General features: G+C 42.5%; 2 protein-coding genes across 4 annotated transcripts in view; one reads left to right on the forward strand and one right to left on the reverse strand.

Annotated features, from left to right (window-relative positions):
• PHLPP1 (PH domain and leucine rich repeat protein phosphatase 1) overlaps positions 1-11,257 on the forward strand; it is a 131,722-nt gene extending 120,465 nt beyond the window's left edge. Inside the window, exons 13-17 of one of the 2 annotated variants that reach the window (XM_083188051.1) lie at positions 1,849-1,979; positions 4,454-4,570; positions 5,429-5,623; positions 5,893-6,121; positions 8,926-11,257. In XM_083188051.1, the coding sequence (XP_083044177.1) occupies positions 1,849-1,979; positions 4,454-4,570; positions 5,429-5,623; positions 5,893-6,121; positions 8,926-10,080 (1,827 nt within the window). In that variant the 3' untranslated portion in view covers positions 10,081-11,257. Of the gene's footprint in view, positions 1-1,848; positions 1,980-4,450; positions 4,571-5,428; positions 5,624-5,892; positions 6,122-8,925 lie in introns of both variants that reach the window. The other variant, XM_083188049.1, reaches the window with a different exon arrangement.
• A 24,397-nt stretch (positions 11,258-35,654) lies between these two features.
• On the reverse strand, positions 35,655-59,053 carry ZCCHC2 (zinc finger CCHC-type containing 2). Of its 2 annotated transcripts, XM_083188052.1 has the most exons (13): positions 58,930-59,053; positions 56,089-56,165; positions 51,970-52,041; positions 50,126-50,235; positions 46,592-46,686; positions 46,085-46,156; positions 44,694-44,751; positions 43,952-44,084; positions 42,692-42,747; positions 41,617-41,705; positions 40,693-40,821; positions 38,576-40,042; positions 35,656-37,977 (listed from the first exon to the last, which is right to left on the reverse strand). In XM_083188052.1, the coding sequence occupies exons 3-13, from the start codon at positions 51,970-51,972 to the stop codon at positions 37,910-37,912; spliced, it is 2,280 nt and encodes a 759-aa protein (XP_083044178.1). In that variant the 5' UTR covers positions 51,973-52,041; positions 56,089-56,165; positions 58,930-59,053; the 3' UTR covers positions 35,656-37,909. The 2 variants fall into 2 exon arrangements, with proteins under 2 accessions (XP_083044179.1, XP_083044178.1); XM_083188053.1 differs by lacking the exon at positions 40,693-40,821 and having other exon boundaries at positions 35,655-37,977.
• Positions 59,054-67,395: the final 8,342 nt, after the last annotated feature.

The following is a 67,395-nucleotide window of genomic DNA, read 5'->3' on the forward strand; positions in this document are numbered from 1 at the left end:
CGACCTTTTCATACCCCCATTACCCACGTCGGCGTGGAGTTGATTTCAAATAGGGCAGCGAGGGGACGCGGAATACATGTGAAGTTATCCACGTCCCCTCGCGGGGCTCGCCACGCTTCGGGCACTATATAAAATCAACTCCATGCCGATGTGGATAGTGGGGGTATGAAAAGGTCGGAGGATGCGTACCGCCGCCCCTCGCGGGCTCGCTGCGATCGCCAAGCTTCGGGTTTGCGTGAATAGTGGCGGTGGCGTTAACAATGGGATGCATATAACATACTAATCACCCATCAGGGTGATTGTACAATGAAATCATCGTTATGATCGCATCGCATGCGATCTGGTCGCATGCGATCGATTAAAACAATGTACTAAGATTAAAATCGTGGGCACCGTGCTAGGATACAAGTACCAAAATATTATATATATATATATATATATATATATATATATGATATTTCGGTACGGTTTACCTAGAACGGCGCCCATCGCGGGCATCGCATGCCATTATAATGGCATGCGATGCGACCGACGTGATTACCGCGATTTTACATAGGGAACAATGTTAAATGGCCCAATTGACCCGATTTTACATAGGGAACAATGTTAAATGGCCCACAGACCCCAAATAGGCACCCTGAAGTGTGAAATGGTCCCCCCAATTGTTAACGCCACCCCACGATCAACGTCAACCCGAAGCGTAGCGAGCCCGCGAGGGGCGGCGGTACGCGTCCTCCGACCTTTTCATACCCCCACTATCCACGTCGGCGTGAAGTTGAGAAAAGAAAGTGTGGCGAGCGCACGCGGATACCTGTGAAGCCCGCGAGGGGATGCGGATACCTGTAAAGGTATCTGCGTGCGCTCGCCACACTTTCTATTCTCAACTGCACGCCGACGTGGATAGTGGGGGTATGAAAAGGTCGGAGGACGCGTACCGCCGCCCCTCGCGGGCTCGCTGCGCTCGCCACGCTTCGGGTTGACGTTGATAGTGGGGTGGCGTTAACAATTGGGGGGGCCATTTCACACTTCAGGGTGGCTATTTGGGGTCTGTGGGCCATTTAACATTGTTCCCTATGTAAAATCGTGGTAATCGCGTCGGTCGCATCGCCTGCGATTTTTTGGCCGCATGCGATGCGACCAACGCAATTTTTTACCTTGTGATGCCTAAGATCAAAATCGTGGGCGCCGTTCTAGGTAAACAGTACCTATATTTCCTATATAAGGTAAACATTACAGGTCAATATGATGAATAAAAATGTTTGTCAGTTTTCACACCTATTTTGCCAAATTCACTTGGCACTCAAAGGGATAAATACTATTGTTGTAGAAACTTAGAATGTTGGTTAAATAAATCTTTAATAAAGTAGTGTAAGATCAGGTTTCCATCTACGTATCATTTTTTCCAAGATACTTGACTGAGTATTACTTAAATTCTTTATAAACTTGAACCTTGCAGATTTGTTAGAATAACGATGCTACTACTGTATGTGTCTTGGTTGCTATTTTGTTCTCAGGATACAGCCATGCAAATTGATTTCCTTTTTTTTATTGTGACAGTACTGTACATCGGAAGTTAGTTGAACCTTCTGACATGGCAGTGACTCTCTGTACTGTCTTACAGCCACAGAAAACACCAGCAGTAAATTGCTGGGTGCCACTGCTCTTGATCTCTTGCCCAGACTATGAGAGAAGTTGATAGAACTTCAGCTATTTCAAGGGGCTTGGGATCAAAGTATTTCTACATTTTAACAACTTGTTTCTGAATAACAAGATTTCATAAGAATGACAGATTTACATGGTTTATGTTTGAACATGTTCTTTTGTTGTTTCTCACTGCTTATCCCACAGTGTGTGGATTTAAGCTGCAATGAACTGACTGAAATCACATTGCCTGAAAACCTCCCTCCTAAATTGCAAGAACTGGACCTAACTGGCAATGCGCGGCTGCTACTGGACCACAAAACCCTGGAGCTGCTTAAGTGAGTGGCTTTAGTTTTGTCATTTTTATTTTCCATTTGACATGGCAGCATAATTGCCGGTACAAAAAAGGCTACTATAAATGAAAGTGTGTGTGGGGAAGGTGTTGGAGAGTTTTAAAAAATGCATGCTGGCACCATGATTGCATGCAGAATTGGTCTCCGAATGATCATATCCCAGAATCTCTAGGTTTAAATATGCTGTTCTACATTACCCATAACCAGTCTTACTTCACTGCTGTAGTAGAATAACCAGGGAATATTTATATATTTAATCTTCCACAACTGTTAAAAGCAATCACAAATTTTGTGTGATCGTGTTAGGTTATCGGATATCCTATATAATAAAGGCTAACACATCAATTCCTCCAATAGTCAAGGAGCAGTGTTGTGCATACCAGTGGCCACTTGTTGGCATTCAACAGATAGACATTTAGATCCCCTGGGGGTATATCATTGCAAACTTTCATGGATATAGAAATCTTTTATACAAATGTCGAAATTCTATAATCTTGCTTATGAAAACAGTCGGATGTTGGAAATCCTTATTAAGTGGACCATTTCCTTTTTAGGTTCTGAAATCAAAACCCTCAGGCCAACACACCAAAGAAAAAAGGCCACACACAGTTTTGTTTTTGCCCTGCATCGCAATGACACTATTCGAACATGTATTAACATATGCAATTTATATTGCAAAGGGCAGCTCTTGCGAATACAGCTGCCCTTTGTGAAGCAGTTGGCATCGGAGGAGAGGGTCCCTCGCAGGTCCATCTCACCTGTGTCCTGCAGCCTCCAGCTGCATGGACTCTGTGGCTCCTCCTCATTCTCCCTGCACCTAGAAGGGGAAGTCCTGTTGCTAGGGAGGAGAAGGTCATGGGGTCCGGGTAGCACACCAGGAGGGGTATGGATCATAGGATAGACAAACCTTAGGTTTACAAGCCTTCGGTCGACATGGACACTAAAAAAGTGCACTGCATCCCCTCGCTGTGCTCGCCATGCTTCGGGCACTGTGCCTCGCTAAACTTGGCACACTTTTTATTCTCCCACCATGCCCTAGTGGATGGTAGGGCATGACATACTGCCTAACGGCACATGTAGTCTAAAAAAAAAAAGGGAAAACCCTCATGTCGACCTTCCCACCATCAGACAGCAGGGGGTTGCCGTAAGAAGCCTATAGGTTTCTATAGAATAATGCCAGAAAAAGCTTGCACTACCCTCTAGGCAAAAAAAATTGGTGGCTGTCAAAATTATACATTTAAAAAGTGTGATAAAAGCCCCAAAAGCTGTGTTTTTGCCACATTTTTTCGTTCCATGCATCCTAGTCTAAGGGGGGTATTCAATGTCAGGGGAACGGCTGTCGAGCAAGCTCAACAGCCGTTCCTCTGTCCCGTTCTCGCTTTGCTCGACTTGAGATTGGCGGTCGTGATTCAATGTCCCTACCGCCGAACGGCGAAAAAGGGGCGTGGCCGCGAGTTGAGGACGGAAATAGACGAGCTCCGGCCGGGAGCTCGCCTATTTCCGGCTTTTCTCGGCAGAACGAGCGGAGAACCCCTGTTCAATGCTGTCGGGGAAGACCGCATTGAATAGGGTCCCGCAGCCATCTCCCCCTGTCGGGAGATGGCTGCGGGAGCATGACAAAGATTGAATACCCCCCTTAGTATCTCCCAGTTATGTATAGATCTTTGCATGCTGAAATGGCCAGTCACATGGTTACCTCTGTGAAATGTACACTGGTCACCAGACTCACCTTACTTGTTGTTGTTGTTGCTGTTTTTTGTTTTTTTTTACTTTCTTTAAATACTTGTAGGCTATGACACACAAGACCTAATTCAGACCTGACGGCAACACAAATTTGTCCTAAACATTTACAAAACCATGCTGCACTGCAGGTGGGGCAGATGTAACATGTGCAAAGAGAGTAAGATTTGGGTGAGGTGTGTTCAAACTGAAACTAAATTGCAGTGTAAAAATAAAGCAGCCAGTATTTACACTGCACAGCAAAAACAATCTAACACTCTCCGCACATTTTACATCTGCCCCACCTGCAGTGCAGCATGGTTTTGTACATTTTTAGGACAGATTTGTCCTGCAATCAGGTCTGCATTAGGACCACACTCCGTTGCGCTTCTAGTGTATGCTTGTTGTATGGCCAGACCCATCCTTTAGCTTACATTGTGACTAGTGTATTTGTAAATGTGATTGATAGATTTTGTTTAAGAGGACTGCCCATTCTGATAAATGCTTCCTGAGGTGCACCTCTCTGGGAAACAAAGAGCACAAGTGTATCATCTGGTTACTGCAATCCTCAGGAAGAGTGAGCGTTCCATGACATTGCCTTTTATACAAACTGTTCTAGTACTGGTCTATGTGGTATTACTCCTGTGTTGTACGTTGGGCTACCTGCCTGCAGGAGCCCCTGCAAATGAATGCTAGTTCTCAAAGCTGCACATCTAATATGTTGTATCATGCCACAGCAGTAACATCCGATGTTTCAAAGTGGACCAGCCTTCATGTGGATTCTCTTCCAGCGAAGCCTCTGGCGCCCCTGCCGTATGGAGCCATGGATACACTGAGGCTTCAGGAGTCAAAAACAAGTATGTCCTAGCTTGCATTCAAGGACCATTTGCTGCTTTATCTCAGCCTCTTCTCCACTCATTAGCTATCCTACTAGGAACAGCACATAACGGTGTCTTCCAAACATATCTAGCAAGGATTGCTGAGCCTGCTTTATTTATACATAGTAAAACATACGTTGTACAGGCAGAATCAGAACCAGTCACATCTAAAAACATTTCTAATATGTTTACAACATTTTTGACAGCTGCAAATATAGTGCCTGTCTCCGCAATGGCTTAAGTATACTGAAGTGAATATGAAAATCATTGGTCTTGAAAGTTAGTGATAGTTTCTCATGTGAAACTGGAGTTGGGAAAGTTAAAAGCTGACCAAGCCATATTGTATCCTACCCTTTGCTCTTGTCCTTTGTTGGCTGTGGTTGCTATGAGACAGCTGTAAGTGATGCGGGTAGCCTTCCCAGCACAGCAGCCTGCACCAATTCTGCAAGGAGAGCCCCACATTTCATCTTCATTGATTGCTTTCTGAAAGGTTTTGCTTTCAAGTGTCTGCTTAGAGTGATGTCAACTGTGAGGAATGTTAACTACTTGTCTGCCACCTGTTTGAAAGGGTTTCACAAAGCCCTGTTCCCACAGGACCCATCTAAGCAGCCTTCCCTCTCAAACTAGATATGGAAATAGAGGGCTTAGTAGCATCATTGCAAAATAAGGCTTTGTCTGGAAGAAAACAAGTTTATAATGGATCTGTTGCGAGATCACAATTTATGTTTGTGGTGGTTGAGGGCTGGGTTTGTTTATATTTTTATATATTTTTCTCATGCATTTTTTACATTTGGTTAAGTGGGCCATTTAGACTGATTGATTACTTTATGTTCTCAGGCTGTGTGTGGCTTCCCTGCTAGTCAACAACTTCTGTGACAACCGTGAAGCTGTGTATGGCGTGTTTGATGGAGAACGTAATGTGGAGGTGCCCAGTTTGTTGCAGTGTACGATGTGTGACATCTTGGCGGATGAGCTGCAGAAAACAAAGAATGAGGAGGAGTACATGGGGAACACCTTCCTGGTCATGCAGAGGTAATTCCCACAGCAGACACAGCTGGGAATATGCACACTGGGGTACTGGCAGTAATATGTGGCCGGTGTACCCTATGCCTGACCCTTTTTATCTTCTTTTGTTGCCTCTTCTCCCATTTAGAATTGGAAATGATCTTGCATCCATGTACAGGCTGCCATAACATAGTATATACATAACAGTTAAGCCAATGTTGCCTTAGACTTGTGTTTTCTACAATACACCTCTGCATATAGGGATCACCTTTCAAATGTAAACTTTTTCATTGTAGAAAGCTGGGCACTGCCGGGCAGAAACTTGGAGGCTCTGCTGTCCTTTGCCACATAAAGCATGACCCTATGGACCCGGCGGGTTGCTTTACACTAACTTCTGCCAATGTTGGAAAATGCCAGGCTGTGCTCTGCAGAGGCGGAAAGCCACTGAACTTGTCCAAATCTTACACTGTTAGCTGTGAGGAAGAACTGAAGCGAGTAAAACAGCATAAGGCCATTATAACAGAGGTAAGCTCACCACTCTGCCCATACGGAATAGAGCTAATGTCATGGGCAAAATAACCTGTGTTAAATGCCGGTTTACTTTTTCTGAAACGTACTCTGCTGAATTAGACCCCAGAGGTGATCTTGCCACAAGCATTCTGTGTAGTCTGATCACTGGATAGAAGGCGATCCTCTCTGTAGTGTTCCTACGGTTTGTAATGATCCCAGCGGTGTCGCAGTATTCTGCTGTATGATTGTTGTCCATCACCTCCTATAGAACCCTAGAATAGTGCTGTGAGATATGTGTGCGCTATGTAACATAACTGGTAATAAAAGGAAACTGCTATGAAGAAAATACTTCCACCTGTGCATAATGCTCATATATTAGGGTCGTATGTAAGAGTTCTTATATTGCGTTTCCCCCTTCATCCTTTTTAGGATTAATTTTATAGTTTGTCAATAAATCATACGTCCGTTTCTCTGTGATGTATAGAGGGAATTCCCAGATTTGCCAGTTCCAACCAATGATCGGCGGAGATTTGGTTCATACAGATATTCCCCAACCCATACGCAATCCATAGCTGCCGATCAGCATTTTTGAATGGCGGATCATCGGAAATGCGTTATTACTCGGGTAGACAAATTGAAGCTGCGTATGAATAAAGGATTTGTCTTCTTGATTTATATGGAATGCATGGAATTAGCTACAGACTGTTCCATATCCTGTTGCAGAATGGGAGATCCCACATATTATAGTGTTGGAATACGCATCACTGCATCTCCTTTAGTATTTCTGATGACTCCCTCCGGAGTTGGAAACTATAAGTTGTGCTGTATTTTCCTAGGACCCATTACATAACCATGTTGTAATGATTGATATCCTTTTATATGTCACATTACATGAATTTATCCTGCGAGATGCACCGCGCTCTGCAATGTGTGAGGTTTAAGCAGCGAGAGTTGTGCTGACATTTCTGTGACCCTCGGAATAGCAAGGTTTTGATGAGATGTAAATGAAATGTGAAAGCTGTAGGGATTTGTTGTTGCAGGCTTGGAATCTGAGCGATTCAGCACTATTGGAAGAAGTGGAAATGCTCATCCTGTGCGCGGTCCCAGCATTACAGATCAGTTCCCATTCATCCCTCCCCGTCTGTTCTTTGTGATGTTATTTTCTTCTTCCTCTTGCCATCCTGAAAAAAGATCCCACCTCCATCCCGTGCAGAAAGTAATTGGAGCATAAGTAACCCCGAGCTGCAGCTGGCTGGATAAAGCCGCTTTCTAAAATGGCCACCACAACTTGCTTTAACTCTTACATTGCCTAAGCTTAATGACTAAATAACTGGTTTCGGCACTGCTGATAGTGTGCAGCATGCGTTCTGTCTGATGCTAGGAAGAAATACCATCTAATTGGATTTGCCCATGGTAACTGGGGCTAACATGCTTCTATGTACAGTAGATGTTAAAACTTGGCATATTCCTCAACAGTACTGAAATCATTTACACATTCGTGACAGTGAGGTAGTTCTCTTTAAAATCAAACCTTTTGGCAGTAGACACAGAGAGGAGCCCAGAGCACATGGCAATACCAACATTATCATAGCCAATATCTGTACAGTTTAACAGCCCCCCCCCCCCCCCCCCCCCCCACACACACACACAAAAAAAGCCTAATCTTTCGATACCATTGGTTTGCTCCCTCTGCTGCATGTACTAGATGGCATCTCCAGGTAGATAATTGCATGAGAGATTTGCTTGTAGCGCTCTCTGAGGGTAAATGTATGAAGCTTGGAGAATTTGTATCTATCACGATAAAGAGCCAAATGTAATTGGGTGAGAGTTTTAGAAAGTGACAGATTTTTGGAGATTTTTCCCTTTTTTTTAAGTGGCAATCCTTTACACTGGAAAACCAACTTAATGTTGCCATGAAATTGATTGCTGCATAAAAAATGGTAAAACTCTCCCAAAATCTCTCACTTTCTGAAACTCTCACCCAATTACATTTGGCCCATTATGTGCAAGGTGCTAATGCTCCAGCCAATCAGCTCCTAGCTGTCAATTTACATATTGGAGCTGATTGGCTGGTGCATTATAACCTTGCACATAATGTTCTTTATGGGGATAGGTATCGTTTCTCCAAGCTTCATACATTTACCCCTGAGTATTTAAATATAGCATAGTTTCCTGTCTTTAGAATACCGAACAATTACTATAACATTGCTGTCAGCTTGGGCATCTTCTTATAGTCAAGAAAATGACATTTGCTGTTTACCCTCCAATTGAGGTGTAAACAGATTAGCGCAGGGCTGGGCAACACCGGCCCTCCAGATGTTGATGAACTACACATCCCAGCATGCCTTGCATCAGTTTCAGCATGGCCACATAGCAAAACTGATGCAAAGCATCCTGGGATGTGTAGTTCATTAACATCTGGAGGGCCGGTGTTGCGCAGCCTGGGATTAGCGGCTGTAATTGTTCACCATATGTGTGAAGAGACTCCTCTCAAAGAAATGGGCTCTAATAACAAATATATATTATGAAAATATTCTAAATGACTTCTGGTACCAAGCATTTCGGATATGGGAAACTCAGCCCGTGTATATAGGGATCTGCAGTTCTACCTCACACTATAAATGTATTATTTACATTATCTTATTAGTCATGTAATAGAGCTGATCTACACAAACCTTTTTATTGTTGGTGGAAAGCATTTAGTTATCTACATAGAACTGCCCTTTTTGTAACCAATATGGTTGGTGTGATTTTTGTGTGTGTATGTTGCCATGTTTTACACTAAAATAAGTTGTATAATTATAATTTTTCTTTTGCAGGATGGTAAAGTGAATGGAGTTACTGATTGCACACGTATTTTGGGATACACTTTCCTTCATCCTAGTGTTACTCCAAGACCCCATGTTCAGTCTGTTGCCCTCACACCTCAAGATGAGTTCTTCATTGTCGGTAGCAAAGGCTTATGGGACAGCCTTTCAGAAGAGGAGGCAGTTGAGACTGTGCGGAATGTGCCCGATGCCCTGGCAGCTTCTAAGAAATTGTGCAGTCTTGCTCAAAGTTACGGCTGCAGCGGCAGCTTGTGTGCGGTAGTTGTGCAACTAAATGTTACAGAAGACTGCTTCTGCTGTTGTGAACTTAATGGTGGAATTCCTCCACCAAGCCCTGGCATCTTCACACCATCAGTCAATGTGGTTATTAAGGACCGTGCCCCAGACAGCCTAGGCATGCCATCTTCAAGCAGTGGCTTGGCCTCTGAAATAAGTAGTGAGATTTCAACTTCAGAGATGAGTAGCGAAGTGGGGTCTACAGCCTCTGATGAGCCCCCTGCAGTTTCTCTTCATGAGAATGGAGTTGGGCCTGTAGGATGTCCCAGTGAGCAGAGGTGTACGCTACATCCTGTCTGTCTTTCTAGCTCCTTCCAACGACAGCTGTCTAGTGCCACTTTCTCCAGTGCCTTCTCAGATAATGGTCTTGACAGCGAAGATGAGGAACCCATTGAAGGTGTTTTCTCTAATGGAAGTAGAGTGGAGGTTGAAGTAGACATTCACTGCTCTCGCGCCAAGAATTGTGTACAGCCCACACCTACACCTCTCCCAGAGGCCACTGATGAGGGCATTGTTATAAGCGCCAATGAGGATGACACTGGAGGATTGTGCAGGAGGCATGACTTATCTTCCAATGCACTTGGTCGTCATAGAAGAGGAAATGGCTCAGTGGCAGCTTCAGAAAAGAGCCACAATGTAATTGAGATTGCAGCAGATGCACCCTTACGAAAGACAGGTGGTTATTTTGCAGCACCGGCTCAGCCAGATCCTGATGATCAGTTTATTATACCACCTGAACTTGAGGAGGAAGTAAAGGAGATTATGAAGCAACATCAGGAACAGCAGCAGCAGCAACAACAGCAGCAGCTTTTGCAGCACAGGCAATATCAAATGGATCAGTTACCAGACTACTATGATACACCACTATGACACTTTCAGTCCCATTGAGTACATTTTAATAGAACTCGCTGAGCTTCCCCTTTTTTCCAGTGATCTGGAAAAAGCTGATTTTAGGTACTTGTTTTGTTATTTCTTAAAGCATCTGCACTCATCTTCCTTTTTAATCTATCTCAATCACCCAATTTTTCACTTCCTTCCTGTACTATTTCATAACTTACACCCCTTATTTTTTTTTTTTTTTTAACTGACCACCAGCTTTCTTCTACAGTCGCTTTAACAATCTTTTTATCACTGTTTTCTGTAACATATCATGTTTAAGGAAACTAAAGTTTGAAGAAAAAAAGGTTTTGATGAAAAAAAGTTTAATATATTGCAGAGAAACAAATACAGATTTGTAATATTTTTTAAGAAAAAAAAGTAGTTTTGTTTATTTGAGAAACAAGGCTACATGTGGCGATGCTAAAGTCTTGTACCATACAACTTTTTGGAAGTGAGAACGAGAACCGACTGCTGATTTGGTAGAGTGGCTGTGGGAAGTGCTAGACATTAGTAGGTCAATATGACTTTAACTCTTAGGAGTTGCTTACTTCTTCCGGTGACCTTAAATCACGGAGTTTCACTAATTTTCTCTGAGAGAACAGTTGATTAGGAAATTATGGCTCTTTCACTGCTGGCAGAAACGGCCAGGTTACCCCAGGCGCGGTGTCTCCCAGCAGTTTAAGGGTTAATGTACATAGCTTATATATTGTATAGTGTTAATTATGATAAACTCTGCTGCAGCCATCAGAAGGTTTTTGTCAGAGATCCACAGCAAGAATATGTTGCTCAAGGGAAAGCGTGCATTACTGGGAAAAAATGTAATATATTTTTAGCTTTGAAAAGGCACAACCAGTATAAAATTGCTAAATTGGAAGATTTTTTTTTTTTTTTCTTGTTGGTTTAATTTTATATCAATCAAACTGTAGGTCATGAGAATGGCTGCACTATAAAACAATGTGATTTTCTTGAAAAATTAAAAGAAGGAAAAAAAAAACAGTGAATAAAATATCTGCTGGACTTTTTTTTTTTTTTCTGGACTGTGTTCTGTATTGCTGCCCCCACAATCCAGCATGATTGTACAAAGCCTACCCAGAGTTATATTAATGCAGAATGCACAAAGAAAATTGTCATCATTTTGTTATAATAAACATCAAACTTTACAATTAACAAATCAGATTGTCCTTTATTTTGTTCATCTTAATATACATTCACAATCCAGATGACATTTCTAAAGTAAAAGTTCGGTACTTGTGAGTTATCCGGGCTGCCGATTTTTTTCATTGCGCCCGAAATCGTGGGCATCGCGTCGGTCGTGGCCGTTATAAGGGGCCGCGACGCGATGCCCGCGATTTCCCATAGACAGTAATGTTAAAAGACGCGATGGACCCGATTTCCCATAGACAGCAATGTTAAAATAAAATGACAATGTGAAATTGGCCAATATGGCCATTTCACATTGGATATGTTTTAAAAAAAAAGGTTTCATGGCCCCCCACCACCGTTAACGCCACCCCGCTATTGAGACCAACCCGAAGCGTGGCGAGCGCAGCGAGCCCGCGAGGGGCGGCGGTACGCGTCCTCCGACCTTTTCATACCCCTACTATCCACTAGGGCGTGGAGTGAGAATAGAATAGTGTGGCGAGCGCAGCGAGCCACCGAGCCCGAAGCGTGGCGAGCGGACGCGGACACCTGTGAAGCCCGCAAGGGGATGCGGATACATGTGAAGGTATCCGCATCCCCTCGCGGGGCTCGTTGCGCTCGCCACGCTTCGGGCCTTGGTGGCTCGCTGCGCTCGCCACACTATTCTATTCTCACTCCACGCCCTAGTGGATAGTAGGGGTATGAAAAGGTCGGAGGACACGTACCGCCGCCCCTCGCGGGCTCGCTGCGCTCGCCACGCTTCGGGTTGGTCTCAATAGCGGGGTGGCGTTAACGGTGGTGGGGGGCCATGAAACCTTTTTTTTTTAAAACATATCCAATGTGAAATGGCCATATTGGCCAATTTCACATTGTCATTTTATTTTAACATTGCTGTCTATGGGAAATCGGGTCCATCGCGTCTTTTAACATTACTGTCTATGGGAAATCGGGTCCATCGCGTCTTTTAACATTACTGTCTATGGGAAATCGCGGGCATCGCGTCGCGGTCCCTTATAACGGCCACGACCGACGCGATGCCCCCGATTTGGGGCTAAATCGCGGGCATCGCGTCGGTCGGGTGTCCTTAAGTTAACTAAACTTAAGGACAAAATCGGCAGCCCGGATAACTCACAAGTACCAAAAGTTCATTTAAGAGTGTTAAGATTTTCATTGTTACCTAAAACACAAAAAAGGGTTCCTCTCGCTCTCCAACACGAGTCAGCAATGTTTCAGGTCCGCTTAGGTTGCCATATTAAGCTATAGATTTAACAGTTTCCTGGACCAAATAAACTCTTGCAGTTTATGCATTCGAACAGTTTCCAGAGTGCAGTTCCTTTCTGCACGTATCATCCATTTATTCTGGCACCTGACCGAATATCCGAATGTCTTGAATTGGCCACATCTACTTTCTAATAAATATATAGATAGATATGTTTATGTAATACCCGGTGCCGATCCGTTCTTATCCTCAAGATTTTAACTACTGAGTTTCAGATGGTCTGTTCTAACTTCTTTCTTAGACAGAGAGGCAAGGACCCCTCTCCTCCCCACCCGGGTGTGGATCAGTTGGTCACCAGCAAGTTGTTAGTCATTAGGTTGACACATTTAGGTCAATGCAATCAGGTCGACATGTGTATGTCGAAATGCAGGAAGGTCGGCATGGGGGTTTTGACTGTTTTTTGACCCGAATGTTGTCACATGGACACAGGTTAAAGTGCTGTGCTTGCCTTGCTTCGGGCTCGGTGCCTCGCTACACTGGCCACGCTATTTTATTCTCCCACCATGCCCTGTCTGCTCAAAAAACTGTGGAAAAACCCCATGTCGACCTAATGACTGTCGACCTTCCTGCATGTCGACCTAGACACATGTCGGCCTAATGGTGACTATAACAACTTTCTGTTGACCCAATGACCATATCCCCCCCACTCACTGAGTGACAATTATACCACTTTTATACCTACAAGCCGGGTCACACCCAGGATTTTGCACCCGGGTGCGACACGGTTTGTGACACCTTTTTATACTGCCCTCCCCATCCGGCACAATGCCGGGCGGTTGACATCGCCAGGGGGCAGGTACTGAGCCGGCATTGGGAGATGACAGCGCATCTCCCAGCGCCCGCTCTTGCATTGCAGTGAACGGGTCCCAGGTCGCATCGACCTGGGTTACCCGTTTACACTGCACAGCGATCCGGGTTGAACCAGTGTTCAATACTTGTCACTACCTGGGTTGAAATGCCGGGTCTTGCGACCTGGGTCATTTCAAAAAGGAATGTTTACATCGCCTGCAAACCTGGGTTATTTAAGCTAGTGTAAAAGGGGTATTAGTTTGCAAGAACCCAATCTCTTAAATGAACTCAAAGAAGGATAAAGCACTTTGCAGTGTTACAAGGATTATATGCATCAGTTCTACGCGGCAGGAATTACAGCATAAATTAGTTATACGATTTTCATTACATACACTAACCATACACTGTAACAAGTTGGTTGGACAAACTATTTTTGCAACATCAACAGATTCTCTAGTCAGGCTTTGTATGAATCTTACTGAATGACTAGAGTATACTCCAGGCTGTGAGGTGACTTTTTGGGCGCCTTTAGAAATTTCTGTACTATTGAACTACTTGAGCAGGTGATACCTTTGGGCCGGTCAAAGCCTTTTTCCTGTGGGGCCATATGAACAGGCCTGATGCCCTTTCTTAAGGGAAAGAATTTGTATACTAATCATCCAATACCTGTAATCAAGCCCCCACACATCTACACCTTTACGGCTATAGAATTGTTTCTCTGTATATCACACAATGCAATCTAATTAAAAGGAACCCAGTATCCATCCAAGAGGCTACTTGATCCAATCCTCCATTAGCTAGTGTGTACAAGGCTTGGCTATCCAGATGAACTCTAGATACTTAATCTATTTACTCAGCCAAGATTACAAAAATGTTTTAGCTAAACCCTTGAGGAAGTCCCTTAGGGGACGAAACGCATTGGTTGTTGCAGCACATTTTATTATGACTGTACAACAAACTTCTTCATTGAACACTTTTATTGAAAAATACTTTTTATAAAGAAAGTATACTATTGATATGGACTTTTGTGTTATACAATTTTTGTGACACAGGACCTTTCATATCCAGGGTGCCACTGCACAATTGTCTATGTACCTTGTGTTTCTTCCCTTGCCAACAGACAAGTTTAGGAGCATATTTCATCTTTTAAATTAAGCTCAAACCAATTTTATATATATATATACATATATATATATATATATATATATATATATATATATATATAATTTTATTTTTATTTTTTTCGACCATGAAGTCTTAAATTGCACTAGATAGTACTTTTAATTTTCCTAATACCATTATAGTTTTAACAGTCACTAAAGGAGTGTAAACACACATTCCATTATATCAATACTGGCATTGGCAGTAACTGGCTGAAGAGGACGCCATCTGGTGGTTTGTAAGCAAATAGTGTTAATCTAACATCCAAAAGGGTGCTGGACAGTTTTTCCCGACAGTCATTACCCTGATGTTGGGATCCCGACAGTCAAAACCCCGACACTCGGGGTCCCGACGGCCACCTGCTATTCTCCCTCGCGGGGGTCCACGACCCCCATAGAGGGAGAATAGAATAGGTGGCGAGCGTAGCAAGGCACCGTGCCCGCAGTGTGGCGAAGGCAGCGAGCCCGCAAGGGGCTTTGTTGCACTTGCCCCACTGTCTGAGTCCGGCCAGTCGGGATCCCGATGTCTGGCTAATGACTGTCGGGGTTCCTGACTGTTGGGACCATATACCACACCACATCCAAAACTGAGGTAGCTTCTTTGGCAAGATTCCTTAATTTCTTTTATTGTAAGAAATCACGAGAACATTTTTAGAGAAATCTCTTCTTTAGAAGGACTAATTTTAAGCAACAAATATGAGTAAGCAGATTCTAAAACAGACCCCTGCTAATAACTGTTAACACTTGTCCCAGCTTGGACACTGCAAGCACTTACCACTTTATTTTCAACTACTTGTATTGTCTTTTATGTTTTCAAAAACCTCTGACAATGTTTTTACCAATGTTCATTTTCCTTTAAACCAGGGGTGGGGAACCTCCGGCCCGCGGGCCAGATAAGGCCCCCGCACCCTGTTTGTCCGGCCCGCTGCCCATATTAATTTAATCAGCCACCCGCCCCACAGTACTACTGGAGCAGAGGGGAAGGGAGCGCATCGCGCATCTCTCCTTCCCCTTCCTGTGTCACTGTTACTGGGCTCTCAGCCAATAATAGCTCGCGGGCTGGCAGCCAGTCAGGAGCCAGCCCGCGAGGTATGATTGGCTGGTGGCCCGGACACAGTGAAGCCGGGAAGGAGAGACGCGTGATGTGTCCCCCCGACCCCCGAAGAGGAAGCTGGGACCCCCGCCCCCCGAAGAAGAAGCAGCAGTGAGGGAGGAGAGGAGACCCGGACACCATAACGGTGAGTTACTTGTACTGCTGCTGGCTTCTGGCACTGTGGGCTGTGGGGCATATGTGTGTGGGAATATCTGGCACTGGGGGTATAACTAGCGCTGAGGGGGCATATGTGTGGCATTGTGGGGGCATAACTAGCACTGTGGGGGGCATATGTGTGGCATTGTGGGGGCATAACTAGCACGGTGGGGGCATGTGTGGCATTATTGGGGCATATCTGGCATTGGGGGCATAACTAGCACTGGGGGCATGTGTGGCATTATTGGGGCATAACTAGCACTGTGGGGGCATATGTGTGGCATTATTGGGGCATATCTGGCATTGGGGGCATAACTAGCACTGTGCGGGCATATGTGTGGCATTGGGGCATCACTAGCACTGTGGGGGCATATGTGTGGCACTGTGGGGGCATATCTGGCATATGTGTGGCACTGAGGGGGCAGATCTGGCACTGCGGGGCATATATGTGGGGTACTCGGGCATACCTAGCACTGTGGGGTATAAAGTTTTGTCATGTAGCCACTCCCGCTTGTGTCATATGACCACGCCCCTGACCATGCCCATTTTTCAGCACAGTACCACTAAGACATTTTTTCGACTTGCACCCCTATTAATGATTAAGCAGTAATATAGGCGGGCGGGCGGCTGATGCATGAATTAGCCAGCCCTGGTGTCTCTGCCCACGTGTATATGCTGCTTTCCGTGTGTATAATGCCCACATGTATATGCTGCTTCCCGTGTGTATAATGCCCACATGTATATGCTGCTTCCCGTGTGTATAATGCCCACATGTATATGCCGCTGCCCGTGTGTAATTTTTGAGTTGATAATTTTTATATGGCCCCCCGAAGGGTTTTAAAAATTTTCAAATGGCCCTCGGTAGAAAAAAGGTTCCCCACCCCTGCTTTAAACCATTGAAAGTTATTTCTAAATTACTGTTTCCAGGGGTGGAACTTGTGGCTAATGGGCCCAGGTGCAAAAATATAATTTGGGGCCCCCCTTGTCCACCGCAGCCCAAGTTCACAATATGCAACAAGGCAGAGGGTGACAGGGAGAGGAAGGGGGAGGCAGAGTGTGATAGGCACAGCAGTGGGCCCCCTTAGTCATCAGGGCACTGCACCTCTGCCTCTGAATGTTACCCTTTAACCTAGCCACACATCCTCTCTCTTTTAACATTCTATAGTTAGTATTTTATTTCTACAACCATAAAATATTCATAAATAAATTTTCTTAATATTTTACTACTGTCATTTATACCTACAGTTAGCAACACTGTACCCTCACCTGTAGTTTGACAAATCTACTGCATTGTATCTATCTAACAGAGGCTTCATTCCTACTTTCTATTTTCACAAGAGTAACTTCAGACTTCTGTACTGGCGCAGGCTGGCGGACCAGCTGAAAGGAACACGTGAGCTGGGGCACAGTGGGGACACTAGTGGAAGGCTGCTACAGCCTCCGACAGAAGGGTGCGCACAAGCACACCACATTCTGTCGAGGGACGGCGCATGGCAATTCTATCGCCAGGATCCACTCTAATGAGAGCAGCTCCATATGTATACCTGGAGAAGGTGCTAAATGGTTGTGTAATGTGAAAGGTAGCAGGCAATGAGTGTTCAGGGCAGTAAGAAATAATAGCATGCCATCTGCAAATAACAATACACGTAAATCAATAGAGCCAATTTGAATACCCTGGGAATGTGGGAGATTGTCGAAGGGCGATTTGCTAGGGGCTCAGTAGCGAAGGCAAAGAGTAAAGGTGACAAAGGGCACCCAGGAGTATGACCGTAAACTGTCCCAACATTGAAAGGCTATGTTGTTATCTGAGGAAGGGGCAGAGTAAAGGGAGCTATACAAAACATTTAAGGTTTGGGCTATCTGGGCATTTGATGTTGTTAGGGTGCCATCAGATCAGTGTAAGGGGTGAATAGTTGAGGGGGATGATGTCCCTTTAGCAGGGTTGGGAGAAGTTTGCTAGATTTGTTGCCATATTTATGGAATCTAGAGTTAGAGGCAAACATGTATAGGGAGAGAAGGGTTGGGCGACCCGCACCAAAAATTTACCGAAAGTACTGTAATGCTTTGTCTGGTGGGTGGTTAGATGCCCGCCTATCAGGAATTTTAGCCAAATATAGTTCCTGATTGGCTAGGGTGCTGTCCCCTGATTTGGTAGTGTGCAAATTGAAAAGAAGAAAGAAAAGAAATCAGGTTTCATTGGACGCACTCCTCACCCACACTGTCTATTAAAGACTTTTTATAAAATCATACCTACAATTAGGTGTATATTTTATTTGTGTATCCTCAAACGTTAGGCCGACAGGCCATTTGTTACAATAAAAATATGTTACATTTTATTAATTGTCTTAGACCTTTATATAATGATTCCCTTTAAAAGGGATTACAAATAGCGAAATTTATTAAAAACAAGATAAAGATATAGAAAAAAGAGGTTAATGAAGATTAAAAATGAGTCTCTGTGATCAGCTGTATATCAATTGCTTATTTTATTGCAGACATAGGAATGTTCAAATCTGTATTTATTCTTATAGTAAGAAAGATAATCACTGTCTGTTGTATTCTGTGTCTTATTGGCGCTTTATTATATGTATCAGATCCTCCTTGAGTAATTTGTGTCTGAAATATCACACTCGCAGGAGTTTGATGGTGTTTATAGATACAATGTATGTTGATACTGTGTAGCGATCACGATGTGGTATTCTGCCTTCTCTTATACCACTGTCTGTAGGGTGCTGGTTTGCCTCAGTAGTTTAAATCTCATGTAGTGCAGTTATTTACCAATATGCACTGTTGTTATAGACATCGAGTGAAAAGTGTGCCAGCCAACAACTTTGGCACAGTGTGTGGATTGATAGGACGTTTGCGCACAGATATTGCTATTCAACCAGTCACACACACATTGGGCAATTCACAGATTCAATCTCCTCAGAGATAATGCATGTATTTAGGATTTGATATTTTTTTGGCGGTGTATGGTCCAATATCCTGCCTATATGTGCACACTGGGGGATCCAGAGATTGGATCCTCTATATTTGCAATATATTTGAGCAGGATCTCTGCGTGTTATTTCCTATGTGAATTTGCGTACATTCGCCGCCCCCCTGTTCTTTTATTTTTGTGTCTCCTGCTTCTGCATACACACTGGGAGATCAGGAGTTTGCGTTCTCCGCATTTGTGAATTATTTTCAGCAGTATTTCTGTGTGTTGTTAGATACCGATATTTGGGCAGTAATTTATGCGCAATGTTCTGCGTATTTATCCACACAGTAATGCCGGATCTGCCCACTTATGCCTAGAGTCACATTTGCTAGGCTCTTGTAATATATATGATCGTCAATCAGATTTAATCTATTGGTGTAGCAGGTATGATGCCGAAATATACAGGAGTTTATATAAACTTTGCAGTCATGTGGAGATAGAGGGTTTCAGTCACATAGGGGTTATGTGTTTCAGACTTTATACCGCTCAGTATATATATCAGTGCAGGTATTGGCGCTTTTACAAACACACTATGCAATCCAAAAATTGGATCCTTATTTAGAGGCAATTTTACGTGTTGATTTTATACATTAGCCTACAAACAGAGTAATATCTGGAGATTTACAAGAGAGGGGCGTTTTATTATAGTTTTATTCATATTTATATTTGCCCACCTCTCATGGTTCTCCTTATGTTTAGTACATTTCCTGAAGGTAAGTAAACATTTTTATACACGGCAGATATAGTGGTTCTACACAGTTTAGAAAAATAGCTATGAGATCTAGAGAGTCACGGTTATATACACGCTGACTTGCGTTCTCAAAGTTATAACCAGCTAGTATTGCTCATGTGCTCCGTTGTTGGATATACAGCCATTCATTTAGCGTGCTGCAGCGGCAGATGTATGCCAAAATGTGCATTCACGCTGTCCGCTCCCCACTCGCCTATCGCCGGAGATTATATCTCCTTGGCTGGCGTGTATTACTGCACCTCAGTGCCTGTTACTGGAGAGTTCAGCTATTTCACAGTTCAGTGTGGAAAATAGCTGTGAGGTACAGAGGTTCACAGCAATATACACGTTGACCCGCGCTCTCAATTCTGACACCTCTGTGGGTGTCAGAAGATTATAGCCCCCTGGTATTGCTCGTGTGCTCCGTACTGGATACACATCTGCAAAATCTCATACAGCGTGCTGCGATGGCAGATATATGCCAGAGTCTGCAGTCACGCTGGCCGCTCCCCACTCGCCTATTGCCGGAGACTGAGTCTCCTTGGCTGGCGTGTGTTGCTGCACCTCAGTGCCCGTTACTGGTGAGCTCAGCTACTTTACAATTAATATACACCAAACAGACAGGTAAATTGACACAGATTTAAATGCTACAGATTCACAGAGCGGGGAATGCCGATGCGCATTTCGCTCAGTTGCTTTTTCAAGGCTGTCACCTAGGGCCTTCCCCTGCCTCTTCTCCCGGCAGTGTGACATTTTCATCAGCGACCATCTCTGGTCGCTGATGAAAATGGGACACTGAGCAATATATTGCCAGCGATCATATTGCTCTGTGTGTTCGCACCTTTAGGCGTAGCTGTCCAATGTCTTTAGTATGGCAGATTTCAGATATTCAGAGGGTGGATAAGGAGGTAGGGCAGCGCCACGAAATAAAAGTTCTTTTTTTTTCTGGTGGAAAGGTGTAATGATAGCCGTGTTACTGAGTGGTCAGAAAATGTGATTGGGATGATAAAATCTTCAGGAACAGGTCACTAGACGTGAAAATAAAATCAATTCTAGATAGAGTGCCAGTAGCAGCCAAGAGGCAGGTATAGTCACGTTCAGTAGAGTGCCAGTAGCAGCCAAGAGGCAGGTATAGTCACGTTCAGTAGAGTTCAGCTGTCAGCTGTCTAATAAATGAAGTTTGGTAGCTAGGGCAGGGACGCCAAGAGTTTTCTAGAATTGTTTAATTTAAGAGATTAATTTACACTCACCTATCCTCCTCTGTGGAGACTAAGTGTGGATTAAGTAGTTTTATGATGTTAAGGTAGAATGATTTGGAGTAAGAATTGGGTGCATATATATTGAGAAGGATGTAATGATGTTGTTCAATGGTAATGGGGCATAGAACACATCTACCTTCTGGGTTAGATTGCAGTGTTTCAACCGATAGTGGAACAGGTCTCTTGCTCAGGACCACCACCCCTCGGGCCGAGGCCAACACCTGCCCCTGTAGGATGTTAAGTTTAGCAGTTTCTACTGGAGTGAGATGAGTCTCCTGTAAACATACAATTTTGAGATGAAACTTATTCAAATACATTAAAATGCACTTAAAATAGTTACTCACCCACATTCCAACTTCCAATTTTTAACATAGCCATGGTAGAAGATGGGAGGTGGGGTTTACTACGAGGTACCTGTCCACCAGACTCACCAGTATTTAAGTGATAGAGAGTGAGGGGGGTGCGGTAATAAGGAAATAGGAAGAGAGAATAACAAACTGTTAGAACATGGACTTCCTGTAATACAGTAATTATAATATGTCCAAACAGACATAGTATAAACAAGTGTTGCTCCTAAACCAGGGAGCCCAAACAAGTAAAACAAGATTAATGAATTTCACAGCTAACCCACAATAATCATGTGAGGAGGAAAGGGGGTGGGGGAGGAGAGTTTGTTTGGGAAAACAAAGGTTACGTTAAAGGGTATGTTATATCCCCATTAATGGATCCAAAATCGTTGTCTTCAATGTATATAAAGGGCATGGGAAGTAAGGGAGGGGGATAGGGATGGAGGCGACAGTGGAGAATATGTAATAACAATAGTTCCCACGTTATAGAGGGGAGGAGGGGTGGCACGATGATCATATGCTTTACAATAAACAAATAGTGACATGATCTACAGCAGCAGTGGCTGGGGAAAGGGGGTAAATGGGTGAAGAATGTAAAGCTATCATTCAAAATTAAGTGCAAGAAATATAGCAATATGAAATCATAAAATATATCAAAGAAAAGGGGAAAAACACTAGCAGAGATCATGTATCAAAAATATGTTAGCAGCAATCTCAGGAGGAGGCAGAGTATGAATGTGTATGGATCAAGGGTCAGCATACCGTAGGTCATCAGAACGAGTAGAGGAGCTGGCTTCCCTCAAGTAGGCTTTTGCATCAGGCGAAGACAAAAAGTCTTGAAGGAGGTGCCGTCGCATATTCGGAGCCTAGCCAGCTACAGCATGGCAAATTTAATGCCATCTTGGATGAGCTTGGAGTACACAGGAGAGAAGTCCTTCCGAGCTTTATGGCCTTATTCTAGTTCACTCTTTGTGACAAAATCCTTCTTAGATGGACAAAACCATGTGCACTGCAGGGGGGAAGATGTAAAATGTGCAGAGAGAATTAGATTTGGGTGAGTTATTTTGTTTCTGTGCAGGGTAAATACTGGCTGCATTATTTTTACACTGCAATATAGATCTCACTTTGAAGTAAAATCCCACCCACATCTAATTCTCTCTGCACAAGTTACATCTGCCCCACCCGCAGTGCACATGGTTTTGTCCATCTAAGAAGGATTTTGTCAGAGTGAATTAGAATAAGGCCCTTAGAGAGCTCCACGGAGTAATCTTGGAATAACAAAATCTTGTGACTTTGCCAGGTGATGTTGCGGAGCTTGAGGGAGGTGACCCTTTTTGTGTATGAAGTTTAGGGTCTTGAAAATCACAGCCTGGGGTCTGGTGCCATCTTGTGGTCCAATGGAGCCAAGACAATTAGCCCTTTCTATCATAAGGTCATTACAGCAATCAGACACCTGTAATAGCTCTGGCAGTGTGAGTCGGATAAAATCAAACCGTTCTTAGCCCTTGACAGATTCTGGTAATCCTACCAGACCAATAATGTTCTCTATGGACCTGTTTTTCAGTTCCTGGACTTTATGTAGAGAATCAATCTTCTTAGTGGCACAGAAGAAGGATTTTTTAAGTTCAGCAACATCTGCAAATGTCTCCCCGATAGTCTGCTCAGAGGTCAAGACGCTTTGCTGTAGGTGGGCAATAATCTGCTTGACTATGTCAGCCGTTTGCTCCTTAAGGAGTGGGTTCATTGCAGCTCTGATTGTGGCAACCATGTCACCACATGTAACAGGGGAGTCAAGGGGGGAGGGGGTAAAACTTGCTGCAGCGGGGGGTAGGCATCAGGGAGGTTGGTGTCGCTGGGTACCTGGGAGAAGTGGAGTGGGGTCCTGTGAGTGGGGCTCCTTATCCTTTTTATAGCAGCTATTGTGGCTGGGTATGGTGCTGCAGTAGCGTTTCATGCAGTGGGTCTTAATGGGGGTGTCGGGCAATCTGCCTGGAGGCTCAAAGCCCAGAAAGGGTGAGTTTGGGCTGCCTGGATAGCGGAGCTGCCTGCGCCTGCTACCCATTCATAGGCAGCCGGGAGCAGAAGTCTGAAGTTACTCTTGCCTTAGCGCTGTAGCTCTGTGTCAACCTCATTTTCAAGATTTTTTTTGCCACTATTTGCTCAACTACTTATTGTCCAACACATTTATCATCAACATCCTCATTCATATTAATCATCCTCCTTGTCCTGTTGCACTTCCAAATTAGTATTCTCAATTTCTATGTCTAAGCCGCCACCACCATTATTACTTTTAATATTAATCCTCTCCACATTTTCAGGGGTTGAGAAATGTGGGAGAAAGCTTAACTATCATTACAGTGGTAGAATCAGAAATGTCAGATGTGCTCATAGCACCTGTGGACACTCTGGTTTGTCTGTTTTAAAGGTGACACATCTAGACTCGGCGAGAAGGTGGTACATGACTTCATTGAAGATGACGGACTGTCTTAATCTATGGCTTTTTCGCAATAGAATAGACCTTGTAAGTGAAGTATCAGGACCAACAATCGCAAATAAAGGTCATGCTCTGAATTTTTATATGGCATGTTGGCAAGTGTCTGGCAATACCTTTTCCCTTCATAATTAAAGGTGGTGATTTCTTTAAAGTTGTGAAATATAGTTTAGGTGCAAGTGTACAATGATCTAATAAATGAGGGAATGGTACCTTTACTATTCAGTTTTACTGTATGTATTAAAAGACTGGAAATATTTGTTGACACCAGCAAAAAAATGTGTTTTTGCCACTTGATATTTTTGGGGTGTAGATGACAGGACATATTCACACCCAACATGTACAGTAATATATTTATATGCTGCCTTTCAGTGATGCACATTTTAAAAAACAATATAAATGATTTTATATATTAGTGTTTTTTTTTTTGGTTTGTCTTTAAACACCAGCAACCTTTTCATTTTTAGTTCTGTTTGGGTATTGTTGATGGGGATACTGTCCACATGCTACTGTACCTCTACAAAAAACACACAATTCTCTCTCTAATGTACAAATAAAATATATTTGTGTGTATTTCATGTGTTTGTACAACATGAATGCAAGATACCTTACTTAAGATACCTCATTCAAATATAAAAATATTCCAAAATACGGAATAATCCATTATACAAAATGCTTATGGTTCCGAGGATTTTGGATAAGGGATACTTAGGGGGTATTTAATCCCGGGCCACGACTGTCGATCTGTCCTGACAGCTGTGACCCTGGCCCGTTTTCATTTTGCTCAACCGCATATCGCCAGGCGGGATTCGATGTCTCATCTGCCGATCGCCGAAAAAGGGGCGTATCTGCTTAAACGGCCGTGTATGTTGATATTCAGCAATGATCACGACAATTCACAGCCATTATCAATCAATTAGCATTGAAGAGGCAGATCGACAAAATGGTTCTTACTTAAAAAGCTGTCCGGCAATTTGAACAGCATTGAATAGGCGCCCAATGCTATTTCCCCCTCGGAAATAGTGGCGGGGATTGAATACCCCCTATACCTGTATGTGCTAAAGGCCCATACACACTTAGTGACTTTGAGCTGAAAGCAGCTCAGTTTACTCGTTTGAGCGGCTTTCAACTAGAAAGCTGCCTAGTGTGCACAGAACAGGGATGAGTGCTCCCGTATCATCATTGGCCCGGCTGCTCATCTGCTGGTAGTGCCAGCAGATGAGTGGCTGGGTGGACAGCTTTCCATAGCGTCCTGCTATGGAAAGTCGTCCACCCCCAGAAAATCACTAAAATGGGTGAAAAACACTCAGTGTGTATGCACAGGGTTTTTTACCCATCATCGGTCAGCATACACGCTATGCAAAAACGCCCAGTGTGTATGGACCTCTACTCTTCAAACACACATTGCTCTGCATATTGGTGTGCTCTTTTAAAAGCACCGGTGCTACTCCCCAATGTACAACTATGTCAAACGTTTTCTGATACCACTTCGTCCCCCCCATAATGATGATTAGTACACCCCCCTTGAATTATATTATGATTCATTTGAAATCTTTTTCTTATAATTGCAATGAAATTATTATTTTTTTGATAACAGGAAAAGTGATGCTCTTTGGGGTGAAGCTAAATGACATGGTAGTGACTGCTAAATATTATTTGGACAAATAAGCTTGACATTACACCATGTCTTCCCTCAAACACAAAATTACCAATTAGTAGGGGATTTATCTGTTTCTCACTGACCTGTGTGCACCTCAGCCAATAGGAAATGGTTGTGGCTAGACCCCCTTCTGTCTTCTGACATTTCCCATCATGCATGGTCCACGTATACATGGAAGGGGAATATAAAAGTGTGGCGAGCGAAGCGAGCATGCAAGGGTACAATCCAGATGCAATCAAATAGAATAACCAACACCTACGCAAATTATAGATAAAATAAAAAATGCTGTGAGGACATGTACAGCTTCTGCCCTAACCTTACATTCCATCCTTGTCAAACTATAGAAGCGGATCTAGACGCAACCAATAGGAAACCTCAGTCTCCCCATCCAGTCACCACCTGAGTACTCCCTACTGAAGATCAGATGTTGCCCATGGCAACCAATCAGAATCTACTTGTCTATTTAGCACCTTCTAGAACACACACACATTTTCTTACTCATATTTAAACCGTCTCCTGTGTTTTGACTCATTTTGAGTTGACAAGAGAACCAGAGTCGGGGGTTACAAGTGGAACAAATTATACCCCTTTCAGACATACGCCGAAACCCGGGACTAGCGTATGTCTGAAAGGGTATACCCGGGATTTCACTCCCGGATACTGAGCACCTGCAATTGACCAGGATTTTTCCCGGTATTTTACTCCCGGGTATAATACCCGGCTTATGTCTGAATGGTATTACCTGGGTTTTTCAGTTTTAAACATGTGATGTGGCTTTTTTTTGCTGCCGAGGCATCTTCTGATGAGGTCAACAGCTGCAGCCGAGGAAGGTGCCTCAGGCACATGTGCGGAGGCGCTTGCAAAGGCAGTGGCTGCATGTTGCTCCTTTGCTCCCTTTGCAGCAACAAAGTGCAGATTCCTGTGGAAAGTCAGGTGACATGGCACATCATTGGAAGGAAAAGGAGGTCAGGGAGCTGTTACATGTGCATGGAGAAGAGGAGATCAAATCTCAAATCACAGGCACTGTGAAGGATGCCATAGTGTGTGCAAATATTGCAAAGGTCCTTGCCCATTTTAATGATGAAACACTGAAATGCTTGAAAAGCCTGGCTTTTGGGTGAAAGGGTTATACCCAGGTTTTTCCTGGATCTGAGGTGTAGTGTGAAAGGGGGTCTGTTACTAAAATCCCGGGAGTGACCTGGGTTGAAAATCCTGGGTAGTATGTCTAAAAGGGGTTTTACAAAGTCTGGGCATGTTTGGATTTCCCCAAACCAAGCATGGACACCTCGTTTATTTATTTTGAGAAATACCTAAATTAAGGTAATGTTAATGTCTGATATTACACAACAGAGATGGTTTAGTGTTGGAAGTTTCTGTAACCCTCTGTGAGTGTGATCTCGATGGCCTTATTATATTTATCGGTACTTGTGTAGTATCATGGCTCCCACGATGGGCATCGTATAGGAAAAAATCGCATCGCATGCGATGCCATTTTTCACAGAATTCATTGACGTGTTAAAATCCTGTTAAATGCACCCCAAAGGGCATTTGTTACTGTACCACCCCCACTATGAATGCCAACCCGAAGCGTGGCGAGCGCAGCGGTACGCGTCCTACGACCTTTTCATATCCCCACTATCCACGTCGGCGTGGAGTTGAGAATAGAAAGTGAGCCTGAAGCGTGGCGAGCGGACACGGATACCTGTGAAGGTATCCGCGTCCGCTCGCCACGCTTCGGGCTCGCTGCGCTCGCCACACTTTCTATTCTCAACTCCACGCCGACGTGGATAGTGGGGGTATGAAAAGGTCGTAGGACGCGTACAGCTGCGCTCACCACGCTTTGGGTTGGCGTTGATAGTGGGGGTGGTACAGTGTGAAAAAAGACATTTGGGGTGCATTTAACATGTTTGCTACTAATTTAAATGCATTTGGATGCATTTGTGATCAAAATCGCATCGCATGGCATGCGATGGCATACGATTTTTATAACAAATGCGTAAAAAAACCTGGAAGCATCGCATAGCATGCCATCGCATGCCACTACATATGGCATGCGATGGGAGCCGTGAAGGTATACAAGTACCTATTTATCTTACTTATGGACATTTAAAACTAGTTTTAGATTACCTATTGTACAGTTATTTCCTGCGTACTATTTTAATATGTTCCAGTGATGTAACAGTAAAATTAAATAATACTAGAAAAAAACAAAAACATTTTTATGAACTTTGATTACAGAATCAAGTTCTGTGAAACTGGAATTTATTGTAAGGTTTCTGAGTTTTAACTGCAGGTAGCAATTGTGATTTTGTGCTCTCATGGAGCCTTCCGGCAAAGAACAGCCTAATGAGCGTTAACTGTGAGCTTTGGCATTATTACTAGCTCACTGGACATGGGTTTTGGGATGTTACATAAGCCAGTGAAATGATTTGACATTATTAGCAGAGCTAGAGGAGGTCTGAAAGAGTGTTTATGGGTGAAGAAGGGTCACTTCGCTTTACTACAGACTTGAAGAAAATAGAAGAGTTACTTTGAGGAGTTTTATCCATATTCTTAGAATATGAAGAGATGGTTATTAAAAAGTAGCAACATGACAAAGAACAGCGTAATGAGGGTTAAACGGTGTGCTTGCCATTATTACTAGCCAAACCACCCACGGCTATGGATTGCATGAGTGGCAGAGTATTAGTGGGGGGCGGTCTTTTAAAATTACAAAAACACATTATAATATCTTGAAGATATAGAACAATGATTTACAAGTTGGATTCAAACCCAGGGTGACTCCTGAATAAAGCATCTCCATATCCCCTAGCCCACAGCCATAGATGCAAGCAAATATGCTGTACATGTCATGTTACACAAGGGACAGCTATACAATGCGGTGCCTAGCTATGCAGAGGTCAGCGTACTCAAGCATCATTAAACATGAATTACTCACATTGTGGAATGCTAAGCTTACGTCTTATAACCAGCATGGTTACAGTACTAGTGCTAATTTGCATCATTGCTACAGTACGGTACACTACAAGGTCAGTAGCTCGGAATCAGACCCCATGATGAGGTATAATCCCACACCTCTCAAAAGGCAGTACCTTTTCAACTGATCCTGCCTCATTAGGGCTGCTTCCAGATATTTCCTGGGCTTATTTCCCTATCCCAATCCACCCTGGTTAACCCTAAAGATACGGAACACACTAATTCTACAATTTTATTTTAACATCAAAACATCAAGTTTTACAGCCCAACTAACATATAAGTACCAGTTTTACTATAGGAAAACATAGGATTTTTTTTGATATGTATACAAAAAACAATAAGGTGCCCATACACTTGTCTGATATGGGACAATTTCACCCGATCTAAGGGATTGTGCCAAGAAATCGACCCAAATCTGAGGTGTTTGCTGTCCCCCTCGGGTCTGTGTACAGCGGACCCGAGCTGGAAGTCAGACCTGCTGCCTGTCCAATTTCAGACACCCCCCCCTCCAGTAGCAGAGAGCAGGGTCGCATGCCATACACCACATGTGAATGGACTGTGTGCTATATATTGCAGGCTGCACTGCAGGCCTTTAATAAATACTGCAGTGAGAGGCTGACACTTATTCTAGTTCACTCTTTCTGACAAAATCCTTCTTAGATGGACAAAACCATGTGCACTGCAGGTGGGGCAGATGTAACATGTGCAGAGAGAATTAGATTTGGGTGGGGTTTTTACTTCAAAGTGAGATCTATATTGCAGTGTAAAAATAAAGCAACCAGTATTTACCCTGCACAGAAACAAAATAACTCACCCAAATCTAATTCTCTCTGCACATGTTACATCTGCCCCCTTCAGTGCACATGGTTTTGTCCATCTAAGAAGGATTTTGTCAGAAAGAGTGAACTAGAATAAAGCCCTTAGTTTTACCTGCCTGGTTCATATCTGCAGCTTGTAATTTTAGGGTTAAGTGGTACATGACATTAATAAGACAAAAACCAGTTCATATAATACATTTTCAATTTTTTTATTGTCTTTATCCAATTACCTCTATATCACGTTACAGTATGCCACATTTCTTTACCTGAACCCCAATTCTCATGGTGTTATATAGAGGACATATTAACATCTGTTACAAGACACAGCTATGTATTTGTAAAAGTAGATAATTTATACCGTGTTTCATTCCAGTACTGTAATTTGTATTGAACATACTAGTTCTGCATAATTAAAATGTTAATGCCCCAAACATTTCCAAATGGGGGCAGCGGCATGGGAGCACTGGCATTTGATCGCTGGAGCAGAGTGACAAAAGGGGAGCGACCACTGGGGGCGCACACCTGCATATTGGTAGTATGCCCAGAAAATTTCTGGGATAGTCGCTGTGGCAGAACAGCTGAGCCTGGAAAATTTCCGGCCATACCACTGAAGAGATTAATCCCCATGATATTGCAAATATATTTTTTGAATTTTATGCTAAATAACATAAATATACAAAACCATCGGTCACCACTATCTCCTCATTCCTGGATTCTCTCCCATCATTAGGGCCTTAGATGTGTTCTTTTCGATTGGGAATACCTGGGTTGAGTCCCTTGCAAGCCTCTATTCACCATCCTCCCTTCTATCATTTTCAGACCTTAATGCAAAATTAACTTTAAATCCCTGAGCTTGTTTTTTTTTTTTTTTTTTTACATTGGGTGGAAAAAGAAAAAGTACATACTGTAGTCATCCCAATTCTTTCTGCGTTCCCCTGGAATGTTTTTTGAATAGATTGACTAAAGCTTCTTCACATGGTGCCATATCCTTCTGGTATGGCTTATTGTCACCTCCGGATTTGCTGGTTAAGTGCACTGCTCAACTAAACTGGGAGAATGACCTTCACTGTACTGTTACGCTCAAACAATGGGAAACTATTCATCTTTCTCCTTATCTAAATACAGCGACCATAATAAAATGCATGGAAGACAGGGAGTGAGGGCCTGCGCTCAGGGTGTGTAAAAATGAGATGATGCCGATGTTTAAGTATCTGAAAGTTTTATTCACTGACAGTATACTGTACACGCTGCACGTTACTTGGATAAAGTAAGTGGGGGTAAATGGTTAAAGGGTGGTGGTAAGTATCAGTGGTGCTGCTGGATAAACACTCACTGTATGGGTGGGGAGAGGCAGTCAATGGCAGAAAAATATGCAATTAACACCGCACCACCAGATCAGTAATTACAGGTTTAAGGACAATTTATTATGACATCAGGATCACACGGACGGTGTTAGCAGGTAAAAGTGCACTGCGGGAGGTACGGGACGCCAGCCCCCCGCACCACTTACACCTGCAAGCCTGTGACTGTGTTCTTTCTCCCATTGACTGCCTCTCCCCACCCATACAGTGAGTGTTTTATCCAGCAGCACCACTGATACTTACCACCACCCTTTAACCATTTACCCCCACTTACTTTATCCAAGTAACGTGCAGCGTGTACAGTATACTGTCAGTGAATAAAACTTTCAGATACTTAAACATCGGCATCATCTCATTTTTACACACCCTGAGCGCAGGCCCTCACTCCCTGTCTTCCATTATATCCCTAAAGGGTAGCCCTCCCTTTCCACTGAGGACCAGCAGCTCGGGTGACCATAATATTGCCCAAGATGTTATAGCGCCGACCACTTTTCTCTTTATAATAAAATGCATGTTAAATTGCTCCATAAACTGTATTTTACTCCATCTAAATGTCAAAATATGGCCTGCTTCCTCTGCAATTACAAAAGGCACTTTTTATGGGGGTTTTTTTTGTTTGTTTTTTAAAACTTGATAAACTTGTATTAAGCTATGGTATCATAGCTTAATTCCAAAGTCTGTCTATTATGTTTTAGGCCATATTCGGTTATCCACCAGACCCAGTATTGCCCAACAATAGAAATCCCCTGCCATCTCCCAATTTGACAAAGTTGTCTATAATACCCAATTTAATTTTGAAATGGAGACCAAAGATGTCTCTTATTCCACAGCACTCTTCTCCTATTATGAAATGGCTTATCTATGCTGCAGCGGTAAAGGGCTCAGCTTTCCCATACCATGTCACAAACTATCTTCTCCCTTCAATTTAAACAAGGCTCCATCGGAGGCTTCCGATGTTTAATGTAATTGGGGTACTCTGCTTGTCTTGTTTATTATGTTTATCCAATACCTTTGTATGATCTGTCCCCTCAATGTCCTTTCCCTTTCCTTTATTACCCCTTTTTCTTTATCTCCTGATATTGTGTCAATTTTGAATAGAGACTTAGGAGGGAATTTACTAAAGGAAATTTGTAAAAAATAGGTGTATTTGTATCCAGAAATACACTTATTTTTGACATTTACTATCCGGAAAATACGGCAATTCATATTCGTATTGATGTTCTATCAATACGAATACAAATTGCCATATTTTCAGGATAGTAAATGTCAAAAATAAGTGTATTTCTGGATACAAATACACCTATTTTTTACAAATTTCCTTTAGTAAATTTCCCCCTTAATGTTGAAAGAAAAAAAAAATATACAAACACGCGGGTTTTTTTTCCCACCACACCCAGAAAACCGCAGCTTCCTATCAAAAAAACTTTGAGTACTCCGCAATCAGGAATTTTGTCGCTATTTGCAGTCACGCATCTGCCACGTGGAAGAAACGCATTTGCAGTCATCCAATAATCATCGCAAGTGCAAACTCGGAATCAGGCCCTTAGGCAGGTGTATAGTCAGGAAAAATTGCTAAGAACATGTTGGGACTTGACTCAGAACTGGTACATTTCCATGATTAAGGCAGAATAATAGATTAAAAGCTATGGCATAGGTTTATAGGGGGTACAGTATGTGTGGGACAGGTATTTTATTTTTAAATGGCCAAAAAAATTACACCCATAAAATAACTAGGACATTTATTGGCTGAAAAAAATGCTTTCTATTTTCAAAAAAAAAAAGAAAAAAAATGTTGGCTTGGGGCACCAATAGATGTATAATATTAAATTAATAAATTGATTAATTTATTTATTAACTGTAGTCTGAATTTTATTTTTTAGACATTAGCTTTTACATGAAAAAAATATATGCCCCCAACTTTATTCAATTGTACGGCACAACAATTAGGAACGTGCATAGTTTCCAATTGAAAATGATGTTACTTACCAGGTGAGCACATGAAAGCTGACCCTGCGCGAGTCTGTACATTACTGTGTGTGCCTGTGCAGTGCAAACAAAGCACACCCTGTGAGCATGCCTATAGATCTGTCACTTTGTGACTGTGTATGGGCTGAGTCAGAATGACTTCGCCCAGCGTTAGACACGCTCAGGGTGGCAGATCTGGGCTATTATAGAAGATATACACACACTACCTAACAGCCTGGTGCAGGATCTCTCATTTTCCTTGTAGCCTTTGGTTTTCCTGATCAGCATCTAATTAAAAAAAAAAGTTTCACACTGCTAGATTTGACATAGAGGGTGCAGATTTACAAAAGTGGAGGTCTTGCCCATAGGAATCAGTTTGTGACCATCGTTTATCTAATATATTCTAGAAACTGCTCTCCCTGGACCTGGGGAATTAAACAGCTTTATTGAAACAAAGCATCTTGAGAACCAGTCGCAGGCGCTGATGTGATGTGAAGAATTATCATCACCTAATTAGTGGTGCACATGAATGGATGAGCAAGCTTCCCACTGTACAGCGAAACCAGAGCCAAAGGAAAGGGCTTGGCAGAATCAGTGGGGAAAGACTCAAACCGCAAAAAAAATTGGGTCTGAAACGGTAAAAGCACCTTTCAGACCGCATATATTACTGTTTTAAATCGGTTATAAATCAGCAAAATACCGTTTTTTTTTAGTGCGGTCTGAAACAAGAATGGTCCTTGTAAAGTTATACATTCATCAAGACGTCTAGAGCTTGCTCTAGCTGGGGGGGCGTGGCCTGGACGTCCATGGAGTAGGCAGCAGATCCCTCGTGCTCCTTCTAAAAATCCTGTGTTATATCCTGATCTGCTGCCGCCGTCCACCCTGACCTTTACTCCAGGCCTGGGACAGCCTGCTGACTACCCTGCCTTCACGCTGGAACACTCCTGGGACCACCCGGTTATTATCTGAGGAGTCCGGTGATTGCGGCCTGCGCTCCTGCCGAGCCCTGGGTACTATCATCATTTATGCCGCTGAGGCTTTGCTGCTTCCTCTCCGGGAGGCGCAGCGGGCGAGAGAGACAGGTGTCGGCTGCTCTCTGTTTGTGAGCGGAGAGAGCGACAAGCGTTCCCATCTGGGGCACGCTGCCGTGGACCGCGCAGGGACAGTTGGCGCCATCTTGCCCGCGTACCTCTCAGGTTGTGGCTGCAGCGCTCGGCTGCTGTAAATCTCCGTGGATCCGACTGGGGCTACTGACACATACCTGATATTGGCTTCTAAGATCCCCTACGATTATTGACAGTGCGTGCGGCAGCGGTCTGGAGACTCGTGGATGCATATATATCGCTGAAAGCAGTTTTGGGCACGGACTCCATATCTTCCAACTACAATATCTGGCAAGTACACTGGACTTTATTTCTGTAATATATTACTACTTGAAATATCCTGACGACCTACAGCTATCTTCTTATATACACTATTGGGGCGTGCTAGCCGTCCCTGTCCTCCCATGAAGATGTACTGAAGCTGTGGGACTGGTATTACACTTCTGCCTCCCCCGTATACTCAGTTCAAGGTGAAAATGGCACTGAGTCAGATCCTGCAGGCTATCGCCTCCGCTACAGACAGACTCATCAACAAACTCGATACTCTGCAGCAGGTTATGGGTCACATTCCCTACATTGATGCTCCTTCTGCTGTAGTGAAAGAAGTTATTCTACCTACCCGCTCTGCCACTGCAAGCTACATGGCTTACACTTCTCTAGATACCTATGAAAAACACCCACGAGATCCTGCTTCATTTATCAAAAACAAGCCTGAAATCCTGCTTTATTATTCTATGTTTGCTACTGCTTGCCCAGGACTGCCCCACTCTCCTACACTGTACTTGACAACGGCCTGGAATTGCATGCACTCCTATTATGGAACTTATCCTACTTTTACTTCTGCTGATGGAGAAGATCCTGATCCTACAATCCTGTTCTCTCCTGGTCTGGAAAAATGGCCAGACTGATGCTGTGTGTCACATTATAATTTCAGATATCTCTTGATGTTTACTATGTAATCTCCAACTTTTTCTCTTTCCCAGTAGATACTTTTTTCTATTTAGCGTTGTAAGCTTATAGCCCTCAGTATATCTCCGCTGAATAATACCCTGCTAAATTTATACTTTTGGGGGGGTGGGGGGGATAGCTCTTATAGTTAGTAAGTGTAGACTAGTGGGTTTAGAAAGGGGAATGTTAGGTTTAGGGCTCCAGGTATTCCCAAGTTGGGGGTGGGACATACAGGGTGGGGGGCTTATTGGGGGGTTGATTTGGGTCCTTCTGGGTATATATTTTTTTCTTTTCCTGTTCCTTACTTATTCAGGCAGTAACTGGCTTTGGTAGCAATCTCCTTATCTATTCCTGCTGACGTGTATATTTTCTTGTGCTCGTGTGGCGCCTACGGGCACTTGAGTGGTCATATCTTTAGGTTAGAAATACGATAAACCTTATATTTACCTTATAATCTGTATACTTTGCCGGACCACTACGAAGACATTGTATTATAAGCCAACTGTGCCTGCCGAATATGTATGTATTTTTTTTTTATTTTTTTTTTGGGGATATGTTTATGTTTAATCTGCAAAACTCAATAAAAACTATTGAATTTAAAAAAAGAGCTTGCTCTAGCTATCGATCTATTCAATATACACACACACAATATGAATGAGATCCTGCAACATGACCATTTAAGGTGCCCATACACTAGGGTGATTGCCCTGCAATTTGGTGACTTCATCAGTTCATGGCGAGAAACTGTACGAAACGTGTCAAAAATTTCATGCACTTGGCAACAGTTCCAAGAGTATCACATAGGAGCATGAAGATTGCATGGGCTTACACAATACATATATCACATTGCCAAGCCTTTTGGTAGGCTTGGCTTGCATGATATCGTATGCAAAAGAACATTAATATATATATATATATATATATATATATATATATATATAAATAAAGGGGGGGGTGGGGGGCGTTAAGACTTCTTACCTTAAAATCTTTGTCAGTTAACTGCAGCCGCTTACTCCAGTCACAGAAAGCTGCAAAGAGCCATTTGCCATATCAGATTCCCATAGTCTATCTTTATCAAACCATATATGACAAACTCAAAAGATCCCATAACAGTCGGAAAGAGAGATTTCCATTTTTACTGTAATACAATGATACAACGTTTCTCATGTACCACAACAACAGGACTTTAAATCATTTATGCTGCTGGGTCAGTACTTTTCTCACCTGCTGCCACACACTAAATTCCTCAACACATTACCGGTTAGAAAAACTTTAAAAATAAATTTTAAATGTAAATAAAGCAACAAAATACGCAAGTAGTGCTTTCCTGTTTTTTTTATTGCTGTTAATTCAAGGAAATAAGTTTGCATAAAATTCAAAATCTTTTCTAGAAATATAAGTAACCTTTCCAGTACATAACAATTGAAATATCAAAGAATATGGTAAACGTACAAATAAGGAGAAGGTAACAGCTCACTCTTACAGTACAGTAGAACTCTCAGCACCTGCTGCCCTGTCAGTCCTTGCTCATACAATAACTAACTGAAGAGGAGTTTTGTCCTACCTTCATTGTGTTTAATCATATCCAAAAATACTTACACCAATTAAAATATCTGTAAGATTTATTTTCTTCTTAAATTAAAGCTTTGTATGAAACTACTTTCATATCAACTTAACATTTTGCCACTGTCAAACAAGCATCACATATTGATGCAGTGTAAGATACATTAGCTGGGGAGGACAAAAAAGGTGTTTAAAATAAAGATATTTTGTTCAAGTTTGCAATTCATGAAACGACCTTAGCTTTATGAATTTTTTTATTTTTTTATGGTCTCTTCACCTGTGGTTTATATATTTCTTTAGAAGCTCTCTCATACCTGCTGTGTAAGAAACTATTTAGTGCCTAGAGACCTTTGAGGAATAATAAAACAAAAACCTCCCAGCAAATGAAAGTTTTACAAGGGGGGGGGGGGGGGGGGAGATTCAATTGTTTTTGCACTCATTACCAGGAGCTCTAATAATTTTGCCATTAGACGAGAGTCCCATGACATTTCGGCTTGCACCAACCTAAAGTTGGCTAGCAGAAATCTAGAAAAAGCTTTTGGCCGCCCAAGTATAGTGCCCCCAGTATTTAAGATGCACTGGATTTACGAGCATAAAGTGCAATTGGGCACAAGAAGCTTGAAAAGTATTGGGCGCCAAGTTGCTTTTGCATGGCGTCAAACAATTGAATAGTCACCCACCCCCCCCCCAGGAATGCAAAAATCAAAACACACATAATGCTGGTAATAGACTGCTGTAACATAGACATCCATACACCGTTATCTTCCAGATAACCTCAGTGCACAAAAGGTATAAATATTACCTGGAAGCAGAACTTTTAGTGCATATGTTGGCTATTTCTGAATACAAACTGAAAAACAGCAGCATTAATATTTGACATGACACGAACAAGTAAAACACAGAATTTCAGACTTTCACATTATTATTAGACACTCAGTGGCAAATTGGAGAAAAACAATGACACAAGTAGTGACTGCTATTCTCGTCAACAAAAAGTAAAAAGTCCTCTTTTTTAAAAATTAAATACTGTCAATATTCTTCAGCGTAAATAAATTAGGACTGGCTATGTGCGTCTGGCAGAAGCAATGGTGTTTTCGGTCACACTGATAATTCAAAGACTGACTGCAAAGATTTAACAGACTTGTCTGACCACTAGCAGTCCAATTAGCGTAAAGAAGACCAAAACTGGTTATCTCCTTACACAAAAATAATAATGTATCATCACACAAACTTATTAACCAACTGTCAAACTGTTGCAGGAAACATAACAGCAGACACAGAGACAGACTCTGCATCAACAGGATAAATTCTTAAGATATCTTCCAAGTCTTGTTTCACTTCTTATTAGGAAAACAGGTCTGTCCCTACCAATAAATATGTTAAATTATTCTTCCAGACTTGGAGGTTCTAGTGCTTACATTTTAATATGCATTCTCTCACCTTACATCGACACATACATCACATCTCAGGGAGGTGCAAGGACACATGACACTTCCATAGTAGTTTTACAATCTTAACCCAAACATGTGTTCTCGATTTACTCCAGCCAACACAAAACTGAAGAAATATTTGGACCTACAGTCAAGGGCTCCTCTTTCTCTAGAGCCATCCATTGTGTGCTTAGAGAATACTACAGATATACATGTCCCCAGAACAGTCAATTGAGTAAAGAAAGGTGTTGCAGGGTGAGACATCAGGGGCAATGACATTTCAGCACAGCATTTAGGTTCCTCGACGACTCCCAATCAATGAAGCTGTAGAGCTGATCTTCCAGACCACATTACTTCATGGTGTAAGGCGGTGTCCTGTGCACACAGGTGTTCTTCGGACATGTCTCTTTAGTTCTTGGTTTGCATTTCATGGCACAGTAACATGTTTTCTTGTCTGGTGATACACTTTTAGCTCCTAAACCCATCATGAAAAGGAAACAAACTTCTGTACCGTTACTTTGCAAGTGGACTCAGTGTCCATTTATGTATAAAAAAAATTATGTGGACTGGTGTCAGTCAGCTGAATCCAAAGAATCATGAGAGGGATTAGGGAGAGGTACACACCTCAGCCTGAAAGTGCCTAAAACAGGAAAGAGAACCGCTAAGTCAATGCTTATAAAAGTAAAACAAGTTCAACAAAATGTTTAAAAGGGGACAAAGAAGCACAAATCAAAAAGGCACTTTTTCAAATGAAGACTCCAAGCGTTGGACAATTGCTATAGAAACTCATTGCAGAGCCCCGTAAAACAGCATTCAAGTTCTAACTATACTGTTTACTTCCTAGCGAGGGGTAGATTCCACCTCGGTTTTCTCTTCATTTCTTCTTTTGGCTATACAAGGCAAACTCTGTAAAATCTCTTCTTACACAATAGACACCGATATGGAATTACAGAGGCACAGAATTTTAAATAATTAGGCACAAAAGAACGGAATACAAAAACATTAGGATATATATATACTGTATAGGGGGCTTTGTAAGTTACTTTGTTTTTCACAGGGTTATCAGAAGAATTATCAATGGTGAGAAGAATCCAACAGAAAGCTTTGCACCATTGTAGACAGTGAAGCAGAAGAGCAAAACACACGCAAACAGACACACATCTGTCACAACCATCATGTGGAAGAAGGGAGAGACAAGGACAATTAGAAACAAGTCCTCTGGGAACTATCACGATTACCTTGCTGATTGGCTTCCATAGCTGGCTGTTTACAGTCCTGTGCATAGTGACCAGTGAGCCCACAGTTGAAGCATGACAGATTGCCGTTTTTCTTAGCCACTGATCCGTTGGAGTTGCCTACTACATTTGTTGCTGGGTAAACAGGGTACATCCTAGGAAAACTTGCCATCTGTTGCATGCCATAGTTGGCCTGACCCCCGAGCACAGTGTCATGTACTAGACCAGTGGTGTAGGGTGTCTGATGCAGGAAGACGGGAAACTGTGTTCCATTGCTCTGGTGTGCTTGGCTGAGGTAGGTGTTATTGCAAATTGATGGGATAATAAAGGGAGGAACTCTTGTATACATCTGTCCAGTGATCGGATTTGGATAGTAATAACTGCCCACAGGTACTCCTCCACTATTTCCACAGCTGCATCGACGTCCACAAGACCCACATGTTCCTGATCCCATTTGTTGAGGTTGCAGGAGTGTCCCATTTGTGCTAGCATTACTAATTGCAGCACTAATAAAGGAAGTGCTCTCACTCTGTGCTGTACTGTGGGTTAATGCAGGGCTTGGGCTGGGTGCTGGCCCAGTACTATGGGTGGGAACAGTAGGAGAGATGGTGGGCTGCACCTGACCACTATTTGCCGGCTGAGTAGCAGCAGTATTCAGTACACTAGCGTTTGCAGTAGGCAAAACACCACCTGATGGTCCAGACATTGGGTACGGGACCGTTGAAGGTGCAGAGGACAAATTAGTGGCTGGAAAAACCAACTTCAGGTTTGTAGTTGGAGGCATAGCTCCAGCATTCCCATCCAGGTGAGGCACTACCTGATTAAGACTTACTACTTGTGAAATCGGCTTAGCCAGTGGGTCTGAAGCAGTCACAGGAGAGGCTGTAAACCCACCTGGGCTGTAAAATGAAATGAAGCCAGCATTTGCAGCCCCTAAGCCCAAACTAGTCTGTGTTGATCCATTAACAGTACATGTCTCCGCTGGCCCCTGAGTATGTATTTTTAGCCTTTGAACTGGCATATGCAGAGCAGGGCTGCTGGGCTGACAATGACGAGGAAGGAAAGGGGAAGGGACAGGCAGAGAGGAAGTCAGTATTTCAATACACTTCGTAGATTCTCCCAAAGTAGAGGCTACAGGTGGAACACCAATTCCAACAGAACTGTGATGAAATCCTTCCCGCACAGGAGACATAGAAACTGGGGTGACCAGCATACCAAGTGCCTTTCCTTCTGTGGGAAGTGATGTTGGAAGTGCAGGTTCCAATTTCTCTGTGCCACTTGGCATCACACAGTGCAACGTAGGTACAAGAGGAAAGTGGGGGAAGTGGACACTGTCTAAAGACTCTGCAAGAGTGCTTTCTTCATTGTTGCCAAGGTGATTGGACAACTTTGGATTCGGTGGCTTAACTGCACTGAAAGTTGTCAATCCAGGAGCATGTTTGGTAGAGTCCTCAGAATTACTGTCTGTATCTGTTGAAAAAAAAAAAATGAGGAAGAGCAATAGCAAAATATACTTAAATCAACTTTATATTATTCCTTCTTATAGGCAAATTCAGCCGTTTGTATTGGGAGTGAAGAGATAGGAGCTTTTTTAGTAACCTTGTGAAGCAACACTTACTATGCACAAAAGGTAAAGATAACAGCATAGACAGGTAGAAGTAGTAAAGGAAAAAAGGACTGTTAACAGTGTAGACAGCGGGAGAAATAAACCCTAATTGTAGGTTCACCAATAAGCTAAAATGACTGCATAGGCAAAGCTAGTAATTGAAGCAAGTGACAAAATCTAAAAACTAAAGGTGCCCATACACTTGTAAGATTTATCTTCAGATCTGGCTGGTTGGAACAAAAACATGGTTATGGATGAGTGACAGTGTCAGTTTTCCAGCATTTCCAAGCAAATGGTCAACTGTCATGTGCTCTCATCCATAACCATTTTTTTGTTCCAACCAGCCAGATCTGAAGATAAATCTGCGTGTGTATGGCCACCTTAAATTTTGAAAAATAAGAATCTGGTCTACTCATCAGAACTAAGCTTAATTCTAGTCTTAATCCCATCAGCAATTTTTATTGTACACTAATTCAGGATGTCGCTCTCAAACCCCCCCTCCTTTGACGCCAACCTCCATCCTTCTCTTCTTCACTCTCAAAGCTCTCCCTCCTGTTATGGCGGGGACTAGGTGGGGAACTGTAACTCTCCGAAGAGGTTTCTCCACAAGTTTCATGCCCAGACCCAACTTCCAATGTTGGATCTAGAAATAAAAGAGACAAAGAAATGTCCTTTCAAACATTTACTAGTCTTTTTACATTTTCAGAGGGCTACCAAACACTTGTCATATTGCAGCAAATTGTTTTGTGTTCAGTGGCTAGTTAAGCCTTTTTTTTTATAAATAAAAAATAATGCCTTAAAAAGGTCATTTAAAAGCGACTCGCAAAACTAAATTCCTTTGTAAGGGTATAATTATATGTAAAACATAATGTGTAAATAACCCATGGCAATTAAAATAATTGGAAAATTAAGTAGAAGAACAATGGTCAGACTTTTATAGCTCCTGATTAATTTAATAAGAAAAATTAAGACATTTTTAGACACATTGGGTGAAATGTAATAGGATGAGAGATTCAGAAAGTGAGGTTTGGTAATAACTCTCCATTTTTTTCCCAGTGTAAATGATTGCCACTTTAAAAACTGGAGACTTCTTACCAAATCTCTATCTCTCACTTTCTGCATCTCTCATCCTATTACATTTCAACCCTCAGAGTTCATTTACCAAACATTAGATCGCCATTTTGCATTGATATACAAAGTACTAATCTTTGTGAAGACTTTTCTAGAACAGAATTCCGCAATGTGTGGAATTCCTGCTGTGGGAGTTGCATATTGCCCTAGAACAGTTTTGGAAACTTTCAAATAGCAAAAAAATTGTAGGGCATGCTGGGATGTGTACTTCCACAACAGCTAAGGCCACGCATTTTTGCCCCTTGCCATACAAATACACAGAACCAAGAGAAATGGTGATCAATCACACATTTTAGACAACGCTTACCCTTCACAGTAGAGGTCTTCGAATTTTGAGATGGTTTTACCCTGATTGCTTTATATACTGACCGACCATCAGCCTTCGTAAAATGATTTCTGTTGAAAGAATATCCGCAATAAAAATACTGGTAAAGATTTAACATTAATGGAGAGGTAACAGTATGAATTAAGCAGTCATTTTCCATCTGAATTTATGCAAAATAAGTACAACTGAACAGATCACAAAATATCTACATGACTTGATAAGTCATTCTGTACTGCCGTACATTGAAAAAGTTTTTTATTTGCAAAAATCTACAACCACTTTAAAAGGCAATTACAGGAATAATGCAGGTACAAAACTCAACCAAAAATACAATACAGATACTGAGGGCTGAATGCAATGACCGCCAAGATGCAGGCATTGGTGAATCTGCCTCATGTTTTAAACAGGCAATCACTGCTACCTTAAAACATAGGCCAGACTCATTGGAATCTTGCAGACACCAGTCACAGGAAATTGCACGTCTCTAGATTACTTTTTTATCATTTATTACCAGTTATTTATGAAGCGCACACATATTCCGCAGCACTTTCCATAGAATATTTGAACATTCACATCAGAGAATATTTGATCATCGGTCCCTGCCCCAGTGGAGTTTACAATCTATAGTCCCTACCGCATGCACATGCACACACAGACATTCTAGGGTTAATTTGTTGGGAGCGAATTGACCCAGTATATTTCTGGATTGTGGGAGGAAACCGGAGTACCTGGAGTAAACCCACGTAAGCATGGGGAGAATATACAAACTCCACACAAATAGGGCCATGGTGGGAATCGAACAAATGACCTTGGTGCTGTGAGGCAATAATGCTAACCATTACACCATCCATACTGCCCATGACTATAGGATACCAACCGCTCAGGACACTTCATAAAAGAAATGCACTTTGTGGTACCATAATTGCAAAAAAAGAAAAGAAAAATCTAGGGAAAAATGCATACATATAATCCAGAGCAAAGAGTAAACAAGCACCTTAAAACTAAACATAATTCCTCCTCCAAACATTTAATACAAATAATGGTGAACGCTCATTACCTTTGTGTGGTCTCTAGCCCAGTTTGCTGTGAGCTCCGTTTATCTAACGTACGCTGCTGCAGAGATAAACAGTTTTACCATTAACAAATATAGGGATGACCTGTAGCATATGTAGTGGTTCTTATCTGCTTACAAATTCCACTTCTACAATTATCCCACTTCTTACACACAGATGTTGACAAACAAAGTTGCAGGGAAATGATATAGGCCTGGTACTAAATAGCTGTACACTAGGTATAACATTTCCGTTACACAATAAGAATCTCTTACTGCAAATAAAATGACATTTCTGCAGGGCCTGTTTTACATTTTTCTAGGTTATCAGTTCATGCTATTTATTCCCAGCACCATTGAACGACAAACATGATGGGGGAATAAAGCGCCATTGTCCTTCCCACATCAGTATCATTGTGACCAAAGAAATGAAACATTTAATGGAGTTATTCCCCAAAGAGGAGTGTCCTGGTACCTGTTTTGGGTGTACAATGGTGACTTGGCAAATATTAAAAGAATGTAATCTCTAAGTTCTTGAATGTACTCATGTCCCAACAGTTCAAAATTAAGCATTATGGATTATTAGATAGGAGGAATACCGGCACACCTACTCAATCGCTGACATTTTGGCCATTTTTCCCCATGCAGATTCGAATTATTCAAAAGGTGAATCTGTTTTATCAAAACGGGTCGCTAGCCCATTTGAGACATAGCATGCCTGATTGGTGAGTTTATTTGCCGATCCACGTGTTTTCAGACTGTTAGAACGTTTCAGACAGTTAAAGGATTGAATAACTATTGGCAAAATGGCTGATATTTCAATTGAATACAGGGTGTATTCAATCCAAAGATCAGCCAATTTGCCATAGCTTTCTTATTGGACAAACATACCATCACTGGCATCAGATCTATGGTGTGGGCATTGGTTGATCATGGCCATCTTAACAAATTTAAAAACCTCAAACTATAGTTTACTGCCCACAAAAGTCATATTGTAAGAGCTAAAACGGGACTTTTCTCATCTATTGATTTTATTTCTTCACGGCTCAGGATCGGGGGTATTCAGCATGCAACTCTGTGAGTTTGTACATACTATGGTGTACATCATGGGTCTACAAACTGTGGCCCTCCAGATGTTTTAACACTCCCTTATAGCAAAACTGTGGCAAGGCATGCTGGGATTTGTAGTTTCACAACATCTGGAGGGCCACAGTTTGAAGACCCATGGTGTACATGCTATATATACACACACACTGCTGCTCTCACCTGGTGTCCTACATTTATGTAGAGCTGAGAATGTGAAGACTCAGTGGAGTCCTTCTTCCTCCAATTTGTTCCATTTTGTTCATTATGTGGCACATTAGCCCCATCACTGGGGGAACTTTTTGTAGCAACAAAACTGTAGAGAAGCAAAATGATTACACAATGCAGCATTCAGGTAATACACATACCATATGCAGAATCCTGTCACATGAGCATAGTTTGTGTGGATTTAATTTATATTACTATTCTTTTACTGTCAGCGGGAGACACTGAGCATGTCTCAGATGGGAAGATTTCAATTTTCCAGCACAGAAGACACAACAACTTTACATGCCGCCATACAGTATGGAAAACTATTAAAATTGTGTGAAATATATATATATATATATATATATATATATATATATATATATATATATATATATATATATATATATATAGAATATAGCAATGAAGACAGCGTCCTGATGACGGGCGATGCCCGAAACGCCGTAGACGTGATGCAGTAAAGTTTCTTTGTTTTCACTTAAGTCCCGGAGTGACGCTGTCTTCATTGCTATATTCTGTATTAGGGTTTCTTAACCCCTCAAGCGAGCACCCGGGCAGGTATTCCCTGTTGCCCCAGGTTGCACCCAGGAGTTGCCGGACAGATCGTGCTATTATATATATATATATATATATATATTTGCGAGAAAAAAACAACACATTCCGCCAGCATTAATGCAATGTCGGTGATCAAACTTACTTTGTAACTGGATATTTTCCAGCAGGTTTCTTGTGCACTGTCATAGGGTGCATAATATCTAACAAAAATAAAATGAACTACAGTAAGTTACAGGAACACACAGTAATGGCTAGCTGCCCCTAGTAAAGGCCTGTGTATAAAACATTCCCCATGCACGTGTAATTCAGCTTTACGTTTGTGAAAGCAGGACTTCCATTTTATAATAACCACACAAATGTAATAGGAGGAGAGATTCAGAAAGTGAAATATTTGGTAAGTAATCTGTTTTTTTTTTTTTTAAAGCGGCAATCATTTACACTGCACAATCACACTGGTTGAGGATTGCCACTTTTAAATAAAATAAAAAAACATGCAGATTTCTTACCAAATCTCCCACTTTCTGATTCTCTCATCCTATTAAAGTTCCCCCAATGTGTCTGCCCAGAAGTGTGGATGGTTATATAAACTTACAAACACGTTGGGACCAATGATAATTAGAAAGTACATTTACCCAATCTCTTATAAGTTTACTCTCAAATACAGCAGTGCACACCCATTACAACAAGCAGGTATAACCCATGTTCAATCTGTTGCTGAAGAATTTTGTTTTGAAAGTTGTAATCCTGACTTTCCCGGGGGCTTTGTGGGGTCTCCCTGATGTGTTGCAACCAAATACATTTAATAGGAATTCTAACCACATATTTTATTTGCCGTTATTCCTTCATATTAGAGAAATAAAATTGCCAAAGAAAGTTTTAAGGAAACATTATATAAAATATCTTTAATGGTGGCTTGCAGAGATAACCATTCGGAGTAGGTGCCTAAAGTGCTTTTGCCATACTCCTATTAGAAACCAAATGATAATGTCTGTAGAACAGTTCTGATGTCATGGCTTCATGACAAAGTATATTATAAAGAATAACACACCCACTACTGTTAATAAAAGTGATCTATAACCTGGATAAAACCACAAGTCGCCAGGTCATGTAACTCCTAGGTAACTTCCATATGTACTGTATCTTTTGCAAGAGTCCACAATAGCTTGAAAATGCGGCCTAGCAAAATGTGTGACTTCATTGGGGGAGTGTAGGACATGACCATAAATATGACAGCAGGTCATAAGGTAGCAGATATATCTCCCTGCAGAGTGCATAACAAAGTTGTGTCAAGTATATATAGACTCTTGTGATCAGTCATGCACAGAAAATTCTGATGTCACAGTTCATTTAAAATCTTCCTGCAAGCTAAATCTAGGGCAGTTTATTTATGCTATTGGTGTCATTCTTACCAAATAAGCTCTACCAATGAGTCCCAAATACTAGTCAAAAGAGAGCATTGCCACACCCCTCTCTAGAATAGCCAAGGACAATAGCAACATAACCTGCTATCAGAATTTAGTCTAGATTGCTCACCCTCCTCTTGGCTGGATGTCTCAGAGCTGTCTTCTTGGCTTTTACAATGCTTTGGACCAGAGTGCAAATAACCTGTTGACAATAAAGTTGCATAGTGGGGCTTGACTATGAACCATAAATGTGATGATAATAATAAATAATTAATTATAATAGACACTATTGTAAACCACACATATAAAAATGGCTATCCTCATACTATCAAAACTAAACTAGGAATACTGTATATCCACCCAAGATCACGCAGATTGTTCCAAACAGTTGATATATTTAAAGTGATTTCTCGTCAGGCGCCCATACCGTTAATAAATTATAAATGATGACAGCAATATGGCAAACCATAAAAAGCAGAAATCACCCTGTGTCACTACATTACTCAAGTTCAGATTTTCCATGTTCAGTGTATTTGTGTGTATTTGACAATGCATCTCCGAGTAAAAGAAAAGCAAGAAGAACCTACACTCTGTACTGGTTAATGCATTATAAATGTATAATACTTTGCTTGCTTACTATTGGTGTGACCAGATTCTTTTGGGATATCCTTGAAGAATTTGTACACTCTGTGATTTTGAAGAAGATCCTGGGACGGAGATGAAAAGATTTGCCTTAAGGAATAAAAAGAACAAAAAATAATTTAGTTTTTAGAATAATATAGTGTACAAACAATTACCTCTCCATTTCCCTCTGGCCTTTCTCTCTCCCATCTGTCCGCGCTGTCTTCTCTAGTCCAATACCCCCAATAATCTCTCCTATAATAGGTGATAATATAGAAAGGCACCCTCTTCCATGCTCATGGTCGGACCCAAGCGGGGCACCAGGGGTGTTTGTCCCAGGGCCCCACAGATAAGGGGCCCCCACACTCTCCCCTTGAATTGCACACGGCGCTGGTACTGAATTCGAACCACAGCATGATTCAGCCGTGTCTCAGATTTCCCCACCACACACACACAGCCTCTGCCAGAGCTGCCCGCAGAGGTGCGGCTGCAGTCATGGTCAGCCTCTCGTGGGGTTTGTGTGACCTCCAGGAGCTGTGAGAGGCGGCACCATTCCACTCAGTCTCAGCTCCTTCCTCAGTGGCACTGGTAGTGTGTGATTGGCCGGCAGCCGGCTTTGAGCTGTATGGTGCTGGACCAACTGTGGTGCAGGGATCAGCTGCAATATTCAGATGCCGGGAGTCCTGACCTAGCACCTATATACTAATGTGTTTTGTTAAACCAAAAGTCTTATTATTAATAAATAGATTTCATACAATATAAAACACCAATATTCATAGTACTGTGTCTGGCTTTTGTGCTGCAGATGAGATGACAATGTGCTGATTTATTGTGTTATTCTTTATATCCTGCAAGATATTTGGAACATTAGGGTACATTTTGAAAAGTGTGAGTTGCATTTGAGTTTTCAAAATACACTAAAAGCGGAATGTAATGCTGCCCGAGTTGGGCGTCAGTGCGGGATGCCAGACGAATTCTGACTTTTTTCTTAAAGGAGCAATCACTTACAAGGCAAAACCATTGCCCATTTAAAAAAAAAAGTCAGAGTTCGGCCTGTATCCCCCACTGACGCCATACTGATGGCATTACATTCCGCCCTATATCTTTTTGAACTGACATTACATCACTTTTATTGATTGGGGCCCCCCACAGACCTTTATCTGGCCCTGTCATTGCTTCACAATATACAAGAGTGCTCTTCCTAGCATCATACCTAGACCACTTCTATATACTATGCGAGTGTGCTGTAGATATGGAATCTTAGAGGGGACCCACCATCTTTTGTTAAAATCTATGTAAGGAGATGGACCCCCGTGCTCTACTAGTGTATTATCTTGGTAATAAAAAGGAATGTGTGTATCAGTGAATATTTTCTACCCATATTATCTGCGATGCGTGAATGGAGTGGACCAGACCATTATCCAATACACTGGAAAGGCCAATAGGATGCAAAGAAAAATCCCTGGTTTAAAAAAGCCCTGTGATGCGCATGCATATTACCTTACTAGCTGAAAAGCTGTGCTTCTACATGGAATATCAAGTATTTCCATGCGTGTAAAATAAATTTTGAAGGACTTCCAGGTAAACTACAGTTAAGGAGCCCATAGACGGTCCGTTCCCGGACCGTCCATTCTGTACTATGAGATGCGCATTCCCGTGCATCTCATCGCACGGTACAAAAATGATGTGCTACACATACTTTTTGTACTAGCTGTTCATCGCATTGCATGCACAATGCATGCAATGCGATGTGTACTATATGTGCCGAACGGGTCAATGAACCCGTCTATGGCGGACGCCTATAAATATTGTTGCTTCATATTATTTTTTTTGCTGTCTTCACCTGCAGCTTGGTACCACTGGTACAGTTTGGGTGGATTAAAGTTGCTTGAAAGCATTATAGGGGCACCAACCTTGACTTAGTAAATGAGGTGGTGTTCCGGGTCGGTTTAGAATATGCAGAATCTCTATAAGGTCATTCGTCCTCGGAATTAGCAGAAAACACATTTCGCCGCGTTTCCATTTGGGGGTGAAATTTTTAAAAATCCCTTGTCATCGGTTGCCTACATCACAAAAGAAGGCTACTGCCAAAATTTCAAACGCCTAGTCATTATGGTTCTGGAGTTTTCGTGAGGAGTTTCATTTGGCTTTTATAGCTGTAGATTTTGCCATTTTATTACCAAGATAATACACTAGAGAGCGCCGTTTCTCACTCGCTTTAGATATACTCATTTCATCTGAGACTACACAAAAACACTCACACAACGACTAGCTGCCACCCGAAATACAGGGAGTGCATCTAAAGGACAACTTTTAGATTGTTTTTAGAGACACACATTATATATATTTATATAGATCTAGAGATATAGAGCTATCTATCCACCTATACAACTATGGATACGAAAAACGTCATACCATATGTTCTGCAGGTTGATTTATGTTATCTTGTACAATCTGAATCCTACCAGAATATTTATTGCTGCATTCCTTTTTTTACCCCAATCATGTTCATTTATGCCCATAACCAGAATTAGTTTAAACAGATAGTACAGATGATGCATTTAGGACAAAACAACTGGTTCATTGTTAACAAAACACCACTACTCCTGTAGTGGTGTTCGACAATACCCAAACACTCATCTCCAGATAGACGTACTGTATGCATCCTCGGTCTGATTAAGCAATGGAGACTGAGTAAACCAGGCACCACATCACCAGAGCAGAAGTAGGCACGAGCAGTCTACCAGCAGCTGCAACTAAGGCTGGGTACACACTAATAGATATATCTGCAGATATATCTTCAGACAGATTGGGCATTGTGTTCTCCATACATGCTGCCTGATCCGTTGGGACTGACATCACAAATGGGCAGGCACATTTGCCCACCAAATGAGCTGTCAATCATCAGCGGCTCCTAGAACGGCTTTATGGGCAGTGGGTGGATCCCCCTACACACATCGTGATGCGCCGATATATCTTTAGATCAGACAATAAATCTTTAGGTGTATGGCCAGCTTTAGACAAAAAAGATGGTCTCTAAACACCAGCCACAACTGCCTGCTCACACACAGACAGCAGGCAAGCAATTGTGGCAGAGGCATCTGCATGCCAAACCTCACGGAATATCCCGCCATCTCACACGGCTGTTCCAGGGTGGTAGGATCGCATGCGAAACATCCTTGGTGCAGCAGTGACTCTCCGACTCCGATACAATGTGCATGGGATAACACATCGGATCAAAATCGGACGTTAAACACATGCAATTTGGGTCCTTCCTCTTTCCGATGCCCCGGAATCTATGTAAAAGGGCCCAAATCGGAGTATGCGAGTATTAAAGACATATTGGTATATCAATATACAAATATAAAATATCATTGATTCTATTCATGATACTCAGCTTCAGGACATCAGTATTTAAATCCCCCTAATAAAAAACTCTTGGCATCAATCAAAGAATATATTCCCATCACAAACCTTAATTTCAGATTGGAATAAGGGGAATGACAATGTGTAATACCAAACATTTAAGAAAATCAAATTGAAGACTTACTTTACTATAGGCTCCAAGTCAGAACACTGCAGCACCTCTCTCTTGTTCCCTAGCTGTAAGGCATCTAATATGGTTTTATCGATATTTTCATTAGACAGCTCCTTTGGAAGCTATGAAGAAAGACACAGACAAATTAGCTAGGTTTATTAACATTTCTAAAGACATTTGAATGCAATTTAATGGCACACTGCAGTGTGTGTGGCAGTAGCAAGGATCAGTCTCGGGGCAGGATGTTCTAACATCCGCAGCCCAGCTTCGCTGCCCTTTGCAGACATGATTATCGCATATGCTCTAACATATGCGATAATGATGGCAAAGGACAGCTCTTGCGTTAAGAGCTGTCCTTTGCTGTGAGTCAGCGGGTCCCCTCTCCCTCCCTAACCCGGCACTGGTGCGGCTGCGTGGGGCCGGCTCTCCTCCTCCTCCTTGCACCCGGAAGAGGATTACAGTGCAGGGAGGAGGTGGTCACAGGTCCGGCCAGCACACCTCTGTGATGACGCCTTTAGTGATGCCTGTGGCCGGGCCCGCCCTTTTTCTTGACGCCGCCGGCTGGGCCCGCCCCTTTTCATCACGGCGCCGCCCGGGCACGCCCCTTGTGTGACATTGGCGGGCCGGGACCAATTAAAACAGTGACGTCGGTGGGGACCAGTCCGCCCCCCTTACAGCAGTGCCCTGCCTGCCCTAGTTCCTAGAAGGAACACTGTGCCCCCCATCGCGGTAACCCGGCAGGGGAGGTTTAGAGCATCCCAAAATGCGGTAAAAACCGATAACTGTTGTTACAGCATTTTTAGTTTAGAGAATCTCCCCATTATAACTACTACTAAAATAGCAACACATATTTCCAGTGTGGAAAGCGGGCTCTTATAAACTGAGAGCCTGATGCAGAGTTGAACTGAGCTGGGCTGTAATTTCACAGATATGACTATGTTCAACAATATACTTTGATAGCCTTGGTTTCATACTCAGACACCTGTCTACTAAAAACAACAGCAATCACGCACAAGGCATGTGAGCAGCGCATTGAGGACTAGGCAAGTGTATGGAAAAATAAATTTAACTTTTACTGAAAATTGGACCACATAGAATATATATATGAAAACAATGTAAAACAAATATATAAAAAAAAAAATATATATTAATAAAGCGATTGGCAATGACACATCACATGATTGGTTGTTGGAATGGGGGGGGGGGGGGGGGTTTGCCGGGTGGAAGATGGACTGGCAAGGTAGGTGCACTTCGATGAGTGTCCTCACTAGTGTTGCGGCGCTACGGGCTGCTGCTGGAGGTGGTGTTGAGGCCTCCGCATGTAGGGACCAATATCCTCACAAGCAAGTGGCTAGATGGTGGATGATGGCCAAAAGGTGTCCGCCAAAAGGAGCAACAAGGGGGAAATTTGTGTTTCCGGTAGCTGGAGCCAAAGTGTCCACAACGGGCTGTAGTCCCACAAGTAAATGTCCTGGATGTGTGGATGGCACCTGACGCGTTTCGCTGCCAACTGCAGCTTTATCAAAAGGTGTCTGACAGTGTGTCTGGTTTAGATATACAAACCTTTCTTAATGGTCAACATGTTTGCAATCCAAACACTTGCATAATTAAGCCAAATACTTCATAGAATATAGTATATAATCAATATAGGAGGCAGACGTACTTTCTTAGAGTAACTCAATATATTAGGGTAAAAAAAATATAATATATATATATATATATATATAATATTATATGTTGTAATAGCCGTACAGTAATATTGTAACTCCCTAGGAAAAAAATTTGGACAATAACAACAAAAGTAATAATAATAATAATAATAATAATAATAATAATAATACAAAATTAAAACCTACCATTAACAGAAATTCCAACAGCTCCCGATACGATTTTGTCACAGATGTTCTGGATTTATCAGACCAGTTCACCTAAAAGATTTGATAAAAATAATTAACAAAAAAAAATGGGAAATTCAACGCCAAGGAAAATATGTACTTTTCAAAATGGTGCATAGTGGTTTTCACTGACACAATTGTGTACAAAAACTGGCAATGTACATTAACTTGCGGACAAGTGCGCAGCCGGGCATCACGTCAATGCTGACGGCACATCCACAGGAACTCATTTTCTCCCCAAGTATAAAATTAACAAAAGACGTACGAAGCCTTAGAGGCCCATTTACTAACATTATTTTCGCTTAAAGGGTGTTTTCACAAACTTTTTCCACATTTTTTGAGTTTCACCTAATACCATGCTCATTGCCGCCCCTGCAAAAACCCGGGTTTTTCTTGCCGGGTTTTTGGCGGGGCACAGAGCATCGCAACTTTTAGACCCGTTCTCACTGCACCTTAGACCCGGGAAATTCCCGTGTCTGACCCGTTCACACTGCTTCCCCTAGTCTGCCCTGCCAACAAGTGTGTGAATATAATAGCAGCTTTGATTGGCTGTTAGAAAGCAGCTTTTATTGGCTGGCTGAAGAGGATGTCATGAAAAGAGGCCTTTTTTCCCAAGCACATTGCATTTTGATGATGCCACAGGCACACAGGATTTTGGCAATGTTGTAGTAAACTGTGGAGTCCTTCACTGTGCCGGTCACTCGCTTATTAATTTCCTCCTCTCCTAGCAAGCAGCTCCAACACTTCCTCATCCCTCCAGTGCGCCATTTCTGCTCTCCTCGACACAGCATTAAATGGACGTCACATGTCACCTTATTACATTCCCCAATCAGCTTGCTATTTCGCATCTTGTGTGAAAAACCCATGTCTGTGCTGTTCAGACTGACGTACACCCGTGTATTACCCAGGAAAAACCTGTGTGTAATTCCAGGGGCATAACACCCGGAAATTTCACAAAGACGCGTTCACACTGAGACGCGACGCGGGAAATTACAGCATAGACAGATAGACAGACAGACAGACAGACAGACAGACAGACAGACAGACATATACACATACATACATATATATATATATATATATATATATATATATATATATATATATATACACATATACACACACATAGATACATCTATCTCTATTTCTAGGATAGATAGGATAGATGGGGTGAGGAGTGAAAGTTTGGGCACCCCCTGCCAAAATTCATTTTAATGTGAAAAAAGAAGCCAAGGAAAAATGGAAAAATCTCCAAAATGCATCAAATTACAGATTACACATTCTTATAACACTTTCAAAATAACAGAAAACAAAAAATGGTGTCTGCAAAAGTTTGGGCACCCTGCAGAGTTTATAGCATGCACCGTCCCCTTTGGACAGCTGAGACTTGGCAGTGTCATGGATTGTTCTCAATCATCATCTGGAAAGACCAGGTGATGTAAATCTCAAAGGTTTTAAAAGACTCATCTGACCTTGCCTCAACAATCAGCACCATGGGTTCCTCTAAGCCAGTGGTAGCCAACCCTAGCCCTCGAGAGCTACCAACAGTTCACATTTTCCAGACAACCTAGCTGCTGCACAGCTGCAGTCAATCACTGACACATTTTAAAAGATACACAGATGGAGCTAATTAGCTCACTTGTGACTGAGGAGACCTGCAAAACATGCACTGTTGGTAGCTCTCGAGGACTAGGGTTGGCTACCCCAGCTCTAAGCAGTTGTGTAGAACACTGAAACTCAGAATAGTTGACGCTCACAAAGCAGGAGAAGGCTATAAGAAGATAGCAAAGCATTATCAGATGCCCACAGCTTCTGTTAGGAACGTAATAAAGAAATGGCAGTCATCGGGAACAGTGGAAGTTAAAGCAAGACATGTAAGACCAAGAAAAATATCAGACAGAACAGCAAAACCAGCAATTTACAGGATCCAAAAAAGCATGGGTTTACTGGGGGAAGATCATGTCTTGACTTTTTTGACTGGGTGACTAAAGTAATAGATCAAAGTAGATGTAGCTTATCTAGACTTTGGTAAAGCTTTTGACACTGTCCCACATCGCAGACTGTTAAATAAACTTGAAAGCTTGGGATTGGATTTTAAGATAGTTGAATGGATAAGAGCGTGGTTGCAGGACAGAAAACAGAGTTGTAGTAAACGGAGTACAGTCAAAGGAGGGAAAGGTTACAAGTGGGGAACCCCAGGGATCTGTACTTTTTAATATCTTTATTGGTGATATTGCAAATGGAATTGAGGGTAAAATGTGCATTTTTGCAGATGACACAAAGGTATGCAACCGGGTAGACACACCAGGAGGGGTGAAACAAATGATTGATGATCTAGGTAGATTAGAGGAATGGCCAAGAGCATGGCAACTACAGTTGAATGCCAAAAAATGCAAAATCATGCACTTGGGTCTCAAAAATCCAAAGATTAAATATAGTATAAATGGCACTATAATGGAAACTACTGAGGAAGAGAGGGATCTAGGTGTCACTATTTCAGGGGACTTAAAGGCATGTAGGCAATGTAACAAAGCAATGAAGAAGTCAGATGCTTGGTTGCATAGGGAGAGGTATCAGCAGTAGAAAGAAGTAATAATGCCACTGTATAGGTCATTGGTACGACCTCATCTAGAGTATTGTGTTCAGTTCTGGAGGCCATATCTCCAGAAGGATATAAATACATTAGAGACTGTACAAAGAAGGGCAACAAAAATGGTGCATGGCCTGCATCACAAAACGTACCAGGAAAGACTAAAATATCTTAATATGTATACTTTGTAGCAGAGAAGGGGGACATGATCAAAACTTTCAAATATATCAAGGTACAGGTGGGAGACATTCTTCACAGGAAGAGGAGCAGCAGAACATGAGGACATGCACGGAAACTAGTGGGAGGAAGAATTACTTCACAGAAAGTAGTAGATAAGTGGAATAGCCTCCCATCAGAGTTGGTAGAGGCAAATACGGTAGAACAATTTTAACATGCTTGGGATAGGCATATTGATATCCTTACAAAGAAAGAGGGATCAAATATGGGTTGAGTTAACATGTTTAAAAAAGGGCAGACGGGCCAAGTGGTTCTTATCTCCCGTCAAATTCTATGTTTCTAACAGCTCGCAGGATTGTGAGAAAAGAAAGTCAAAATCCACGTTTGACTGCACGATCCCTCCAGGAAGATCTGGCAGACACTGGAGTTGTTGTACACTATTCCGCTATAAAAGAGATACTTGCACAAATATGGTCTTCATTGAAGAGTCATCAGAAGAAAGCCTCTTCTACGTCCTCACCACAAAAATCAGCGTTTGAAGTTTGCAAATGAACATATAGATACATAACTTCCAGGGTGGTAGAGGATGTTTAATATGCAGAGGAGGGGTGTATAGTGGAGTGGGCTTATTAATCATAATTTTCTGGTGGGAGGACAGCTTGCTTGACTGCAGATATCTCCAGTTCCCGGAAACAGATTTTTTAGCAATTAGCAATTAACAGGCTTGGATGGGGACCACTGCTTTGAAGTCCGATATCTCCGGTTCCCAAGGGACGATTTTTTAAATTCTTGTACCCATGGAAATAGGGGACCCTCAGCTTTCAGCCTAGGGCCCTTAGACTCTAGGGGGGGGGGGGGCTGGGTACTCAGAAACCCCCCCTGCGTGCACCACTGAAGAATGGGCGAAGATACCTCAAACAAGAATTGAGAGACTTTTTGTAGGCTGGCTACAAAAAGCGTTTACAAGCTGTGATACTAGCCAAAGGGGGCAGTACAAGGTATTAATTCTGCAGGGTGCCCAAACTTTTGCAGACGCCATTTTTTATTTTTTTAAAGTATAAATGATGGAAATAAAATCAAACTTTTTATGACATGTTATAAAAATGTGTAATCTGTAATTTGATGCCTTTTCTGGGTTTTTCCATCTTTCCTTGGCTTCTTTTTGCACATTAAAATGAATTTTTGCCTGGGGTGCCCAAACTTTCGATCCCCACTGTATGTATGTATATATGTATGTATGTATGTATATCTATATTTATCTATCTACACACACAAAAAGTAAGGTAATTTCGGACAAGAACACCAGTACTCACCTCAAATGTGTAGTCTGAATTCTTGTCAGCTCTTCTTCTTTGTACATGTTTAATAGTTATGCTCTCAATATGAACAGCTGAAATAGTAAACATCAAAAAAAAAGTTAGAAGATCTGCATTCTATATCCACAGTATGAAGGAATACAAAAAATGGTGAAGTGGTGTATCAACCTGCCATCGCAAGAGCAATCTGCAAAATAAATTGACTTGTGATTTAATTTGGATATTCCCCCTAAGACACATTTTAGGTTCTTCAGAATCATTTAGAAAGTAAGAATCAATGTTTAACTTTAAGATGAGTCTTCCTCACATTACTGTACATTTTACTTCCAGGTAACTCATGCTGCCCTAATATCCCATTAATATGGGAAACACCGGTGATTAACAGGTTATATGGCTGATTACAATCTTGTGAAATTAAGGCTTAAACATCTGTGTCCCAGACTAAAGGGATATTATGCCAACCGTACTAATGAATGATGCAGTAAAGATGATAAAGCTAATATACACTATTTATCGATGGATGGTATTATATGTGAGGTAGAGGAGAGTAAGGGGGAGCGCATGATAATAAGACAATGTGCGAGATGTATGAAAGTGAAAAATGCAGTTTTTTGGAAGTTTGGCTGCGGTCCGCATCTGCACCAAGCCCGGAATGTGATACATTCTGGGGCTTCTATGCTGTGGGCAACACCATTTTTAATTTGTCAATGGCCATAGAAGCCTATTAGATTCTATTCCTTATGCCTGCTGTGAGGGATCTAGATCCCAGAATCCCTGGCTGTCCGTACGTCACTGAACGCATTCGCAGATAGGACTCCGGGTACAAAGCACGGCAGTCCCATCATCACAAAGGATGGCTCTTACCGCAAATTCTTCATGCATTCCGTGCCGGTATGCATGCGAAGTGTGTCCGCAAGCATTACAATTTGCGTGCTATGCTTGCCGCATTCCGCCCAATAAATGGGGCATATTAAAGAAAGTGACAAGAGTTTGGAGGATAATAGGGATTTGCAGTCACCCATATATATGAACAAATTAATGAGGAGAAGGTCTTTAAAAAAAATAAAAATAAAACTCTTGCCATGGACTACTATAGTAATAAAATATATTGTAGAACAGCAGCAGGCAATCTGTAGCCCCTCCAGCTGCTGTGAAACTATACATACAGAATAGGCAGGACATGACAGCTTTGCTATTAGTAGATGATAAAACTGCAGTGGGGCATGTTAAAATGTATAGTTCCCCAGCAGCTGGGGGGCTACAGGTTACTCACTACTGGTATAGACGTTTCAATAAATGATCCTTCACATACCAAAGATCAACCAATTAGCACGACAAATTATCGATGTACTATGGAACTATCTGTAGGTGGCCAATGGCTAAGAGGCTGCTGGTTACATTAGGATAACAGAGCTGTGGAAATACAGATACTGGCCCTGGGGTCTACCTAGTGAAAGCATAGGTATAGCACACAGGGCCACTAACTGGATGTAATACACAGGTTTTGAAGGTCTGTCAAAATAATTAACAGTTAAAACTGAGAAAGTTATATATTCATGCAGTACTGAACAATGGGTCTGTAGAGGCTAAAAGATAATTTGGCACATAGGACATTTATTGTGTATTCTGTGTCCTATTACTGGTAAAGAACTTTGTTTTGTAGTTGCCGTCTTTCTTTCAACTTAAAGAGAAAAAACAACATTTACTAGAAAGCAATCACACTTGTTTTTGTCTGATTACGTAATTTCCTGTACATGCTGATTTGTATGCTTTGTGATTTTTCAGAAAAAATACCCCAACGCTGTACTGCTCATGCACCACCGTCAACTACCTCCTTCACCACTGGTATGCCCACCAATCCCCAGGGATCGGCTCCAGCAGTGCTGTCTGTTTTCGGATATCCCTTCTCCTGTGACACCTGGTGCTGTAAAGTGAGCTGCCGCTTTGCAACATCTACTACACCTGGGTGCCACAGCTCAGTAGGAGGCCCCAGAGACCGACAGCTCTCACCGGACCACTGATCCCAGGACCCAGGGTAGGAGGATCATACACAGCTGATCATCCTGGCTCCATGCCTGCACAGCTTTACCTGCCTAGGAGCAGAGAAATCTGTGCAGAAGCCCAACATTCACATCCAAGCCCTGTGATTTGTCAGCTGGCATGATCACAGGGCCAAATGAGTGATTATTTTATTTATTTTTTTATTAAAATTTGCCACAATCCGTTTTCCCCATTATAAGTATGGGAAATGCGATTTGCTTACTTAAAACTGCTCCAAAACCCCTTTAGTACATTCAGGTGAAACTGAAATAATGTGAAAAAGGAGTGAAAACACCACTTTTCACATTATTTTAGTAATAATGTTAGTAAATGGGTACCTTAGTAGTGGTCAACCTTGGTCAATTAAATGAGTAGTCTGTATTCCATAGTGACACGTAAATCATGATGTAGGCCGTTTCAGAAAAGTACCATGCACCCACAACTTGGGTGGTCCCCAGCTAAAGCAGTCTGTCCTGTGCCATCCTCACCTTCAGGTGAGAATAGTTGCGGTTTAGCAATCACCTGTGAATAGATGCTGTGTGTATTTACATGGCATATATTCATACAGCAGGGAGAGCTTGGGGCAGCCCAGCATTTCTGTAATTGCTGAACATGCCCCCAAGCTTAAAAAGCAAATGTCACGCCCATCCTGTGTGGACACGCACCTTTTTTAGGGCATGTCAGAGGGCCCCTTTTCCCTGATGGCACCCTGCCCAATGTTCGTCCTAAAGTCAACACTAGATTGCAGAGTGTTACTGTTTAGTGAATAAAATTTAGACATTTTGGTGATAGACCTACCTTCTGGTTGAAGATTACGAGTTGCTGCACTGACCCCATTGTGAGTACCTTTACTGCCATCAATGTGTTTATCACTTCCTGGCAAATATTCACGTATTTTCTCCTAGAAAAAGTAGTGCAAAAATTAAATTAAAAATTATACCGGACATTCAGCATAGTATATAACATTAAAGTATTGTATACACTCAAAGAAAGTAACTTGAAAAAATGAAGTGCAAAATGAAAGGTGAAAAAAAAAAAAGCGGAAAAAGTCTTTAGAATTAAATTGCTCTTGGTCACATGTAAACAAACGGTGATATAAAGTTGAAATATGTATCTTTTATAGGTTTTAACAGGGGCTAGGATGGAAACATTCTTCAAAGGAAGAGAAGAAACTGGATGGAGCCAAGTTCGGAAGAAATTTGAAGAAAAAGGTAGTAGATATGTGCAACAGCCTCCTATCAGAGGTGGCAGAGGCTAACACAGTAGAGCAATTTCGACATGCTTGAGAACTTTAGACTCACATAGTGTTGAGGTTACCTAAAGGTTAAAAAAAATGACAGACTAGACCAGTGATGGCTAACCTTGACACTCCAGCTGTTGTTGAACTAAACATCCCAGCATGCCCTGTTAGTATTACTATTTGGCCATGCTAAAACTGGTGCAGGGCATGCTGGGATGTATAGTTCAACAACAGCTGGAGTGTCAAGGTTAGCTATCACTGAACTAGATGGATAAAAGTTGTTCTTATATGCCAACAAATACTCCGAAAGGCAGAAATGCCACGCCCACATGCAGCTGGATGAGATGAGTTAAGCTGTACTCACACTAGACATTTTAAAACGAACTGATAAATGGATAGATTGAACAGAGACATAAAAAACTTGATTACAAAATGCATTTTAGTTTCCATCAAATGCATTTAGCTGTATTTTCTTATGTACAATCCAAAACAAAAAAAAAGTCACTATTTCACTCAACAAGCCAGATATGAAAAATAGGGACCTCATCATATACCCATGTGAACTTAAACACTTTGTGGGCTGGATTTACCAACCAGTGGCAGTATAACCCGCCACCGATTAAATGGATGCTTATTGCATATGTACGAATGTATGAGATGGGCAACGCAAAGGGCAGATCTGCCGATCCATTGACTTCCAGGTCTTTGATCCGGGAGTCCCACAGTGCATGCAAAGAGATGCCGGCACCCGCAGGGCACACTAGTAACAATGTTACACTAAACCCAGTTCACCCATTATACACAGGGAGACCTGGATTTATCCCTTCTTATAACCAGGGTTGGTCGACCAGGATTATTCAGTTTGGTGCTTTAACATTGCACCATGACCTGGCAATAACCCAGGATATAAATGGGAGGTATCCTTGTCAGATCCTTCACGCAGCAGCACTGCGGAGAGAAGCGAATACGAGCCAAGCCAGAGGGGGCTTTGGTACATTTAAAAAAAGCAGTAAAAGCCCTTAAAATAGTTTTTACTGCTTTTTTTTGCCCCTTATTACACCGGCATACGGTCGTATTATCAACCATAGTTAGGTCGACATGGGACAGGTCGACATGGGTTTTTCACAGTTTTTTGAGCCGACAGGCGGTATTTCATGCCCTACCATCCACTAGGCTGTGGTGGGAGAATAAAATAGTGTGCCGAGCATAGCGAGGCACCGTGCCCGAAGCATTGCGAGCGGCTGCGGTTGACTTCCAACTGTGTCCATGTCGACATTCGGGTAAAAAAAAAACAGTGAAAAACCCCATGTCGACATAACGCATATCCCGAGATAAACCCATGTCGACCTTGTCCCATGTCGACCTAACCTAATGACTGTCTACCTAACTATGGACTCTACATCTTTTCATTGTGAATTAAGGGGAAAACCCTAATTCAAACTTTTTTTTAAAGAAGCCATGTAGGTGACAAGGTTAAATGTATTTATTACTGAAAACATCAAGCAGTAAAGTATCTCAAGGTAAAGAAAGAAATTATAGCACTGTTTTAGCAGCCAAAGTAGGGGAAACAAGACTCCTAACCTCAGCAAGTCCCGTAATATATCAGCCTGGTGCTGAGATACAATTGCTCCTAGCCAACACCAGATGCGTGTGCAAGGACTCCCTTGGCATGGGCGAATAACCCACGGCTGCCAACTTTATTAACAGCTTAGAAGCTGGATGTCTTCCCAGTCAGACACCACAAGACACACTGCAGATACCAGCAGGTACTCCTGCCTATTTAGGGAAAAATGATAAAAGGTGCCCATACACAATTATAGTATACAATATTGCATCTCATCGCATCTCGGTTTTGCGATGAGATGAGATCTAGAAAAAAAAAGTATGTGCAGCACATATTTTTAGTGTTCACTCTAGCACCCGCCATCTTTGAAAACCCATGCAGTTCCTCTTCCCTGCCTGGGGTGTCGCTATCTGCTCTAGTGCTTCTAGAACAGTTTGGTCTGTATATCGGGACTAATATGCAACAAGACCTTTACTAGAAACACCACAGCAGACAGCGACACCCCAGGCAGGGAAGAGGAACTGCATGGGTTTTCAAAGATGGCAGGGGCTAGAATGAACACTAAACTTTTTGTACTAGACCTCATCTCCTCGCAAAACCGAGATGCAATATTGTATACAATAATTGTACCGTGTATGGGCACCTTCACAAAAGGTAATATTGTAACAACTATGCAGATTATAGATAAAGTGATTTTCTCTAGGGTAATGGAGAGTATATTATGGGTAATGATACAAGTGTCCCATTGCGCCAGATCTAGCACTTCTCGCTAGGTAATATCTCTCATCCCACAATGAGCAACAGAACTACTGTTAAAGTTTCTAAGGACTAACTTCCTTGCCTTAAGTAAAGTTGGGTTTTCTCTGGGTACTCCAGTCTCCTCCCACAATCCAAAAATATAATGGAAGGCTAACTGTCTCCCAACAAATTAACCCTATAATGTCTGTGTGAGTGTACATGTGGTAGGGAATATAGATTGTAATCTCCACTGGGGCAGGGACTGTAAAGTGACACGGAATATGTGTACGCTATATAAATAAGTAAGTAAAGTGTGCCTTCACCATAGGACATGCAGTCAACAGTAGCACAGGGAGTTATGTTCTGGTTATAGGTTTTTGTAAAAACTTGTTAACCTACTATATGTTGCCAAACAGGGACAACTATTCTGTTGTGCTTTATAATGGGGTAAAAAAAACGTAAGAGAAGACAAAGATGGGAGCATTGTTCAAAAAGTCTTGGTATGATGAAGCATTAAGATTATCCTTAACGTTAAAGGGACCTAGACAAAACCCTGAAAAACAGCCCTATACCACTATCTCTCCTTTACCAAACTTCAGTTGGCATAATGCAGTCAGACAGGCAGTGTTCTACTGCCCTCTAACAAACCCAGACTAGCCCATCTGACTGCCATACAAAAACAGAGAAGAGTGACTTGTCACTCCACAGAACACATTTCCACTGTTCCACATTCCAGCATCAGTGTGCTTTACAGAACTCCATCTGACTCTTGGCATTTGACTTGGTGATGCTGACCAAGCATGCTGCTCGACCATGGAATCAGGAGAGAGGGAGCCTTTTAGGCACCATGCGCCTTAGCAGTCATTGACCCCGCTCAGGGATTTTAAGTGGTCTTTCGCTTTGTGGCTGAGCTGCTGTTGTTCCTAAATGCTTCCACCTTCTAATATAAAACTTTCCATGGAATATCCAAGCAGAGATGAAATTTCACAAAGCACTTTTCCTCTATAGCCCCAAAGGCTACAGAGAGGAGCAGGCACCGGGAAAATGTTGCAGCGATTGTGATGTTCCCTCTTTAATAAAAATCAATTTGGATCAAGTCTTATAGGTGTTGTTGACATAATTCAATCATAAATAATGTCAATTTTTGAGAGCCTTTTTGAAAAAATATTAGCCCAAAAATCACCCTACATTGCGCCGTGTGGAGGGGCCATAGCGACAGCGATGTATGTCGCTATCACCGGGCAATTAAGATCCTGCATGCAGGATAAATCTAGTCAGATCACCAGTCAGGGTAAGTGCTCTAACCAGAGAACACTGACCCTGACAGATCACTGTGCAGTGCTGTGATCTGAGTGATCTAGCATCGTCAGCACAGTCGACCCCAATATTCTTACCTTAAATATGGCCAACTGTGGGCTAGAACCGGGCTTGACAATTTTTTTTTAAATCCAGGAGCCAGGATGAAAGTGTAGGAGCCAGTCAAACTTAGGGTGCGGCGACAGGCCGGGCGATTCTCCCATAGGAACGCCCAACGTTCATGGGCGTCTCCATGAAAACACTGGGCGTTCCCATACAATCGCCCAGTGACGTGAGTGGGGGGGGGGGCTGCCCGCCCACTTCCTCCCGATGGTGCACACATATCGAAGTGTCCTGAGAGTCACTTTACATTTGTGTGAACCTTTGCCATCATTCGATGGAGTTCCCCAGAGCCTGGGAATGGATGTGTGTGTGTGTGTGTGTGTGTGTGTGTGTGTGTGTGTGTGTGTGTGTGTGTGTGTGTGTGTGTGTGTGTGTGTGTGTGTGTGTGTGTGTGTGTGTGTGTGTGTGTGTAATCAACCAGAAAAAAACCCTAGTAGTATAGCATTCCAATTGTGGTGTTTGTGTGTGTTTAAAGAGGGGGTGGATCCAATGGTCAAAATATCGGGCTGCAGAGGGCTGTTAAATAAAATTGCATGGAAACAAGATTTGTTTTGTGGGGTGGGGGTGTTCTGTTTACCCAGAAATGCCCCTTGCGTACGCAACTGGTCGCAGCCTTGTAAGTAAGGAGAGCTCAGGGGGATGGAGCTGCTGCTCTGCCCGGCCGGGCACTACTTGCTCTCTCCATCTCCTTCCTCACCCACATTTCTACACACTGCTTCTGTCTCCCCAATATGTTACCTGCACCTGATCTGCCCTGTACTTTCATCATATATCATTTTGCACCATATTCATTACATAGACACAAGTACATCCTTCCACACACTGTCATTCTGCCCCATCACCCTGTCCCATCTTCCTCCTACCCCTACCCCATCACCCTGCCCCATGTTACTCCTTTTCCTAACCCATCCCCCTGTCCCCCCACCTGTACTTCTGCCCGATCTACCCAGTCTTCTTCTGCCCCATCTCACTCCTCTCCTCTCCCCCCAGGATGCTGCTTCTCTCCCTACATCCCTCTCTCTCCCCTCCAGGCTGACACCTCTCCCCTCTCCCAAATTCTTCTCCCCGGTTGCCCCCTGGCTCACATTCCCAGTAATCTCCCTGGTTAGAGCCATAAGTGCCTCCATCTCCATGGACAAAGGCGGCGGTGGGGAGCCGGGAATCAAAGCTCTGTGCTGCCGCCCGCAGTCCCCCACTTCCCGGCTGCCCCTCTCCCAGCTGCCTGCACTGCACTCCAGGGCTGCGCTCCCCCCCTGACCCCCGCCCCACGGTACCTGGCTGCAGTGATCCGGCTGGGAGGCGGGGTGGTCATGCACTGCTGCACCGCTGAGGGGGCGCAGGGATCAGGCATCACTGCCCACGCTACCTTTCGTCAGAACACCGCTGCTGCTGACCTCCTCCAGGAGGGGGTGACGTCGGGCATCGCTGACCACGGTATCTTGTTGGGGCACCGCTGACGCTGACCTCGAGGAGGGGGGGTCCTCAGGCATCGCTACCTGCGCTGCCACTGATTTCAAGAAAGAGAGGGGGGCCGGGCACAGCTGATCTGCCCACGACCAGACAGATTCTGCGCCCTCCCTCTGCGCAAGAAAATCTGATCGCCAGGAACCAGAATCTGGTTGCCATGGCGACCTGGTCCCCGGGATTTGTCGAGCCCTGGGCTAGAACATTGTCTACGGACGTATTTTTAATTCAGCAATTCGATCTGCTCTCTAGCTTGAATTACCACCACCAGTCCTCATTCAGAGCAATGGCTCCTCAAGAATCATGTATGGATTTGGTTTCCATTAGTTCCTTATGTAGGTCAGACAATGTAGAAAAACAGCTTTCTAAACTCATAAGATACAGCTCTGCATGCATTTTGCCCTCCTTATTCATATACAAGTTGATATCAAGATACCTCAAGATACATCATTGAAATACAAAAATATTCTGAAATACGGAATAATCCGTTTTCCAAAATTCCTGAGCATTTTGGATAAGTGATACGCAACCTGTACTCGTTTGCTTTTAAAAGTTACACAATTACATTATGCTTTGGAAAAAAGTTCAATGTACACAAACTGTTTTATGAACAAACTTATTATATAACACTATATTCAGCCTGTGTGTAAAAAGGTGTATGGAAAACATGAATGAATTTCATGCATGTACTTGAACTTTGTTTCATGCATACATTTTTTTTTTAAATAAATTCTATAAGATGACCTTCAGGCTATATGTGAAAGGTGTACACTGTATGAAACAAATGCAACTTGTGTTTAGACTTGGGTCCCATCCCAAAGATCTTTTACTACGGTATACAAATATTCCTAACTATGGCAATATACAAAAGCCAAATGTCTTCCAGTCACTGCAAGCATTTTGAATATGAGAGACAAACAAAATAAAAAAAGTGTTATCTGTGCATACAAAATGCCCTATTTAGTCATTATGGCAGTTGTATCCAAAATGTCCTTACAACTACAGTAGACAAGCCCTCCATAGATTGCAGAGCTGTCGTGGATTTCAGTTCTAAGCATTGCTGCAATTATCCATATGGTACTGCAGACTTTTTACTGTGAAACCAAAACTTGCATTGCGGATTGACATGAAGTGCCGTTCCAAAATGGCACATCCATTGCACTGAAATTGAATGCCATTCACACATTATGCTTTCAAAAAAAGTAAACTTCGTAAAGAATGCTACACTGTATATATTTTGCCCTCAAAATGGATCCCAAGGTCAAATCAATGCATAAGAATGAAGCATGAGGAAGAAGAGCAAAAACAGTCACTAGGATACACGTGCCTTCAGATTTCAGTGCCATTTTGGTGTATTCAGGAGTTTAGTTAACAGAGGGCCAGATTCTCCCAAACTCATGTAATAAATATGATAATTATACAGTTGCCACTGAAGTCAAATTTATAGATATTGGGAAGAACACATATGTGCTACCTAAAACTTAATGCGTGTGTTGTGGTGAACATATGGCACCCATGTTATTTATGGGTTTTCTATTCTGCTATATGAGTAATATGTCAAGTTTAATCTGCTTAATATAATGAAACTGTGCCCACTGTGAATTTGACTATGCCAAGAAAAAAATATGATTGGTGGGTACTCTTTACCTAGAACGGCGCCCGCGATTAGAATCGCGGGCGTCGGGGGTAAAAAATCGCGGTCATCGCGGGCATCGCGGGTAAATCGCGGGTACATAAAAATCGTGTACCCGCGATCACCGCGATTTTCCCATAGGGAACAATGTTAAAAAGCCTGATTGACCGCGATTTTACTTTAAAATGCCTCAATGCCCGCGATTTTCACATAGGAATCAATGTAAAATGGGCTACAGAGCCCAAATAGTCACAATTAACCCTTAAATGTCACCCCAATTTTTGTACGCCACCCCACGATCCACGCCAACCCGAAGCGTGGCGAGCGCAGCGAGCCCGCGAGGGGCGGCGGTACGCGTCCTCCGACCTTTTCATGCCCTACTATCCACGTCGGCGTGGAGTTGAGAATAGTGTGGCGAGCGCAGCGAGCCACCGAGCCCGAAGCGTGGCGAGCGCAGCGAGCCCCGCGAGGGGACGCGGATACCTTCACAGTTATACGCGTCCCCTCGCGGGCTTCACAGGTATCCGTGGCGAAAAGCGGACACCTGTGAAGCCCGCGAGGGGACGCGTTTACCTGTGAAGGTATCCGCGTCGCCACACTATTCTATTCTCAACTCCACGCCGACGTGGATAGTAGGGCATGAAAAGGTCGGAGGACGCGTACCGCTGCGCTCGCCACGCTTCGGGTTGGCGTGGATCGTGGGGTGGCGTACAAAAATTGGGGGACATTTAAGGGTTAATTCTGCCTATTTGGGCTCTGTAGCCCATTTAACATTGATTCCTATGTGAAAATCGCGGGCATTGAGGCATTGAATGCAAAATCGCGGTCAATCAGGCTTTTTAACATTGTTCCCTATGGGAAAATCGCGGTGATCGCGGGCATCGCGTCGCGGCCGTTTATGTACTGCCCGCGATGTCGCGATCACCGCGATGGGCGCCGTTCTAGGTAAAGAGTACCGATTGGTGTTATTTTGACCTCCATACCCCTACTAAAGGAGTAAGCAGGTTTACATAAAATTACTTACTAAAATAGAAAGCGAGACTCCCTAGCATAGCATCGCAGCAAACTCCTAAAAAAATTTGTAGAGGGGTTCTTCCAACTGCCAAAATCCCCCCCACCCCCTTTAACATGGGACAGTGGAGCAGTCACACAAAAAGTGACTCTCACAAAAATTGGCCAGTTAGGAGGCATGTGTTTATGACGTCA

Source organism: Crinia signifera, chromosome 5 (genome assembly GCF_055691185.1).
Source record: "Crinia signifera chromosome 5, ASM5569118v1, whole genome shotgun sequence".
NCBI classification, from domain to species: Eukaryota; Metazoa; Chordata; class Amphibia; order Anura; family Myobatrachidae; genus Crinia; species Crinia signifera.

Bases quoted from the DNA above. Each gene is read 5' to 3' on its own strand.
- ZCCHC2 (XM_083188052.1), bottom strand. The intron at 44,085-44,693 runs GTAAGTTTGATC...GCTTCTCTACAG, and splicing joins GGAAAATATCCAGTTACAAA to TTTTGTTGCTACAAAAAGTT. The intron at 40,043-40,692 runs GTTGGCGTCAAA...TTTTTTCAACAG, and splicing joins TGAAGAAGAGAAGGATGGAG to ATACAGACAGTAATTCTGAG.